The sequence below is a fragment of the Vidua chalybeata genome, chromosome Z (assembly GCF_026979565.1).
Source record: "Vidua chalybeata isolate OUT-0048 chromosome Z, bVidCha1 merged haplotype, whole genome shotgun sequence".
NCBI lineage: Eukaryota > Metazoa > Chordata > Aves > Passeriformes > Viduidae > Vidua > Vidua chalybeata.
Window position 1 is genome coordinate 65,598,588 of NC_071570.1, and position 70,883 is coordinate 65,669,470.

At 45.8% G+C, this 70,883-nt stretch overlaps 2 protein-coding genes and 1 long non-coding RNA gene across 4 annotated transcripts; 2 read left to right on the forward strand and 1 right to left on the reverse strand.

Annotated features, from left to right (window-relative positions):
• Positions 1 to 28,210: 28,210 nt before the first annotated feature.
• Positions 28,211 to 37,381, reverse strand: LOC128782490 (uncharacterized). The gene is made up of 6 exons (XR_008428810.1): positions 36,293 to 37,381; positions 34,686 to 34,753; positions 33,405 to 33,482; positions 30,586 to 30,770; positions 29,976 to 30,042; positions 28,211 to 28,373 (listed from the first exon to the last, which is right to left on the reverse strand). It is a non-coding gene; the product is annotated as an uncharacterized LOC128782490 (long non-coding RNA).
• A 128-nt stretch (positions 37,382 to 37,509) lies between these two features.
• On the forward strand, positions 37,510 to 39,819 carry LOC128782489 (uncharacterized). Of its 2 annotated transcripts, none has more exons than XM_053932849.1 (2): positions 37,510 to 38,828; positions 39,094 to 39,819. In XM_053932849.1, the coding sequence occupies exons 1-2, from the start codon at positions 37,612 to 37,614 to the stop codon at positions 39,116 to 39,118; spliced, it is 1,242 nt and encodes a 413-aa protein (XP_053788824.1). In that variant the 5' UTR covers positions 37,510 to 37,611; the 3' UTR covers positions 39,119 to 39,819. The 2 variants fall into 2 exon arrangements, with proteins under 2 accessions (XP_053788824.1, XP_053788825.1); XM_053932850.1 differs by having other exon boundaries at positions 39,530 to 39,819.
• Positions 39,820 to 48,092: 8,273 nt separating this feature from the next.
• Positions 48,093 to 52,602, forward strand: KLF4 (KLF transcription factor 4). The gene is made up of 5 exons (XM_053932772.1): positions 48,093 to 48,527; positions 48,617 to 48,734; positions 48,860 to 49,754; positions 49,834 to 49,998; positions 51,491 to 52,602. The coding sequence occupies exons 1-5, from the start codon at positions 48,523 to 48,525 to the stop codon at positions 51,664 to 51,666; spliced, it is 1,359 nt and encodes a 452-aa protein (XP_053788747.1). The 5' UTR covers positions 48,093 to 48,522; the 3' UTR covers positions 51,667 to 52,602.
• The last annotated feature ends 18,281 nt before the right edge of the window (positions 52,603 to 70,883 follow it).

Below are 70,883 nucleotides of genomic sequence, written 5' to 3' on the forward strand. Positions count from 1 at the left end.
CTCTCTCCGTCTCCCTTCGTCTTCGTCTCTCCCGCCCAAGGGGCTGGTGCCATCTTTTATATCACACATTACGTATTAAATGTTTATAGTTTTTTCCCCAATGCCTATCACCTATATTGAACAGTGGCTTCCTACTCTAAACCAATCTGTGAGTGCCAACATCACCAAGAACATGGGGAATAGGAAGGAGAAAGAAGGAGGACAGGGCACGCCCAAATCCCTCCATCTTAGAACTTCTGACCCCCATGTACAAAACTCAGACCCCTCTGTACAAGGCCTAAAACCCCCCTGTACAGCACTCAAAGATTCTTCCTTTCACTTTGTGACTACTTCTACTATAATATCTAAACTTTTGTGATTTCTTGTTCTTCCTGCAAAGTTGGTAAATTGTTCCATGGGTCAAATTCAAAACCACAGGGGTTTCTGGCTGCCTGCCAGGGTCTCAGAGGCTTCTGCCCTGGACCCGGAACATCCAAGAGTGTCTGAGGGACACCTTGGGTTCCGACAAGTCCATGCAGTGATCTGAGCACTTGACTTCACTGGTTCACCTTATAAATGTCTGGCCATCGAGTTTAATGTCTGTCTTATTCCATTTTAGAGGAATAAAAAGGCTTAAAAGCATGTCTAGGGATAAAGGTGTACAGCAAAGGGCAAAACATTAACTTAATGTCTGTCTGCTTATTCTTGAACATATTTTCCCCACTTTTCATATTTGATAAAATCTCAGTGTGATTTCTATTCAGAGAGGGAAAACAGGAATTCACAACTTTTGTTTTCACTTGATGTCTTATTTTTGTTCATCTGGACAACTCATCTCCAGAAGATTTTATCACAGTCTCCTGGAGATTGTATCACAAGTTTTCAGTTCTGGTCTTGTTTTGCTTTTTGGTTTTTCTTCTCCAAAGGTCCCACTTCTTTGAGTCATATGATTACACAAACATTCTCTATTTCCAGTGTTTTAGAAGTAAGTTTCTAGTCGGCATTGTTGTAGAGAAAAGACTGAAAATATAAACCCTCAAGGCTGAGAAAAAGAACGCACAATTTACCATTTTTTTTAAACCTCATGATTTCTCAATCTTATGTTTTTTGAGGATAATCTGAGTAATAAGCTTTAAAAGCCAAGGGCTGACAATATTAAACCAGAATCAGGAGGAGACCACTGCTTAAGTTCATACAGCATGACCTGATAGTCCTCCAGATTCTTGGGAGATGTCCCCATGCAGCAGACAGGTACTTTTCCTAAGTCTTTTGTGACAGTATAAAACCATTACAACCTAGTCAAAGTGATTTTGCTCCTTAAACCTGTCAAATTTTAGCAAAAGTACACAAGCTTCAGCAGCTCAGAAAGCATTGTTGCAATCCACAGTGTGGACCTATTCTTGTCCCTTGCAGTCTCCCCTGTAAACATGGGGTTTGGAGGGGATGTTGAACACATCTACCCAAAATTCAAGAGTTCACAGATGATGCTCTTGTGCCATCCTCAAGCCCCTCTGTATCTGCTTTACAAATCATTCCCATCCCAGTGAGTTCCTAAGTTTTCACTTTCTAACCTGAACTCACACAGGCATTTGCAGCAGGTTGCACCTTGCAATGTGCAGCACAGACATGGAAGTGTGGTCCTTTATCTCCTTAAATTTCAGCACTCTCATGTTCTAGAACTTGGAATTGCCAGGAACTTGCTTTTTATCTTATTTTATTTGGATGCCACTAACAGAGAGCTGTCTCGAGCCACTCTGCTGGCAGCAGAAAGGGCAGCTCTGGTAGAAGCTGTGCACCTTCCTCATGGCTTGAAGGAAGCTGGCACCAGCCAGGGTCAGAGTGAACTGTGTGCATTGTGGTGGTAGGATTTCCAGGGATAAATATAAATAGGACCATTCCTGGAAAACCCAAAAGCTTCTGGAAGCCAGGACAGAGAGCAAGCAAGGACATCTCAGGGGTGACACGCCTGCTTCTTTGAGGATTCCTCCTGTGTGGTCCCTCCCAAAAACAGCACCTCTCACCCTGGCAGACAAGACAAAAGCCTTTTCCAGCTGCCACAGGACATCCATGGCCACCAGGCAGTGGACTGTAAGTTTTAGGACAAGATGGCCATGTAAATAGGTGAAGAACCAGAAAACAGCATTTCTTCACTGCTCAGGCATTCAATCAAGCCTTTGCATCTCCACCAGCTGCCCCGTCCCAGCTGGCACACATATCCTCCCAAGCAAATGAGAGGCAAAGCATGTTACCTGAAACCTCTCATTACCACCAAGGTCATTTTGTGGGGATCTCTGTTGACACACTGAACTCCGTGAAGCCACGATAAGTTACAAAGGGACAGTGCAAGAGATGCACAGACAACACTGATTAAAGGACAATACTGTGTGTTTATGGGAGTGGGGGGAATGTTGGTAGCAGGGGAGTTGGTTAGTGCATCATTCCTGAACACTTGTGAGATGCTCTGCAGGAGGAGGAATGGCTTTTCCCACCTCAATGCTATTTTAATAACTTTGAAATGTCTTCCTTAGATGTCTCATCATTATTCCCATAGTTAGAAGCTGATTAATGGCACGCCCCTCAAACACATATCTGGGCACATGTACAAAGACTTTTTAGTACTCCTTAACAATGGCCAACAGCTGGCCACAAAACCAGATGATCCTCCACCCTTGTAAACTCATGCTCGCCAACAATAAAAAACCCTTCTGGCTACTAAAAAGCCTGGTGGAACAGATGAATCTTGTTATGGACTGGATTTTATAAATAAAAATTTAAAAGAAGCAAACATTTTAGCATGTGCATTCATGGGCTGAAAACAGACATGGATTTTACATTCTGGGAGGGTCAGCTGCAAAAGTCTGATTTTTGGAGCTAAACTTCATCTTCCAAAGACTCCTTTAAATACATTGCTGGTTTGGGTTGTTGAGGGGGCGATGGTTTTGGTTTTTCATTTTTTTTTATTTCTATTTTTGTTTGTTTGTTTGTTTGTTTGTTTGTGGGTTCTTTGCAGTTTTTTGGTGTTTGAGGGTTTTTTGTTGTTTTGGTTTTTTGGGTGTTTTTTGTTTGTTTGTTTGTTTGTTTGTTTGTTCTGCAGACACAGTACAGCAATTCCTCTCTCCTTTGGGGCAGGAGTTTCGTGTTGGTGGCACTTGCAGGCAGAAATCCTGGGAATGGCCTGAAAGGCTCTGCTCTCCATGCCCTGCCCCAGCATCACAGGCAGTCCAAGCACATCAGCCCAGTCCTACATAATGCCAACACACTACAAAAGGCCTCTGCTTGCTGCACCTTGGAACCCAAGGAGAGGAGCAGCAACCAAGCCGTTTGAGGATGAGCAAAATCATCAAAAAAAAAAAAAATGAAGGAGGAAAAAAAGGAAAAAAAACCCTGAAACCTCTAAACAAGCCCTTTTTGTTTGTTGTTAACAACTATTTAATGTCAGGGCTAATTCACAAGTTTAATAAAATTAGGCTTTGTTGAAGATTCAACACCTTCAATTATGCAATTAAGAACTCACAGTAATTGCTCCTCAGACCTTCCAAAAATCCTTCAACAAAGAGTGTGTGTGTGTGAGGAGGGGGAGGACAGCCTTCAGTCTAAATCTAATGTCTTAGTTATTCTTTTTAAATAAAAAAAGAAAGGACAAAAGCCCTAATTCTAATAATGATGACTACTATGGTGTCAGACCCTCATTATACAACAAGAAGAAACAAATAAAAGAGACCAGCAAAATTCTCAGTTCATCACCTTAAATATAAGTCCTTTGTTAGTGGATTTCTGCAGGGATAAACAAGGAATTTTCACATCCTAGGTATGCCCAAAACAAGATTTCTAGGAGTAAGGAAGCAAGGAAATTGACTGAAATCTTAGAACAAGCTTCATTTTTACTGCCCTGGGCAGGATTTAGAGAAACATCAGCCTCCGCTTCATCAAGTCCTGACATAGCTGAGCCCAGCACCTCATTACACTGAAAAGGATATTTATTGATACAGAAAATGGCTGATTATATACATTCCTGATGACCAAGCAGAAAGCAGATATGGTGAGGAATGAAGATTGGGGAAAAAGACTTTTTTCTCGTGGAGAAGGCTTCCTCCTCCTCCAGGGACCAGTCTGGAGGACTGGTTTTTTTGGTTTTTTTTTTTTTTTTTAAGCAATAAAAAATGGACAGGAAACACTTCAGCAGCAGGGCACGGGTAAGATCAAGCAGAGACATATTCCTGCTTCCTGTCAAAACAAGGGGAATCATGTCCTTTGTAACTGGAGAGACCAGATTTGGATTCCTTTTCCCCCTCCAGTGCTCAATCCAGCCCTTGTAGTTCCTTGAAAGATACATCCAAGGTTCCTTTACCTTCCACTCAGCCACCTAAGAGATTTCCCCAGTGTAGGAAGGGGATTCTTTGCCCGTGTTTAGAGTGAGACAGGCAATGCCATGGCCTGTCTGAGCATTTCAGCAAAGCCTGGCACACATCCGAGCAGCCTTGGGATCACTCTGAGCTACAGCAAGGACATTGCCAACCTCTGCCAAAGCCCACGGTTTCAGCAGCTCCAATTCTTGTGTCAGAATACATTTGCTTCCTCCTGCAATATATTGCCATTCCCAAAGTTTAATTTAGCTCGGTGAAAGGTACCTGAGAACAAATTTTATACCATATGATAGATACATCCTAGAGATGAAAACACTGCAGAGGTGGATAACCCAGGGTGCTTACACCACCTCATGAGTATTTAAAGCTGCCAACAAAGAGTTTTCAATTAAACAGTTGTTTGGATTTTCTGTTTTGTGGTTTTGTTTGGATTGTTTTTTTTTTAATTTTTCAGCAAGCAACACTATTCAACTACACTGGTGAGATTTTGTCCAGTGCAATCCCAGGTACAATCACTGACAAAACACCCATGCTGTGTTGAAGGTGGAGAAGTTGTTAATGGTTCCATCCACAACCTTTTGTCTGGCACAGACCACACTGAGAGGGAAGATTGCAAGAAAGAGCCAACCTGCCACAGGCCCTCCAGAGAGCTCCCTTCCTGCCTGAGAGAGCCTCCACATGCCCTGGAAGAAAGGGGCAGGTTTTGGGGCCAGGTGTGAGGGTGGGCTGGGACAGAAGGAGGCTGCTTTTGAAAGACCTAATGGAAAGCATGAGTTGGTCAACGAGGATTTGAATGGATCCAGTGAGATTTTTTTCAGTTAAGCACAGAATGACACCTCCAGGGATTTGGTTTCATCCTCCAGCTCTGATGATGGCCCCACAGTGGCATTTGAAGTCCCTCCTCAGGGCAGCATCCTCTGGAGTGCCCTCATCCCTGTCTCCTGTGGAAATTTCTGGGAATTAGGCACCTTCATGTTATTTAGATTATTACCCTTGCAGGTGTGATTCTCATGTAGTTTCAAACCTGCAAAATGGGGGTGGTGGTGCATTGTTTGGCACTCTCATTATCCTCTTCACCCTTCAGTCAGATTTACCCCAGTTAGGGACTGGTTCCACTCTTGGCCTCTGATTCCCCAAAGAGAGGAGGAGGAGGAGGAAGCCAGGGTAAAGCCTCTGTGATGTGACCTCACGTGGGCTAATTTTCAGCTAAGACATGGACACCAAAATAAAGCGTTAGCTGCACCTGCAGGTACCTTTCAAGTTGAGCACATGCTTGTTGGATCTTTTCATCATTTTAAATTAGCTGCTGATGCATTTTATTTACACTGAATTTAACTTAATGTGCTTGCTTGCTAACTTCCTGCTTATCTGGATACCACATAAGCATATGCCCAATCCAATTACAAAAAGAATGAGAAATACAGTGAATGCTACACATTTTAAGCAAGCATAATAAATTACCAGTGCTGTGGCACATACCCGTGCATGTGAGGGAGAAAAAGAACAAACAAACAAACAAACAAACAAAAAAAAAAAAAAAAAAAACACCAAAAAAAAAAACCCACCAAAAAAACCCAAACCAAAACAAACAAATAAAAAAACAAACAAACCAAAAAATCCCCCAAACCAGCTTCCAGTTTAGCCAACCAAAAAATACATCTGAATTCCCTCAGCCACTTACTTAATTAGAAGTAGCATCTCCCTTGCAAGACTCACACAGGCCTTCCAAGGTGAAACTCATCCCTTAACAGCAGCTGGAACCTCTTGCCACACTGGAAAAAGAAGAGCTCCAGTACGGAGGAGTGGGAAGAAATGTGGAAATATTAGCAATAAGCAGGCTCCTGTGGAGTGTGCTGGGTATTGAACAGCTAGCTGAAAGGCAGTGCAAACTATAATAAGCAGCTGCAGCTCCCAGGTCTCCTCAAAGAATGAAAGAAAGAAAAAATTCACAAGTGTCACAATTTTACACAATTGTGAGAAAACTGTTTTGGATAGCAGTAAGGCAACGCTACTTGTATGAGGTTGGGAGTGGTGGCTGTATGTGTCTCCAGTGAAAGGAAAAGAGTGAACTCAGAAGCCTGAGTGTTTCCACTGCTAAATGAATCAGAACCTGAGGGAAGAGAAAAGGTATGTGTGGGGGGGGGGGGGGGGGAACCATTGAAGCAGAGTCAGAGAAGATCGAGAGGGAGTATGAATAAAACACAAGAGGGGAATGTATGATTCAGCCTATTACTTATTACTTCTTTTAGCTGTCAGAAACAGTCAGAAACATGAGTGTGTTTCTCATACATACATATATGTAAATATAATGTATATATTTCTCATTAATACATAGCTAGATGGATGTGGGCATAAGGGGGGCCACATCCCTGTGTGTCCCTGTCTGCAGAGAGGGCTCAGAGCATGGACCAGACCCTGCTCTGTAGGGAGCAATGGCACTAGAGCAATGGGCAGGAATTGATACCCAGGAAGTTCCACCTGGACATGAGGCAGAACTTCTTCTCTGTGCAGTGACCGAGCCCTGAACACACTGCCCAGAGAGGCTGTGGAGTTTCTCTCACTGGAGATATTCCAGAGCCTGGACACAACCCTGTGCCACGTGCTCTGGGATGACCCTACTGGAACAGGGAGGTGGGATCAGATGACCCACTGTGGTCCCTGCCAACCTGACCCATCCTGGGATTCTGTGGCGAGCAGAATCTCTTATCCACAATGGTTTACCATCTATAAACTAAATAAACTCCATGGAGGCGATGCCTTGAGGATGAAGTTGCTCTGACTGGGGCACAGAGATGGGCTTTGCCCACCGCACCGTGAGGCTGAATTCCCCAGCTTGTCCAGCAGAGGCTGGGCCCTGGCTCGCTGTGCTTTTCAGCCAGAGAAGGGATTTCCTGCAGGGAATTCCTGGGGAAGGAGGAAGGAGTTGAGAAGGCAGATCAGCCTTGTTGTGACAGCCAGGGCCCTTGCACAGAGAGATCTGCTCGCAGAGAGAGTAATGAGACACGCGTACGAGGGAGACATCCACTGCTCACAGCGATTTCACCTCCTCCTCCCCCCCTCATGCGTCAAGATCAACACCAGCAGTGCTGCCAAGCCTCTAATTACGTCTTTAAAATCCTGTCAGTTCGCGAGGATGTGACGAGCCCTAATTGTGGAAGAGCGTTTAGGGAGTCTCGTAATTACACAGTCATTAAGCCGGTTAAACAGACCACGGTCCCTTTTGTGAGGCGGTGCTGGGCCTGGCTCCCTCCCAGCGGCGAAACAAACACGGGATTAAGCTGACAATTAGTGATCAGCAGGTAAAAAAAACCCAATAATTCCCCACTCCACTGCTGAGCCGCGAGGGCCAGGGCTGGCTGTTGTGGCTTTCGTAGTTGAGAGGTGGAAAATCCAGGACAAAAGAAGGACCTGCAGGGAGTTCTCATCCTGTGTGCCTATGCGGCCTCCTGGCTCAATCCTCATCCAACAAAATCCTGCTGCTGGAAAATTTGCTGAAAAAATTGCTGAAATTTGCTTTTAGCCTTAAAAGTACTCTAGGTTGACTAAAACTGGCTTTTAAAAATTCTTTTAATTCTACCAGAATATGTCCCCCCAGCCTTTCTTTTTTTAATCACCTTGTTTGCTAAATGAAAGTACTCTGGAGAAAAGCAAACAAGGCAGAACTTCTCTTGCCTGTGTGGGAGGAATGGGGAGTAGAGGTCATTAAACCAAACTTTCCTCTGCCAACATCTCAGGCCTTGTGACAGGTCAAACCACAGCGCCTGGGTTTTTATTCAGCTTTCTCAGTTTCTTTGATGTCCACTTTTATAACTGCTCACCTCATAAAGGTCAGTTATTATATATAGGAGACGTTTTCCAGATTCAAACTTGGATGGAGGGTGACTTATCAGGATGCAAATCTCACGTAGAGTAAAAGCTGCACAGGAAGAAGCTCCAGCAAGGACCAACTGAGGAGGATTTTTCCAAGACAGACCTGATCCCAAGACCAGATGGTAATACTGTCCAATAAGAAAAATAGTGATACTTACATAAAGAGAAAAAAAGTGGAATAAGATCAGTTTAGATGCCTGGATTAGCCCCAAAGATTTGTACTAAAGGCATTGCAAACAAATTGTTGGCTTCCAGCTCCACATCCTAGAGGAAGGGAATGCCCTGGCAGCTCCTGCATCCCAAGCTGTCAGCCTAGGAAACAAATGTAACACTGAGGAGTCTGCCTTTCTGTCTCCTCTCAAAATTGCAGGGCAAAGCTGCGGCAGCACCATGGATTTAGCAGGTGAAGGGGGATGTCCTCACATCCCTGACATCCCCAGACACCTCTGGGAAGACAGACGGCCATGTGCTGTGCTATCACCCTAAGCATGGGCACCTCTGTGCCCATGCTTAGGGGGCAGGGAACATGCCCTGGGAGGGGGATGGATCTTGGGGGTCTGGGCCAGCTGCTGCTCCTCTCTGCAGCCCAGGCATCCAGTGCTGCCCACAGCCCTCCCTGCCTTCCCCAGGGAATGGGAGCCACAGGGCACCTGTGTGGAGCTTCTGCTGGCAGAATAAATAGCAGTGACCTGCCAGAAAGGCAGCGTGTCTTACGCATCGTGCAAAACTCCATCTGGCCAGTCAGCCCTCAGGTAGACTGAAGTTATTCTTTATTTTCACTCTGGAGCCCTGTGTAGGACTCCAGGAGTCCTGTGACACAGGAAAAGTGTAATGTAATTTTATTTGTTTACTCTGTTATCACCAGAGCCACCTCACTGAGCCCTACCAGGAGGAGAATGCTGTTTTGATGTAAACCTGAGTTTACATCATGAGAGTATGATATGAGTGAGAGTAGGGAGCTTCTAAAATTAAAAAAAAAAAAAAAAAAAACAAAAAAAAAACAACTTTGTTCCAATCCAAACTCACGTGACAGAAAGGGAAAAAATAAAACACCCCCCAAAAAAAAGGAGACACACATTATTCCCATGTGTGTAAGAGGGTGTTAAATCGAGTAGTGACAAACTTTAACCTGAACCACAGCATTACTCAGAGCAGCTTGTCCAAGCCTGCAGAAATCATGGTCAGAGAGTCTCCCAGCTGGCAGAGGTGGACAGGGGGTGCCAAGAAAAACAAGTCCTTGCTGGAACTGCTTTGTGTGGAGGATCCTCTCGTGAACGGTTTTAATAAAGACTTAATTGATTGTTCTGGAGTCCGTCAGGCTAGTAAACATTTATGGCACTGAGTCAGTCATCTAGAACACATTCCATAAGGCAGTTAGAGGCTGCTGTGCAGGGCAGCCAGGCGCACGTCTGTCATGTGCTGGTGACGTCCACTCATCATGCACTAGTCATGCAACAAGTCAAACCTTCGGAAAAAATGGAATCTCTGCCTCTTTTTCACCAGCCAGGAGATGGAATAATCACTTCGTCCTTCAGGCCAGCGTTTGGGAGATGCCTTTCTACAGAACCCTGGTTCTGCAGCAGGTTTCCATGTGTGCCCTGGAGTAAATCACTTGGGGATGTCAGCACAGCACTGATCACACATTTCAGCTCTGCCAAGTTCTGGGCACAGACAGAAGCAGAGGCAAATACAAGGAAGACATGGCCATAAAAATACAAATTAAGATAAAGCTAGATTCTCCTGCTGCTTAATCATGTAAATGTATAAATAGAGCCTGATGACAGTGACTCAAGGGAAACAATGACCTTATCAGCAGCCTTAGATAGGCCTGAGCCATAAATGAAAATAAATGATCTACTGACATGCCTTATCATCTCCCTAGCGTCTACTGGAGAACTCAATTCACCTCTGCATATCTATATCCTCCAGCATACTCAGCATCAGGAGGGTCTGCTGTCCCTCCACAGTCTCCCTTTGTTGCACCAGCAGAATCTCCAGCCATTGCACTGACCTTACACTGGTTTTCAGGTGGCAGCTCCAGCTCTGCACCACCTATGTGGTGTGTGGTAAGCATGGAAAACCACCTCTCCCTCCTTTTTTTTTCACCTCCTGAGTTTACAGCCTGACCTCATTTTCCAATCATTCTGCCATTCATTTGCACCCCTAAGAAGTCCCATGGGGACTTCAGCCAGGTCCCCACACCCTCTGGGCAGCATCTGGGTAGATCTCTTTGCACTCAGGGCTTTAGAAGCCAGAGGAGGCACCCAAAATCTCTTTACACACTCACATTGGCTCCAACTCTGCTGATCCTGGCACAAGCATCTGCAGGTGGTCAGGGAACAATGGAGCCATGGGGAAATCCACTGTGGAAGGAAAACTGCTGGGACAGGAGAGGCTTTAGACCTTCAGCTCATGCATGTTTGAAGCTAAGACAGAGGGCATAAGGGGCTGCTTTTCCTATCAAGATTGATTATTTCACATTTACAGGCAGATAGTTGTTGAAATTGATTCTTTGGGGGGAAAGAGCACTACTTGTAATTGCTTGGAAACTTGTGCTAATCTAGTTCATTGGAAGTTCAAGAATTTGGTATCTCCCTTCAGTTTCATTTGGAAGTGAGGCAAACATTTTAGTTCCCTGAGAAAGGCTAATCCTAAAAACTATTATCAAGAATTAGAAAATTTGTTTAAAAACAAAAAGGATACCTCGGGAAGTTTTCTGGAATTAAAATTTCTTTTTTCCTTCCTCTTTCCAAGGAATAACGACATTTAATTTTTTTTTTTTTTTTTACTTCAAGAGAAACAGAAATTGACCCAACATGTCCTGCTAGCCCTATTAGTAATTGTAAACATGAGACCATGAAAACCTGTGGGGGAATTTTTAAAAAGAAGTAGCAGGAAAAGAGTTGCTTGCTTTTTTAACTGAAAAGGCAAGGAGGGGGGAAAAGAGTTCTGTACCAGAAGAAGAAAATATTAACAGAAAGGAGAAAACAAATTATTTGAAACAAAATATTAATAAAAACTGTACAGGACATGTCAGACTTGGTAAGTCACAACGCACCTGAGTTGGTGAGGCTGTCAGGGCTTTGATCCTCATCCTTCTGAAATGGGACACAGATGGATGGAGCAGACACCTTCTCCCCAGTGCCCTGGGACACGGTGCAGGGACAGGGTGTCCCTGGGGTGTTGTGTCTCCCACGAGCAGAGAGAAGGTTGGACTGCACCTCCAGCAGACACAGGATGACTTTGCTGACCTTTGTAGCACTTTAGCAATGCTGAAGTCATGGCAGACACAACAGGATTGGGTTTGCTTGTCCCTCCATGGCCATTTGCTGTACCCACAGCGCTGCTGGTACCCTGGGGCATCTGCTTTATCTTGCTGGCACAGCTGTGCATGATGCACCTTTCACCCAGTTTGGGCATTACACAGCACTCTGGCAGGGCTGTTTGACTTCTGCAGGGGTGCTCACCACAACCAGACATTCTAAGAACAGGTTTTTTGTGTCTGCTGTCACCACAGGTTGCAGGGTCACCAACACAGGGCTCTAGGCCCTTCTCCCCTGCCCATGTCAAAGCACACTGCACCCCAAGGGCCCCGTAGATTTCAGTGGGGCTCTTCCCAAATTCACATCGTGAGTGAGTGCAAATCTGTCCCTCACTCTTCACTGCTCCTGTGGTCTTCCTGGCTCTGCCCTTATGAGTAAAATCCCTGCCAAAAGGCAAGATGACAGCCCAAGGCACATGGCAGTGCATTCTAGGAGTTTAGAGACTGCGGGTCTATACATCCAGGCAGTAGATTCCAAGAGCAGAGGAAAGGGCTACACTCTCTGGATCTGGCTCCTGGTGAGACATCCACAGGGTATTTCAACCAGCAAACCCTACACCAAGCACAGAGTAGCCAGAAGGGTGACCCTCCATCCTTCCAAAACTCATTATGCTCTCCCACCCCTCCCTGCCCTCTGCCTGGGAACGAAATGCACTTAACTGTGTTTTCCCCTCAGATTCCTAATGTGACAAGCAATACCTGTGCCTTGCAGAGAGCAGGGGCAAGGACAAGTTATGGAGCACACATCTGTAAGGTTAGGTTTTCCCAGGCATTTCACCTCTCTGTAACACCCAAATTAGGCATTTGTGCCTCTTCAGACGTACAAGCCCCAACTCCTTCTCATCAGCAGCAAAGAAAAGTGCTGTTTGGAGAGGCAGACAGGCAGCAGCACTCCTGAAAGTTTGTGTTGAAAGGAAAAGCCTTTTCCCAAATGGGATATTGCATGTAATGCATGTCTGCCATTGCTTTATCCATGTCCTGGTGGTACCTGCAGGATTTGTTCCAGCTGCATCTGGACACGATGAGAAGCAGACAAGGATAAGAAATAGTTGGAGAGCAGGCTGAAAGGGAATTTGCTCTCTTCTTCCAGTGACTCCTTCCCCTCCCACCTCATTTCTTGCACATTTCCACAAAGAAAAAGGCAATGACAGAAAATAACTTTGATCCAGGAGAGGGACAGAAATTTTACTTTTGTTTAAAAAAGAGGAAATATTCCAAAAGAAATTCCAAGTAAAGAAAGCAGGGGGGGAAAGTCACTTTCTGTTGAAAAAGTGTTTAGGCCAATACAGTTTTCAGCAGCTGTGACCCGTGATTGTCCCAGTATCTCCTTCCCCATCACATGCTGTTTTTAGCCTTATTTGCCAGAGACATGCTTCAGTAGCAGCATGGCCAACTCCAAGATCAACTCCCTGCAGACTGCTCTCCTCCCCCCTCATGTATTTGGTTTCATTGATGCTAATTTGATCAGGGGCAGCTGTTTGTGAGAGCAATGCAGGAGAGACCCCAGGGAGAAGGACTGATGCTTGATCTCAGCGGGAGGAGAGCCTGAGCTGAGCCCTCACAGCAGGGGAAAGTCAGCAGATACCCCATGGTTCAGAAGCAACTATGGCATCTACACAGGATCCAGCTGAACCTGGAGCTGTTAGCCCAGCTGTGGGCAGCACCTGGTGCTGGGGACTGTCCTGGTGGTAGGGCAGGGCAGAGAGGGGAAGGGAAGGGAAGGGAAGGGAAGGGAAGGGAAGGGAAGGGAAGGGAAGGGAAGGGAAGGGAAGGGAAGGGAAGGGAAGGGAAGGGAAGGGAAGGGAAGGGAAGGGAAGGGAAGGGAAGGGGTCCATCCCCCTGCAAACACGGGGGCTGGCTGGGGTGCTCCTGCTGCTGCTCTCCCACACACCTGCAGCTGGATCCCCTTTCAGGCACCAGGCACCACAGAGCTGTCCCTGCCTACCTGTCCAGCATCCCCCTGGCTCAAATTCTAACACAGAAGCTGTTATTGGATGGCTGTTGTTGAATACCTGCAATCGAGTGTTACCAGCTTTTGTTCACTTGCATCTTTTGCAATGTTTAGAGCACAGATAAAGATTCAGGTGCTGCTTTCACTCACTGTGTGTGCTCCTTCCCCCTCAGTCCTGCCCTGTCCCTCCACTCACTCATGCCTGGTTGTAGCTGTCAGGGAGAAAATAAGGTGAGTGGGTGCAGGCAAATAGAGAGAAGGTAAAGAAATGAAAGGTAACACCCTGAAGACAGAAGTCTGTCTGCCTGCTGCCAATCACAATAACAATAATGGCCATCAAACACAGACACATATTACTCTGCTGTCTCCTGCCTGGCTGCCCACACAGTCAGGACTTTAGTCCAGCACATCAGTTAGAGAGTCAAAGACATTGAACTTGGGACCTGTTTCTCTGATAAGGAGAAAGTAAGACAGCCTGACCAAGAGCTGAGAGCCTGATAACTTTTACACACTGCAAGTAAGCCCAGCTTCATGCTGATATTTTAAAGATCTTTGCCCTTTAGCTTGAACAGGAAATCTTAAAATGGAAAATATGCCAGGAAGGGGCAAGGCTCACTTGAAATGTAAGAATGTGCATAAGTATAGGAAGTAAAAGGTTGTTAAGAAACTACAGTTCAGTTGTTAAAAAAAAAATTGAGGTCAAATATAGATTATATTTCCCCTCATTAGGGATCAGCAAAATGTTTTTTCTTCTTTTTCTTTTAAGATTTTGCCATGAGTGGAGGGAATTCTTTCTCTCTCCTGAAGCGTTACCTAGTTTTGTTGGCCACCACAAGCAGAGCAGATGAAGAGCCCCTTCCCCAAGCAGAGGGAAAAGAGCAGGAGGGCAATGCTGGGAGAGAAGTGAGGTAACCACCCACTGCCAGAGGCATGGCAGATTCAGAGCTGCATGGGCCACCAGCTGCCAGCACCTTATTGTCAGGAGACAACTATGCCAGTAAGCTGAGCACAGCCAAGGCATGAGCTGAAGGACTTTGCTAATACAGCAAAAGAGTACCTACTGGTCACTCCAAGACCTCTTGAGGGATGAAGGTAGAGATTTTCAAATGCTCAAAGGCTTCTCCACTCAGGTTCCCTACAGCTGAGGTCAAAGTGCTTCTAGGTACAGCAGAGATGGGACGTTTACTGTGTGCATGGCTCTGAGATTTGGTGCCTTGATGATTTGGTAGCAGTAGAACAAGCTGATCTTTTATCAGCAAGTGCTGGATCAGGGCAGCTCTTTTCCCTCCAAGCCCTACATCATAAGTCTTTTTTATGCAGTCATAGCTGCTTGTGTAAATCAACGACCACTCTCACACACACAGATTTCCTCTGACCATTGGTGGGGTGGGATTCCAGTCCAAATGCCAGCCCAAAACTTAAGCAGAGATCAGTCTACAATTGTCTGTCATGCAGTCGTTCAGCAGCTTTAATGCCACTGAACCACACATGTCCCAGAGAGCATCAATGATGTAAACTCACCTGCCCCACTTCCTTGCTTAGCAAACATTTATTTTCTTTATTATATGCCCAGTGCCAGATACCAGGAGAAGGAGAAATTAAGTCAGTATTATTAACAGACTGCAGCCTTGCCCTTTAAGTCTAATTGGAGGGAGAGAATTACCGCCAAGGTATACAGTGCCCAAGAGCCAGCTGGGCTCACCCCAACACATTGGCAGGACAGGACCATGGGTGCAGTGGGGAGCTTCATTCTCTATTCCCCAGTGATGACACTGGACCTGCAGATGACTTCTCTGAGCTACTCAGCCTCTCTAAAATACCCCTGATGGATCAGCAGGGCACTGGTGCTGCCACATAAACCCTTCTTTCCCTTACCCAGCAGCAATTAGCTGCAGGCTGGAAAGATAACTGTCTGCCTGGGGATGCAAGTGGCTTCTCTCAGGTGTATGACGCCTCAGTTTCCCAGGTGTGCTGGGCCTCTCAGGAATATCACTGTCTCCTCAAAAAAGGTGTGGTTTCTCTGCTTCCCCCCACCCCTGCCCCAGATCAGATTCCCCCAGGGAGCAAAGCTGGACGTGCTCCCTGGAGGCACAGAGGTGTTAGGCTGAGTTGTGTCAGCATGGGGACGTGGTACTTTATTCCCTCCAACCCTGGGGATAGAAAGAGCTTTGTGGACTCCCAGGCACTGTCCCAAGCTCTCTCCAGGACACTGAAATTTCAGAGCTTTATCAGTTCCCAGGAAAAGCCCTGGAGTTAGCACTACACAAGGGCAGGCAGTTCTGACCTTTCAACAGGGCATGGAAACCGAAACAGGGATATGACTTTCATTGCATTTCCTGCAGCTTGTGATGTGATCTGACACTATTTCTAAGTGCTCTGTCCTAACATAAGATCAGTTTTTCTCCTGCTCCATGATGGGTACTGTTGTAACTTCAACGCTGTCCAGGAAATTACCTTCTTGGCCATAATCATGGCCAAGAAAAAACCCCAGCACTGAGGTGAGAGTGTTCTGGGAACCAGCTAAGCAGAGCCAGCTGTGGTGCCAAAGAGACATGGAAGATGCCTCCACTAAGGGCTGTCAGAAGAAAATCCTGGTCCTGCTTTAAAATTCTTGCCCTCTTTTACCGGGGAACAAAAATGGATGAAAATTCTGCAGGTTCATTTGTCTTCCATTTCTTTGTCTTCCAAACTTCCATAAGTTTTTTCCAGTCTTTGGCTGTTATTCCTCCACTTGTTAAAAAAATTCACAGTATAAGGCACCCATCAAGCACCCTGCTCAGCATCCTCAGGCTGGAGAAGAATGTCCTGAGTGGGAGCATTTAGTCCTGGCTGCAGCACTGGGGTTGATTGCCCATCAGTCACCAAGTCCAAGGCTGCAGAGTGTGGTTTGTGGTAACAGCTGTTTATGGTTGAGCCTCTCCAATACCTGCAAAGGTGAGATGTGTCAGCAGTGTTATTCCTTTGCCTGCCTAGTCCCAGATGGTATCTACACAGGGACATAAAATAAACAACAACAGCAGGAAAGTGGATGAGGTTTCTAGTGCTGTTAGCCTCCCTCCCTCAGATCGGCACCAGAACTCTGAGGAGAAGCAGTCATAGAGCAGAGGTATCTAGGTTGTTTGTAATTCACAAGGTGAAGGTGTTTTTTGGCTGTAGGCAGGGATGACTGAAAACCTTCCAGTTGCCTTGCAGTAATGTATGCTCTGCTAGCTTGCACCCAAGCAAAACTCTCAGCTTTTTGCCCAAAGCCAAATACTGTTTGGCGCTATCAGGAAAAGCAGCCCATCTCAAAGCATCACTTCCTTAACAGTCCCCAGTGTTCTATTTCATTTCACAGGCTGGGCAAGACAGTAGCAGAGTGAAACCCAGAGTAACAGGGCACTTAGAGATGTTTGCTCAATGGGAGAAGAAATTCTAAATTTCTCACTACGAACACAGACTGCCTTGAGCAAAGCTTCTGCTACACCACAACACCTTGGGTGAAGATTAGAACCTTTCTTCTGCCTGCACACTGGATGATTTGCCCTCATGTTTCTTAGCTTAGTTAGAATCAATAACAAAAAAAATCTCTTTTTACTTGGATATTACTTTAAACTGTTTTCATAAAAGGAGTTTCACAACAAAGTTCATTCACATGTATGTATCTTCTAACAAGCTTAAGAGAAAAAGTTTGGTGAACATACAGCAAAGTCATGAAATAGGTGAGTTTTGTCAACTTTGAGGTAGAGAAAGGAAAAAAGTCTGATAGCAATTTCCCCAAAGAAAATCTTTATTTTAAATCCCTTGTGGCAGGATGTATCTGTAAGTTGCCCAGAAGGCCAGTCCATGATTTCACAGCCATCAGTACCAGGTAACCACTACCACAAAGTCAGCCTGGATCAGCGTTGACTGTGCCCAATCACACCTCTATTTATGGGACTAACACACCCAGAAAACAGAAAATACAACCCCAGCTTGGATGTTTGTGACACCAGGTACAAGTGGGAAAGATCATGCCTTAAAGCTTTGCCTACAACTTTAACTCCCCAGCCTTTCCTGACAGATCTGAGCAGCAGGAAGGTTTGTGCTGGATCAACACATTGTGTTGTGCAGCCTCAGCACCTTTGAACTGATACTGGGAAACCAAAAGAGCTGAATTTACTGCATCAAAACGCTGCCTCGGAGCTGATCCTATTAATTTGGCAGCGAGTGGATTTTCCATAATTACATTTCTTTGTCTTGGAGGAATCACAGAATCACACAGTGGGTAAGGCTGAAAGGGACCACATGTCTTATTTTTTCTCCCCTTGCAGATACCCTGTGTCACAGGCAGTAGTTGACTCTTCCTTCTGCTTGTGTAACTCAATTTTTCAGCTAATTTAGTTCAATAGAATGGATTATCTCTTGCCACAATCTTACCTCATTCACATCTTAGACCTGCACAGCTGTAACCCAACAGTTACTTCTTTTGAAAGAGCAATGCAACCAGACCTGTGCTTTTCCTGCAAAGTATCTTAATATAAAAGCAGCCCAGTGTGTTTGAGTGTTGCCTATCCTTGCACTGAGCCTTTTCTGGTTAGAGGCATGGCACAGTTGCCTGACAATGACCAAGTTCATCTCTCATTCTTGGGCAGCTGTTTGCTTATTGTTATAAAATTACTTACAAGCAGGAGTCTGCCTATGTTTTGAGTTGCCTTGTGATCTACACCAGAACAGAACAGGAGAGAACTGTTTTCCTTCCACCCCTTCCAATTTGCACCAGTTTGTCCTAGCTGAAAGGCGGGGCAGAGCTGAATTTGCTTCCTTTAACTTCTAACTTCTTGTTAGAGTTTTATTGCAACTCCAATTGACTCATTGTAACAGTGTCTTTTGAACTACATCACTGAATGTTTCTGTGTACTGTAACGAGCCTTTCTATCTCTGGCAGGTGACTAACATTACCAAAGGCCAGTGTTATATCTTGCTTTTCAGACTGACAGTGCCAGGACTCATTGTCATTTTTTTTCCCTGTGGAAATTAAAAAGGAGCTTCCACTTGTCACGGGCAGGGACAGCACAGCCCAGGAGCATCCAGTGGCAGAAACCATGCCAGTGCCCTGACGTGCAGAAACACCAGGGAAAATTGCAGCAAGGCATCCACACTTCCACCTGTGGTGATGAGAAGGTCTTAGATGAGAAAAGATGAGCTCTGCTTGTGCTGGAGGAGGGTAAGTCGGGTCACCCACATCTGCTCACGCCCAGTACAGGTGCTGTGCTCCGAGCCATGCCTGGGCTCCCATCTTCACTGTGTCCAAGGAATAATCAAATTTATCTAGCTCTTGTCCCATGACCTTGATCATCATCAGTGTTCTGAGGTCAGTCTGTGAGCATTTCAGGTGGACAGTGAGAGAAGCCATAACAGAAGGAGGTTGTGTGAAGTCTGCACTAGACCCAGCTGCTCCCACATCCCAGCCAGGACTGGCAGTGTTTGGAGCAGTCCCATCCTCTTGCAAACTCACTGTTTCTACACACAAGAGTTTTCAGAAACTCCATCTGCCTGCTTTTCTGGAAGAGCCCAGGAAGTCTTTCCCTTCAGATGAAGGAGTAGAACTCCATGAACAGTAGCATTCTCAGACAGCTGCAGCCCAACCTTCATTTCTCAGGGGACAGAACTGCCTGTTATTTATTCAGACATTTTGTTCCCAGCTTTTATTGCTCTGTTTTATATGGTAGGCGAGGTCTGAGCCTTTGTAATATAGGAATAGCATCGCCAAGACTTCTCTCCAAAGGACAAGCATTATGTGCAGAAATATCAAATATGTTATGGCATAACATAAGGAAAAGAATGCTGTATTTTTCACCTGGACACTTATTTCCGTCATGAGGAGATGAATAAAACTGGGAGTGGATGGGGGAAAAAAGGTTTGTACTTTTCAATCTTTTTCCCTATTTTTTACAACATGAAAAGCAATGTTATTTTGGTGATAAATCACTGGTCTCTAGGTTTTGTGTGGACTAGTATCAATCTGCAATTTCTTACAGATTAAAAGCACATAGAACAAGCTGAATCAAATGCCATCAATATTGTTTACATAAGAAGTTAGGCTGTAGAAGAGCTGCTCGATTTTAAATCATTTAACTTGCTTCAACTCACACAATTCCCCCTCTGGTAAGCAAATTTATGTCTCTTTTATCTTCTTTTATCTATCTGGTTTGGACCAAAGAAGCAAATATATAGACTGAAGACAAAGAAAAAGAATGAAGACAAAGAAACAGAATGAAGAAAGAAAAAAAAAAGGAAAAAAAAAAAAGAAAAAGAAAAAGAAAAAGAAAAGAAAAGAAAAAGAAAAAGAAAAAGAAAAAGAAAAAGAAAAAGAAAAAGAAAAAGAAAAAGAAAAAGAAAAAGAAAAAGAAAAAGAAAAAGAAAAAGAAAAAGAAAAAGAAAAAGAAAAGACCCTTCTCATTAACTCCATGAAGTTATCTTTTCTCACAGCCTTTAGCATGTTTGTAGCTGGAATCTGACCTAGAAAGGTACAATCCTCACATTTTGAACCATCCTGAGGTGACACACGTGGCACCTCAAATCTCTTAACATTTCTGTTTCCTTATTTTCCTCTAGTACCAAGATAAAGTGGCACCAAACTCTTGTCATGTTCCTGTTTTATGGTGGGACAATAAATCCCTAATGAGTCTTTATTACAAGATTAATCAATCACTTACATTCTTGCAGAACTCCAGAAATTAATGTATTATTGATTACCACGTTTTAAAACCACTTACACTTCCTTCTCTTGATAATATAACTTCAGTATACAGAGTAACCTACATTCCATTTATGGTACAAGCTGCTATGCAAATTTACAAACTACCTAAAATTTTGGAAATGCAAAAGGTGATTCATAAATTAAGATCACAGGGACAAGAGTTGAAATACAGCACTGCAAATAAGATGTCAAAACATTCTAGCTAATTAAATTTCTTTTGTTTCTGAGGGGAGGGAATTTTCAGAAACAATGGTCCCTTTTGCCTCAAAGACAGGCCATTCTTTATGAAACACTATAGCTGTGCCATACTCAAGAACAGCCCTGCAGTAGCAAATTATTTTATTCACATTACAAAGCATTTCACATTGGAAGCCTCTGTTTTAACTCATCTTCAAAGAAAATTGACAGCATTTCTGGTCTTTCATACTGATTCAGCAGGCTGTGAATGCTGCCCACCAAGCTCAGAGGTACAGGTTTTCACTGCTGAGAGACTTCCCATGTTTTGTGTAAGGAAAAGCTGCAGGAACAGGCTTGCAATGCACTTCTTCCATAATTTCATATATTCAAAATGACATGCTGTCCCTGGCAACCATTCAGCATTTGACATTAGCTGTGAGCCTTCAGCAATAAACCAGCAGCACTGAGGTGACTTAAGGACATATGAGCTGCTTTTACTTTGACTCCAAGGTATGACCCAAAGCTCGACTGCCCTCATCCTACTCACTGGGTTGAATTTCACACCGCTGTGCTTCAGGCACAGGTGGAAAAAGAGCTTCTAGCACAACCCCAGAGGCCCCACTAACCTGAATTAATCAGCCAGGATAACATTTACTCAGGGATTGCCCTGGCCCATACATAGGGCCTTGCACTTGGCTTTGCTGAAGCTTTCATAAGGTTTGCAGGAGCCCACTTCTCCAGCCTGTCAAGGATCCCTTCCCTGCAGTGCTGACCACACCACACAGCTCAGTGCCATCACCAGCTTGATCCCATTTTGCAGCACCAAAGCATCACCAGTCCCAGCACCAATCCCTAAGAAACCACTTACCACCATAATGCAATGTCAGGACAGGAACAAGAAACCCATGGAGAATTTCAGTGTGTGTTCTCCTCTGCTCAGTGTAAGAAATAATTATGTTTCTAAAAAAGTTGTTGGTGGTACTCTCTGTGTTGAAAGTGTCAAACAATGTGCAATTTCCCACAAATGTGGATCTAAGAAAGCTCAAATGCCACAGTTTGGGACAGAGGATGAAGTTTTGCACAAGAATATGTCAATCAGGTTTTGTTTTGTTTTTTTTTTTTTTACAGCACTTAAGAAGGGGAGCACTACAGTCCAGCAGGATCCTTTCCTTTCCAGCCACTTAAAATGAAAGAAGAAGTCATTTCATACAGTGTGGGTATTAGAAAGCGTTTTAGCTACACCAGGTCCAGCCACGAGTATAAAGGGCAAATCATGTTCAGCCCTGTTTCTCTTTGAGCCTTGTGTTGCAGGCATGGAACTGTGCAGCTCAGCTAATGAGATTTTGCCTCCTCTGCCCATGAACCATGGCATTTTCTAGGATGAAGATTCCGTGGGCCAGGTCTTGCATTTTGGCATTATATTTTGGCACCTAATAATCCTGGTAAATACTCAGTTTCCCCTGGTAAATACTCAGCTGGCTTAATCAATATTCTTCAGCAAGGACAAGGAATTATTTCTTATTCAAACTCACTTTGGCAAGTACCATGACCTGTTCATCTGCAGCAAAGGAAACAAGAAGTGGGTCAGACCCAGGATCCACCTAGACCCATATGTCATTTCTGACAACAGGCAGTGCACACATCTAGAGAGAGAGAAAACAGCAAATAGACCCTTTAAATATCCTTCCTGAGAGCTTGGCAAAGCTGTACTTTCAAAACATACCTTCAAGGCTTTTGCTTGGTGAGTATAAAATTCACTAGTGAGAAAAAAAAAAAAAGAAAAAAAGAAAAAAAGAAGTTTTTAATTGCTGTAAGAGTTGCATCTAGAGCAGGTACAGCATATAGAGGCTTTCTAGGATAAACAGCAGTGTGTGTAGAAAATGGCAGCAGAAAAACCAACAGCTAGCCAGGAATTTAGCAGTGATTTGCTGGTGTTAGCTAACTTGTTCACATGCATGCAGTGCCTGTCACAGAGGTACCTCTGCGTGTGTGAGAGGGCTCTGTGTGTGGTAGGTAATAAGCTGGTGCTGGTTCCTGTGCAGCAGGGAGTTTACCTCCAGGCCATAAGTGAGCTAATGAAGGAGTTCCCTTGCTGTCCACCTGCCAAAAAGAAGGGAGGGAGTGGGAAGGCAAGGACAAGGCAGGCAACAAGAGGCCCAGCCCCCTTGGGAGGTCTGCAAGGGGAACACATTTTGCACAATCATAGAAAGAAAGCTGCTTTTCCACAGCTAGGAAGCCCAGAGCCACTCTGATTGGGGAACATCTCTCAGTCCAGACCAGCCTCTCCACAAAAGGTCATCCACACAGGTCACCTGAGAACAGGGGCATCCACTTGTCCTGCAACTATTTTCTCATGGTCTTTTACCTGCAAGGGAAAAGCAACTTTGAGCTCTTCCTTGCTGTAAAGACTCCAGCTGAGAAAGTTCCCTGGACCTGCACCATCAGCTCACTTCCCTGAAATCCCTCCTATTGTCTGAAAGAGCAGATTTGGCTCAAGGAAAGATTACCCATCTTATCTAAACAAGGCATTAAAATCTTTCTGGCAAATGCCAGGTATGCACCAAAGCAAGAGGAAACAAATCCTTGTTTGTTCTTCTCATGGGGGCTGGATTTTTTACCATGGTTGGCAGAATGGGGACGTCACTGTGCTCAGGGCACATGCACAATGGGTGGTGACACTTCAGGAGCAGCACAAGCCTGTCCCTGACACCAAGACATGTGCCACTGCACCTCCTAACATCCATCCCTCTGGCATCTTCCCACAGGGAAGTGGGGTCCTGTTCCTCAGGAAGGTGGGAAACCAAGGCTCAGAGTAAGAGCAGCAGGGTTTCTCCTTTTCTAGGTGGACTCTGAAAGCCAGTCCGTGTCCAGCTCTGGTGGATCAGTTTCTCCAAAGAAAAGTTCCCAGGAAATGCTGTCAAGCAAGTCCTTGTACAGATGAACTCAGCTGTGTGACACAGGAGATCCTGCCACAGCTTTGCTCAGAGATCTGAGAGAAAACCACAGGTGATCTGACTGATTCCACATGGATACAATAAATTGATATATGACCATCCTTGTAGCTAAAAACAGCATCATTGCTACTGCATCTCTGACCCAAGCAGACACAGAGGGCTGAAGAAAATAAAAGATGCTACATCTTCAAGAAATTAACTTCATTAATTTCCTGCATCAAAACCCAATGTCTATTGAAAGAATTTCAGCCCTGTTACCATGTTCAGCAGCAGCAACAAGGTTGTGACAGTTCATGTCCCATTCTTTTCTGGCTGCTTTCCAATAAGCAAATTCAGAAATCCAGGTCCTCATCAGGCACTGCCAAAACTCTATGGGACTCAGAGGCCTCCAGACACCATCCTGAAAAAAGAGAGTTCTGAAGTGGTTTCCTCCTGAGGCATCCTCAGAAACTAATGCCAGAAAGCTCCCCAGCTTTGTTTGTGTTTTTTTCCACAAGTAGCTGAAGGTTTTTTTCGATGAATTGGACTACTGTGAGGATTCCTCCATGGAGCTAGAACTTCCAGAGTGATATACAGCACAATGAAGATCATGACGCATAAGGTAAATGCACAGCAATGTCCATCCCCAGCAACTCCAGAATGACAGCAGAGAGAAAGTATCTCAGCAAGGACAACACAGGTGTGCCTGAGAAGGGGACCACTGTCTCAAACACAAATCCCACTCCTAAATAAAAAGGGTCATGGACACAACAGTGTCATTTTCTTAAACAGGCAAAGCTTTGGATTCTGGGGTTAAGCAGCAAGCTGAACCCCCAGCTCTCTTTTGCAGCAAGTTATCCCATGCAAGAGGAACATGTCACAGCTGGGGACAGGGTGGAGAGAGAAGGAAGAGCTGCTGGAGACTCTAGGAGGTTCTATGACAACTCCTCTGCTTCTCTTGTGTAGATCTTGCCATGGTAGTGCCTGGGGGCTCTAACAGGAGCAATGCTCCTTGCCACGTAAAAATGTACAAAGAGAAAGTTTTAGGCTTTGGGCAGCTTGAAGTCACTACTAGTGATGAGCTGGGTGGGGATAGAGACACGTGGGGAAGTCAAGTGTGTTGCCACATGGCCAGTGGCAGGACAAGAACCTTCCCAGGGCTTCTTAGTGACTTAGGAGTGTAGAACAGGCTTGTGTGCTTGCCCTTTTGACCAAATGGAGTGAAAGAAACCACATTCCCAGCCAGGAAAATGCCATTTCTGTTCTGCAACTGAACTGTTGACAGCTGGGCTGTCAGCATAGTTTCACTACCTAGTCCCACCTCAGGCCCCTCCAGCAGTCTCCTCCAGCCTGAGCACCCCAGCAATTCCCAGCCAAATGTGCCCTGGCATCCCAGCTTTCCCACAGAAGAAGATCCCTTGGAAAACAACCAAGCCACCTGAAAATGCACTTTTACACAGCAGCTACTGCTAGGCTCAAGTGCAATCTGGGGCTTGGAAAACACAGCTTTACTTGTTTTAATTAAAACCAAGTCCCTCCACCCAGACTTGCCTCTCTGTCACTCTCGCTTTCTCTCCCCAGCCCTCTGACGCATTTCAGCAGACATGTCATCAGACTCTGGTTCAAGGGAGGGGAGCAGCCATCTAAGGCTGCCTCTTGCATCAGTATCCCACCCTTCTCTGGGGAGCTTAGACGATGGGCTTGGCAAGCAGGAGGGAGGCTGCTGTGTGAGAGGAGGAATACGCGTGTGTGTCAGCACATTTGTGCTTTGGTGGGAAAGCAGAGGGTGCATAAATGCAAAGCCCCATCTCCATCTCCTGTTCCTGGACCAGGCTCTCCAGTGGGCAGTGCTCTACAGGCTGGGGCAGGGATGAGACAACATCCTCCTTCCTGATAACATCACCAACCACAGCCAACTCTCCATGTGAAAACTTAACGGGAATCTCTAAGGATGCCATAAACCGCACTGCTCGTAGAACAAATCTAAATGCGTGAGGATTTTAAAACTGGAAGCAGAAACATATGTTTCCCCATCGTAAATGCACACGACTTCCAGTCTGCCTGAGTCCCTGTGCCTTCTCTGCTCATCACACTGGCTCCACACTTCCAGGAGACCCTTGTCAATTCTCAAAAACCCAAAATACCTGGATGTGTGAACCTGGATGTTCAGGCCTAGACCCTTGCTGGGAAATCAAGGGAGCTTGATACTGTCTTTCAGTGATGATCCAAGCACTTAAATCTGTATTTGGTGCTCCTGCCAGGCAGCTCATGGGTGCTCAGCCTTAGAAAAACCTTGTTGTTTATTTAGCTTTCTAACTGTGTCTTTAAGACCTAATTTTAGATTCCTACTTCTGCAAATGTATCTTGCCAACCTCACCACATGTAACTAAACATGTATTTTGACATCCACCTCCTACTCAAGAATTTAATTTCAAAACATCACTGCTTTATTTTAAGACACGGGGAAATAGCAATTTTTAGGCTACCCATTAATTATCAGAGTCATTAGTAAGGATTTGATCATTATAACAAATAATTCGAAGGTGTATATGTCTAATTAAGTGTATGTGCCTAACAATTTCCAGGGAATGATACATGCATGTGCCTTGCAAATTAAGTATATCTGTACATCTCACTGAAGCACAACCTGAGAGTTTAACTGGGGCCAAACTTGTTGCAGGGCCAAACTGGCCTAAGGCCAGCGACTTTGGTGTAATAAATGAATGGCCCTCACTCAGGTTTCTTCCTCAAAAGAGTTCTGGGTTTCCATTTTTACCTTAACATGGCATGCAGATATTTGCTGTTGGTCAGGGCTAATTCTATCCTGGTTCAAAATACTTGGCTGTAATTAGTGCATGGTGCCATCTTCTCCACTAAGTTCATTTTAAGCTGTTGCTACATCCCCACAAGTTAAACAAGATATGGTTTGGACTATAATGGGGTGATCTTCCAGCCTGAGTAAGGCTCAGACTCAGTGCACCACAAGCATCCTTACAATCCCTTGCCTGTTTTGCCCAGCTGGCATGTATTTTGAGGAAAAAGGATACATTTCTGGATGTCTGACCACCACACAGCATTGCAGGACCCTGCCTTCAGCAGAAGGTTTTGAATACCACCTCTGCACTCATGGCATATTTCACATTTTGCCTCTTTTTCTCTCACTCAAGGCTTTTGTGTGGGCTCAGAAAACTGCTCCTGGTCCAGGAATCATTTTGCCCCAAAAGGCTTCAAGTGATTCACTGAACTTCCAAGCCTTTTGAAGCTTAATCACAACTAGACATAATAAACCATCACAACATAACTCATGCAGAGAGGACTGTGTGTCACTGCTCCGTGTCAGGAGCATGCACGGGCTTTTGTGAAGTGTGCAAAGGTATCTCGATGTGAAAGCCAAGAGCAAGCAGACCAGCAAACCTCTTCACTGGCATGAGGAGGGCAAGTTCACTCATCAGCAAGTTTGTGCTGACTGCTAAATATCCCAGACAAGGATGGGGCACACCAAAACACCAGGTAGTAGCATTCTTTCAGTTGAAGAGTGTGCGTGACATGTCTCTGCTGACAGAGTTTCCACAGAGACCTTCCTTCTGCAAGCCAGACCATCTCTCTGCTGTGCTGCTGGCTATTTGGGCATAGATATATCCCCTGAATCTGCTATATTTCTGCCTGGATTTCAGACTCCCTGTCACCACTTCACTGTCACACACTGTCACAGTGCTGCCTGGCCCAGGTACAGATGCTGTACAGAGGGTTTTTTCCTCACCACAGCACAGAAATGCAGATATCTTTGACAAAAAGCAATTTTCTAAAACACTTTAGTGCTGCTCCTGGAAAGTTTGTGAACAGAAACAAATATGCTGCCCCGAGAAACTGGGAAGTAAAGCAGACTCAGTCTGCAGCAATGCTGCCCAGTACCACGCAGCTCCAGCAGCTCAGGCTCAGGTGCCTCAGGGTAGCACCATGCATAAGGCTGGAAATTTTTCTTGAAGTCTTCCCATTGCAGAGGCACACAGCCCACCACACAACCAAGGGGAAAGTCCTCTGGCTTCCTTTCAGGTGATCTTGCACAATCAGCCCTGCTGCAGAAGGGGAACAAAAGGGAAATCACCCCTCCTGAATTTTGGCAGGATGAAATGTTGTTCCTCTAGCACTTGCTCTGGGTATGGGTAATTCAGAACACGGCACAAAACTACTTTGCTCTTTCCCTCTCTGCCTCCAGGACCCAGGATTTCCTCTCCTGAATGTCTGGGGTCCTCAACTGTGCTTGGAGGGCAGCAGGAAAGACAGATGCTGGCAATAGGGGTGAAGGTGGTATTTGTAATGTGACTGTCCCTCTGGCTTCATGCAAAGCTCACCGAAGGACATTCCATGAAGACTGCATGTGATTTTTTCATTTGCTTTAGTGGGAAAATTAGGAAGCAGCCCACGTGGATGAGCTCTTGCAGTACAGAAGCTTGATTATCTGCTTGACCAGTCAAAACTGATGCACATCAAGGAAGACTTCCAATCTGAAATCTCAGTTTGTGGAAAACAAAGCATGTAAAGAATGAAGGAGAATTTAGATAAAGAAAAGTAAAAAGAAACAGGACACCTGGAAGCAGGATCTGTCACCTTGTAGAGTCATTCAAAAACCCAGCTAACCTTTTATTCAGGATCAGGAAGGCAGACTTCAAGTACCTATTGCTGGAACTCAGGCCACGTCTTTGAAGAGCTTCAGCAACAGCTCTGGTATTCTACCTCTAAGTATTGTAGGAAATACTAGATAGAGCAGAGCAACACAAAAACTAAGCCTGTGTAATCCATGGCAAAATAAACTTTTTTTTTTTTTTTTTTTTTTTTTTTTTTTTTTTTTTTTTAACCCCTTCAAGGGTGGAGTCAAACCAAGGCACACTGTCTCTGACGTCACAGCACTGGTCCAATTGGGAGTACAGAGCCTCTCCTATTCCTTGATCATTCCACTGCCCTGTACCTCTGTTTCTCTTCTTCTAACAGCAGGATCATTGTCTAGAGCAGGAGACTTGGTCATCTGCAGTCCTCTCACGCCAGCAGATGCACAGGGCTGCAGTAAACATGACAACATAATAAATAATCAAAATTAAGTCTGGAAATGAATGCCATGACGACAATAAGCATGACATTGCAGAAATATTATTTGTGTGCCAGGCAGGTAATTGCAGACGTGCACCAGTCTGGAGCATTTTATTTGGTGGTGATAAGATAGCAGCCACAATAAAGTTAACTGTGTCTCCACTGGCTGTTTAAAGGAGAAGCGGGGGTTCTTTGACCTCTGGCATTCTAGACATCTCTCAAAATTATCAGAGCAGTCTTTTCCAGCCTTTAAACCTTTACCTGATTCTACAAATCTGCCACACAAGGTGCAAGTGTAAAGCTTAAGGATCCTGTCCCATGTGAGGAAAGCAGCCTTCTTCATCAAAATGTTTTTAGGAGCATGACTTAAACACATTCCTGACAGTGAGAATGTTCTTAAGTCTTCCTAAAAAAGTCCTCATAAGTGACCTGTGGTTTGCCAACACATTACCCGAGGCACTGAAAACTAGGTTTGAAAACTAGATTTGGACCCCTTGTCCGTAAAAAACAGTGGCCCAGCACAGACCTGTCCATGTAACACCAGTGCCTATTTTATTTCACAGCTTTCTCTATGGAGATCAGTTAGGCTAGACCAATAGAAAAGGGAAAAAATGGGGGAAAAAACAGTAAAGGGAGAAAATAGGAAAAATAGGACAAGAAAGTGAAACAAAATTTAAAAGTAAGGAGAAAGAGGAGAAGGAGAAGGAGAAGGAGAAGAAGGAGAAGGAGAAGGAGAAGGAGAAGGAGAAGGAGAAGGAGAAGGAGAAGGAGAAGGAGAAGAGGTGAAAGAGAATGAATTAGGAAATGGTCAGGCAAAGCCAAGGAAGGGTGTTGGCTCAAGAAAAGAAAACAGTTGAGGAAAGTGTATATGATGCTGTGTCAGGAGGAGGGGAAAAAAAGGCAGATAGGCTGGTTCTTGCTTCAGGAAATGAAAGAAAGATTGGGGAGATTTGTTTCTGCTTCTTCCAGAAGCTGGACAAATTTATTGGCCATGGTTAATGAGCATTTCAGATGCCTCATGAGCCCTAAAGCAATTAATGCTTAAGCATCCGTTAAGGATCTGTTGCCTCTGTCCCAAAGGAATCAGTAGAGGAAAGTGTTTTTTTTTCACCCCACAGGGATTTCAGGAAGATAAATGCCTACCTAAATAACGCACAAGTACTGAGTGATAGAGGGGACACATTACAAAGGGAAAATGCCATTGTAGTGGCAAAACTGAAAGGTAGTGACAGAAGATGGACTAATGGACACAAATTGAAAGAGTGTGAATCTAGATCAGATATTGGGAAGAAATTTTTTACTCTGAGGGTGGTGAGACACTGGCACAGGTTGCAGAGGTGTTTTATATTTGATAAAGGACTCCTGTTCTCTTGGAGACTATTTTCTTTTACAGGTAATATCCAGCTAGAGACTTTTAGTTCTGATAAAAATCAAAACGGACACAAAGTTTATCAAATAACAGTTTCAGCTATTATTATTAGAACTTTTATCTAAGGCATTCATATAAATTAGCAAAAATTTGAAATTAGATTGGAGGGAGAAATGTAACACTCCAGAAGAATGTATTTCTTACTCTTCTCTTGTAAAAATCCTGGCAGGTTCTTCATTCAGAGCTGGTTTCTCATAATTTCTAGGCTGCCCTGTGAACAAGGCAAGGACAGAGGACAACAGGACAGAGGATGGGCACAGAAGTATGAAAGCCATGCTTTTCTTTGAATCTCAAGTGCTGGACCAGTCAAAACTGGTTGACTTTTGAGTGCAAAACTCCTCAACGACATGCTGCTTTGTGTTATTTCCTTTATTGCACTCATCTGCTCAGGGACAGATGATATTGCACTCATCTCCTTCCTAGCACAGGCTTCAGCTCTCTGTTTGTGGCCATTCCAGACTCAAGAGACTTCTGTTTCAAGTTCAGTGAAATGTCCATGGACAAATCATATTTTCTCTAGTTTTTCCTCCAATTCTTTATCTATCTCTCCTTCAAGCTTCCAGCTTCATGTGCCAGATGACTTAATGCAAGGAGAGTGTCCCTGGGCTGCAGACAGATCATCACTCACACCAATAAGGCAAAACTTGCTCCCAGGAAGAGGTGATTCTGTCATAATCAGGCTTCACAACACAACAGATGTGCCATCCTAGTACCACCCCTCACAGGACTCACTGCCCCTTTCTTTTAAGCATACCTTTAAAGCTGGGTGCTGAGAATGAGTGCTTTTGGCTACTTTTCTTTGCTGCACCTAAATTCCTTGATATTGAAGTGCCTTTACTCCTCATTTGGCTCCTCCTGTTTTGCAAGGATCCCACAATCTCCACCTTATTTTTTCATCTACCTGACCTTATATGATGACTGTTGCAGCCTGGGTTCCTCCTGAGGAAGAGGAAAAGGATTAAGTATTTTCTGTACAGCACTGTCTGCAATTATATGTCTCCCCTGCTGACAATGAGCCTACCCAAAAATCTGCCTCACCCAGAGGAAAAAGTGCAAATCCCTGCCTTGCAAGTGCAGACCTTGTCTTGTACTGTAGCTCTGGCTTTTCCCCTCAATCAGACAAGGTTGCACAGCTACAGGAACTTTTGCACTGCAGCTTGAGAAGCAGGCTCAGAGTCTTCTAGGTAAAGACAGAGCAGGTTCTGAGCCCTATGTCAATTTCACACAAAAGACATTTCAAATTAACCGTGCAGGATCATTTAGTGACATAGTACTCTTAGCATCAAGTTTCTTGTGCCCATTGCTGTTGGAAGTAGATTTGCCATCCATATTCCTTACTGTAAACATGAATTGTGTCCTAAAACTTCCCATCCTCACTCTGTGGTTATGCTTGAAGATATTTCTTCCCTAAGTGTGTGCACATTGCTGCTGAATCAAACAGCACAGAAATGCTCCCATCACCATGTTGTGGTCATGTATCACTGATCTAACTGTTCACAAATCTTTATATACCTGACAACCTCATGCTTACGTTTTCTTGGAGAAGAAATTGCTGTCAAGAAGGCTTTAATAACTCACTCCTTGGGCTAAGTGTTGAGGGTCAGATTGAATTTAGAAACATGTGACTATAAGCAGAGAGAAAGAGAGCTTTTTCTGCTGTGATCTGCAATACTGAGCACAAAAACCTTCAAAGGGTTTGGTCTGCATTTCAAACTTTGCTTAATGCAAGAAGCAGATTCATTTCTCTACAGCAAAGCTAACTCCAAGCCTACAATAAAGAGAGAGAAAAATGAGCTACACAAAGCTTCTGTGGAGAGTCCAGAGCAAAGCTGTCTAAAAATCTGGAGTTGCTCAAAACAAGTGCCTGAGACAAATTGTTAAAAATCAAAGCTCAAATGGAAGGTTGGTCCAAGTCCAAACACCCCTGAAGTTCTGCAGCTCCTCAGCCCATGACATGTTTGGGAGGGGATCATCTCTCGCAGGCTGTCAGCTATTGAAAACAGGACCTGAGCATTTGTTCAGCCGTGCAGCTTCAAATTCAGACTGGCCATTATCCATCAGCTGCACTTGAGGCATGCTCACACCCTCTGTGTCCTGCAGGGGCTTTCCTGAATCAGGACCAAGAAGCAACTTAGACCTCAATAAGAAGGAGGCATCAAATCTTGCAGATATTTTTTTTCCCCTTCTCTCATCATCCCATGCCTTCCTAAAGCTAACAGAAAAACAGTTGTGTGTGCATATAAGCAGCCTGGAATCAGTGCTCTTCTGCTGGGTTCTTATGTTACATTCTTTTGTGCTACATATAATTTCCACTAGGACATTTTGTCCCCCAGGCTTCATCAGCCAGTCTATTACATCCACCCCCTCTGCACCCCCGCCTCCCTCTAGTTGCATAACTTTAGCCAGGATGTTAAATTAACTCTCTTCCAGATGAGTTTGACATAATCTTATTTACTTTCAAAGAGCATATGCCAGTATGCAAATACATTACTCAGCACTATCGACTCTGTACTTTCACCAAACTATTACTCTTTGTTTTTTTAACGATGGTTCACTAGATAGCAGACAGGAACATTGCTGTGCCAAACAGCAGGACACTCATATCTAGCAGGACAAATCCAGTAACACTAAAAACTGGCTGGCTGGCTGGCATTTGTGAAGGTCTATGGCTAAGGGAGGAAAACAACCCATTTCCCACCTCAGCACTGCACTCCTGCTCCTTTAGTTCATGCTTTTGCCTTGTGAAGGAAATCTCAACCAGTTCATCCAGATCTCCAGGACATGGGCAGCTACAAAAGCAAAGCCACCCAGAGTGACTTCACATTTAGCGTCTGTGTCTAAACAGCTCCCTGGCTCACAGGCACAACCCCAGCTGCCTGCTGGCTGTGTGGCAGGGCAAGAACAGCCTCACAACCCACCCCTTGTACCTGTGCATGAGAAGGAAAGCCAGGCACAGAAGCCACAATAACAACTCTGTAACCAGGAGTCCCATATCCACATCCTGGGGTCAAGGGACACGTGTCACCCGTGGTAGTGAGGTCAGTCCTTCACAGCTCTGCTGCCCACACACAGGCAGCCACACCAAGGGCAGGTGTCCACAAGAAGGCAGGAACAGCCCCAGGCATTTGTCTTTTGGCAGGTGTAACCTCTGGGTGAAGCCTGTGTGAGTAGCACTGTCAAAACTGTGGAGTCACAACTGATTTGTGTGTCTGCCTGTGACCCAGCCACAACCAAGCTGAACAAGAACAGCAAATCCCCCCCACTCCTACCTACAGTCCTCTGCAGCAATCCCATGTCATGGGAGGTAAAGAAATCACAAAAAATGGTGGAGAAATTGGATCAGAGAATTCCTGCAGTCTGGCTTGGTAGCTACTGTGACCTACCATGGGCTTCCAAGGCACAAAACTACATTTTGCACATGATCAGAACACAGCTAAATGCACAAACGGGCACAAAAGAGCTTGAAAACAGTATTTCCAGACTGGAAAACAAAGGCACAGCAAATAAACACAAGGAAGTGAGAAGTTCAGCTGAAATGCCAAAGCAGCAATTTGTTTGAGTTGCCTTTCTTACTGCTGTGGTGGGTCTGGGGATGGTCCTGCTGGGCTGCTTGTCCTCTTGCTGATGGGGCTGATCTATACTCATCGGTTGCTGTCAAAATTTTGGGAAAAAAAGAGACATGAAGCAGAGGGCAGGTGTCCGGAGGCTGCTTTCAAGACTCCCCAGGCTGAGGCAGGTCTCCCGCTATTCAAGGGGAAAAAAGGCTCGTGCTGTCCTTGTTTCTTTTGCCAACACCTCAACATGGAACCACCAACGTGTGCACAGAAGAGAGGCTCTTTAGTTCAGTAAGAAACACCACTCCAGCTGCCCAGTAAATACCCTCATTTTAATAGGGCTCTGACCTTGCTAACCACATCCTACACCAATCTATTTATGGCACAGTTAAAGATAGCACAGACTTGTCACACAGAATTAGCATTTCTACTGGTTTTAATTGTTAACCAACTTGGAACTACTTTTTGAATCCTTGCTGTGTTTTTTCTTCAAGTGAGGGAAGTAGTATTTTTTTCCTGCAGGCTCATTTCTCTCCCTCTGTTTCATGTCTGATTACATTTAGCATGGATGTTTCTGATATACTCACATGCCAAGAAAAAGTATTACTTTCTTTCATCCTTGAACAATCCAAACTCATATTTAATAACCGAAACTTGGCATGCTGATCAGTTCTCAATAAAGGCTACACATGCTTTGCCAGGGAAGTATATTTAAGTAGGGCTGAACTATCTGTTCCTGAAATATTATCAGAATTGTATGGTGTGTCCTCGTCATCAAGTAAAGGGCCTTGATCTTGCTAACAGCTTTTTTATAAATGACTTGAAAAGGTAAATTTGGCCAAACAAACAAAAAATATGGTCTTATGCTGTGCCAGTTATCTCAAATTGTTAGCCTGGGTTAAAATAATATGTCAGTGACAAAATCTTCAGTTGTAACTACAGGACACTCAGAGATTGGGAAGGGAGTGGGATCACTTTCTCTGGGGCACCACATATCCAGAACAAAGCTTTTGGGTTCATTGCTTTAAGAGAACAAGGAGGGGAAAAAATGGTGTAGCAAAAAGCTTGGGGAAGAAAAAGAAACCATCTCTTCAGCCAACTGCACTGCAATGGGCTGCGAATTCCATCTCAGCCATTTCATGGTAACCCAGGACACAACCTGTGGCTTTGGCTGCTGCTGAGCAGGACTTGCAGCCCCAGCCTGTTTCCAACACTGAGCCATCAGAAAACGCTGTGGTGTACCCTTCTGGGGGTACACAACTGATACCCACAGAGAGCCCCTGGCAGGGCTGGGAAGTACCTCAGCTCCCAAGAGCTCCTTGTCAGAGGGAGGAATTGCCAGGCACAGGCACTTTGCAGGAAGCCACCCTGTGAAGAAAGCACAGAGCCCAGCTCAGCCCTATCCTCCTCAAACCTCATGGCCATTCACCTTCAACTTCATAGTTTTTTGCTTTTTATCAATATCACACACATGAACCACACTCTGATACCATCTGCTAGTCAAGACCTAGAAATTGTACTGTAAAGCCCGCTCAGGCTTCCTTGAAACTTAACATCTTGAATAGTATTTATTTTACATGCACTACAAGTAGTCTCTGATAAACATTAAGAAAATATGTAGGGGACCTTACATTACATGAAGTAATGTTTTTCTCCCAGGTCTGTAACTAACTCACAGTCACTCTATAATCACACTCTATAATCACACTATAATCACACGTCAGGTGTGATTATAGGAAAGGTGCAGAAGGAAAGCACCATGAGCTTCACTCTTTTTGAAGAGAATCTGTGAAACCAATCTCTGAAGTGAAGGAGGGAGAACTGTCAAAGAACAGAGGAAAGGTTTCCACAGGATTCCTGCAGGATGCAGGAATGGAAGAGCAAATGCTAGTCTCCAGTTTTTCAGTGTCCTTTTCTCAGAAAAAAAATGAAAATAGCACCACCACTGAAGTCAGTGGTACCAGGTCTCACCACATCTTACTAATCAGTTCATCTTCCCTGAATTCAGACTATCTCAGCCGAAGATCCACCAAGCAAAGCAACATCACATTACTATCCTATGTCTTTTACTCAGTTCATTTCTTGTGGATTCCCTACATGGCTCCAATAAGGTTAAAAAAAAAAGAAAAAAAAAAAAAAGTAAAGCTATGAGATAGGCTATTGATAAGCCTGCACAAGAAAAAAGAAGCAGGACCTCCTTTTTAACCATTTTTTTAGCTTTTCCCTGCCTCTGCTGGAATTTGGAAACTACCTGAGTATTTGCTAGCCTCCACAAATGGCTCATTCCTGGAATGAAGTCATAGGTCTGTGCTTACTCCCTTAAGCATTAACATGGAGATGACTCTGACTGACAGGTTCAACACTGTGACTTGACTGCTGCATGACAGGCTGCTAATTTTCCTTTCCTCCAGAATTAAAAAAACAAAACAAAACAAAACAAAACAAACAAAAAAAAAAAAAAAAAAAAAAAAAACTAAAAAAAAAAACACAAAACTTATTCACGTCACAGCTAATATGTTCATCACTCTCTGTTTTACTCTACACTTAAAATTGTTCCAGGCAGTGCCATTCAATCACTTTCTCTCAACAATAAAAGATTGCTTCTTTTTATCACAATACCTAGCACAACATAATTCTGGGGCTAAAAATCATCCTCCATTCCCAAACAACATTATTAACTGAGCCCTTAACTTGAATTAAATACGAATATTTCAATATTTCATTCACAGTATTTAAATTTTCCATGTGATACTTTAAACTATTGCTCCAGTTGCTTCCAACACACTGTGCTCTTGACCACTGTTAAACATCTGGCCATGGAATTAAATGTTTGTCCTTCAGGGTCATGCTTTCAGTGTGTCTGCAGAGCACTGTGGGACACAAAAGCTAGGTGGGTGTCTTCCATACCTGCATGAACTGTGCAGAAGGAAATCACAGATGGCTGAGAAAGGCTCCTGTGAAATATCAGTGCTCAGGAGAGAAGTGAGCAGTCAGTGGTGATGAGCGCACAGAAAGCAGGAGGAGGAGGATGGGCAGTAAAAAACTGCTATCATAAACTCCTGCAGCTGCCAGAGGCTGTCAATTCCAGCACCCAGGAGTGGGGTCGAATGATGAAAAGGATATAACACAGCAGCAGAAGGAAACTGAGTCAGGAAAAGTTCAGAATCACTGTCTGGAGACATCTCTTTGTCATGTCCTCTCTTAGGCTACTGGACTATGAACTCAAGCAACCCACAGCTTTTGAGTCACTGTAAAGCAGACTCAGGAGCTAGGATGGGGAGGGAGCTATTGTACCCTGATGCAAATTCTTTATTCTGCAGTCTTATTGCATGTTTTTCCCCCATAAGCAATAAGACAGCTGACTATGTACCAAGCACTCTAGGCTGCTCTTGAGAAATATCATGTGTAGCCTTCTGGACACCTGAAACACATGGGGTTTGTCTCAATAGTCATCCTGTATAACTCCTCATGGCTTCCAAAAATTTGGGCACAGGTGAAGACATCACCAATCTTTTCCTAATTTCTGATGGCTGAAAGTCAGGCCAGTCTTTTCCCAAAAGAAAATGTGAGTGAATTCAGTTAGCATTACTTGGCACGATACTTGTTGATTTATGTGGGGCTCTGCCTGTCCCAAGGCTTCTCCAGGCAGTTGAGGAGGCTCCTTTCACCCAAATTATGACAGCTCTGAGATACAGAAAGGGAGTAACTTTTTTTAAAATAGAAATGTTTTTTTTCCAGACAAGATAAGGCTGGGCAGGATGGAGCTCTGAGCAATCAGGTTAAGTGCAAGGTGTCCCTGTACGTGGCAGGTTGGTTAGATCAAGATTATTTTTAAGGTCCTGTCCAACCAAAACCATTCTATGATTCTGTGATTCTACATTTAGCTACCTAAAGAAGAGAAAATTGAAGTAAATGGGGGGGGGGTGGGGAATGGTGGGGGGCAGGGAGTGATACTAAAGAAAATATAGACCAGGGACAACCTGGGAGAGTCAAAACAGCAAAACTACACCTGTAGTATCTGCAAAGGAGAGGCAATGCACAGGAGGCTCAGAGACACAAGTAGCCTGGAGAAAAAGAGCTCACAGAAAGCTGCAGATATTGCAAGGAACAGGTGTGCAATGATAAAATACCTCAAGGAGCAGATATGCAATGACGAGGTTTCTGCAACTGGGGTCTTGGATTAAAGGAATCTCTTCCTGGCACCCCGACTACCGGTGCTGGGGTGGATGTTCAAAGCAAAGATTCCCTCCACCCACCATGCCACCAGTGCCACATGGAGCAAGTGGATTGCCCTTATTACGCAGCGCGCCCGGATTGGAAAATTGAATCGCCCTGGGATTTTGGAGATAATTACAAACTGGCCTGAAGGTGAAAACTTTAGTCTTGCAGATGAAGAGGAGGAAGTGGCACATGCTGAAGAAGCGCCACCATATAACCAACTGCCAGCAGAAGAAACACACTATGCTCTTTTCACTGATGGCTCTTGCCGCATTGTAGGAATGAAACGGAAGTGGAAAGCAGCCGTATGGAGTCCCACACGACGAGTTGCGGAAGCTACTGAAGGGGAAGGTGGATCGAGTCAATTTGCTGAACTCAAAGCGGTTCAACTGGCCCTGGACATTGCTGAAAGGGAGAAGTGGCCAAAACTCTACCTCTACACTGATTCATGGATGGTAGCCAATGCTCTGTGGGGGTGGCTGGAGAGGTGGAAGAAAGCTAACTGGCAGCGTAGAGGAAAACCAATTTGGGCTGCTGATGAGTGGAAAAACATTGCCACCAGGGTAGAGAAGCTACCGGTGAAAGTTCGTCATGTAGATGCCCATGTCCCCAAGAGCAGAGCCAATGAGGAACACCAAAACAACCAGCAAGTAGATCGGGCTGCAAAGATAGGGGTATCAAAGATAGACTTGGATTGGCAACACAAAGGGGAATTGTTCTTGGCACGATGGGCCCATGATGCCTCAGGCCATCAGGGTAGAGATGCCACCTATAAGTGGGCACGAGATCGAGGGGTGGATCTAACCATGGACAGTATATCTCAGGTAATCCACGACTGTGAGACATGTGCTACCATCAAACAGGCCAAGCGGGTAAAGCCCCTGTGGTATGGTGGGCGGTGGTCCAAGTACAAGTATGGGGAGGCCTGGCAGATTGACTACATCACACTGCCCCAGACACGCCACGGCAAGCGTTATGTGCTCACAATGGTAGAAGCCACCACGGGATGGTTGGAAACCTATCCTGTGCCTCATGCTACGGCCCGTAACACCATCCTAGGCCTTGAAAAGCAAATTCTTTGGAGGCATGGTACCCCTGAGAGGATTGAGTCCGACAATGGAACTCATTTCAAGAACAGCCTTATCAACACTTGGGCTAGGGAACATGGTATTGAGTGGGTGTACCATATTCCCTACCATGCACCAGCTGCAGGAAAAGTAGAGAGGTACAATGGATTGTTGAAAACCACACTGAAAGCATTGGGTGGGGGATCTCTCAAGAATTGGGAACAGAATCTGGCAAAAGCCACCTGGTTAGTTAACACCCGAGGCTCTACCAGTCAATGGGGCCCTGCCCAGTCTCAGCTTTTGAATATAGTAGATGGAGACAAAGTCCCAGAAGTGCATGTTAGAGGTTTGTTAGGAAAAACAGTGTGGATCAATTCTGCCTCAAGTACAGACAAACCCATTCGTGGGATTGTCTTTGCTCAGGGACCAGGTTGTACATGGTGGATAATGCAGAGAGATGGAAGAACACGATGTGTACCTCAGGGAGATCTGATTGTTGGGTGAGAACTATGTATAAATATCACTGTTTGCTGAATACTGCTGCCATTGTCTGTGTATAGTTGTATATTAGATGTATAATGTATCTATTTATAGGGTTTGAATATATATATTAGTTTTAGTAGTAAGCTGACGATATGGGGATAAGGGGTAGAATGTCCTAGGGTGGCTGTATGATGCCTTTATCCCCAATCGTCTGCCCTGTTTATGTTGAAGTCTTGTTCCAAGAGTGAAAGGAGGAGGGAAGAAGCTCAGGGTTTGTTTTCAAAAACTCACTCCCTCCTCCACATTCCTGCTCCGGGACGGTGTTATCTGCGGACGGACGGACAGCGAGACAGAGCTCTCCTTTGCTTTTTTCTAGTTAGTTTTAGCTAGCTGAGGCAGAGAAGTTCCCTGGACTGTGGTTTTTTTCCCTTTCTCTGGACCTGCTCTGGACTGAACACCAGAAGAGCATCAGCAGCTCACATCTGTGGCCCAGCGGGCCGGGCCTGGGCCGCGGCATTGCCAGCGCCGGAAGGACTGGTCAGAGACTGAGTGAGCTGAGCTGCAGCCCGGGGGGATTTGCTCTGAATTTGTCTCTCTTGGAGTGGCAAGAAGTCCTATTGTTTAATATTGTCTAAGTTCTCTTGTGTAATAAACAGGTTTTTTCCACTTTTTTCCTCCAGAGGTATTTTCTCCCGAACCGGCTGGGGGGAGGGGCCAATTGATTCTGCTTTCCTAAAGGAACCCTTTTGTGGGGGGGAGGGGAATTCTTTCCCCAGACTTGCCCTGAACCAGGACAGTCTGCAATATCAAATACACCAGATGCAGTAACTTCCAAAAGATCTCTACCTATCAGCACCTCATGCCCATTTAAAAGGTGGCAGCCAGCTGATTGTCCATCTTACAAGAAAGAAATATGATTTGCATTTTCACAGCCCCCACATCCAGGTGATAGGTCTTGCTAGTACCTTACCGAGTAAATGAAAACTCTCTAAAATTAAAAAGGAATCTTCCTTTCCTTTAGAGTCCAATCATCTTATAATATTTCCCTGGTTCATGACCAAAGCAGAGTTGGAGATTTAGGATCTCAGGATACTTCTGTGACAAAAATGTGAGCATTGAAAGGAGGAGCCACAGGACTTACATAGCCTTTTTGGTCACCAGAGTTACAATATAATGCAGAGCAGGACCACTTTACATGATGAAATGTGCAGCCACAGCTACACACACATGGATTTGGGTGTAAAGAAGGTGTCACTTGTCCAGCTGAGAAGCTTTTAGTCATGGCAAAATCTAGTTTAACTTTAAAAATCACAATTGGAACTGAAGGCCAGAGATGCCAGCTTTGTGGTTAAGTCCTGCAGCACTGGCAAGATTCCTTTAGGGAAATATACAAACTCTTCTTCCCCAGCCTTAGCCCACCAAAAGCTCACCCTCACAGAAGTGATTCAGTACTTCAGATAGATTTCTAGGGTCACTTTTCCTCTCTCCCTCTCTCTCTGGAGGCAGAGCTACACTCCTAATTCAGTGGGTAAGCTAGGTGTCCACTGAGTCACTGCTGCCTATTGTGTAAGACAATGGATTCGTAAAGTAAAGTAGATTTTATTGATGGAAACACGCCTTGGCAATCAGTCTTCTAAGGATAAAAATCATGGATTCGTCTCACAATGAGTATGTCTTCACTCATGAGATGCCAGCATCCAAAATTATTAACTGGTGTAAATACTCTATCTTAATTACTTGCACATTTTATTCATAGCTTTGGCTGCATTGGTTCTCTTAAGCCCCAAATCTATCTACAAAGAGCCTAGCTAATTCACTCGAGGAGACTTTAAATGAGTTCAGAAGCAAATACTTCTTTTTTAAAGTTCAGCTGTGTAATTTCTCAGCAAATGGATGGTATTCTGCCTACCATAAAAAAAAAAAATTAATGTTGCAAAACCAGGCACACAACATTTGTGTGCTAACAAACTGGATGTGCCAGAACTACAGTTGCCCATGCCACCGTCTCTTGGCCCCTTTCTCTCACTGCAGGATCACAAGCTACTTCACAGAGCAGCTCTGCATCACCCATGGATTGCTCAAGGTAGGTGTTGCTCGGTGTCAGGCAGATTTATCCCTGCACTAAATTCCACCTGGGGCTTCCTATTGACTCGGCATCCCCAAAGGCCCAGTGCCTGCCAGTAGGAAGCTCTTGGCACAAAGACTTAGGTGGAATTTAGACTGGCTGAATCTGGAGCCTAATGAGCAGCTATTCCTTATTTTGTTTCTTCCTCATTGTGCAGAGTGTGGCCCCGGGCTTCAATTACTGCATACTATTCAAACCCTGCTCAGAATGCACCATTATTAATTTCCCCATGTTTTCTCATTACTGATTTCCTATGGCACTTCTTGTCCCCTTCCCAGGGCCCTGCTAGCACAATCTCTTTGATGGCACAAGTGAACTGAGCAGTGAATCTCACACTCAGCAAGAAGGGGCAGCTTAAACTCTTCTGCTGGTGAAGGTCACCTGTGGTGAGGTGTCCCCCAGGGCAGGAACTGTTTTGTGCCACCAGCTGTCCATGGCAAAGCTTCTCGGGAAGAAATGGAGCCACCAAAACTGTCCTCCGGCTATGCCATCATTGTGCAGTGCCTATGTCAAAAATCTGAGACCAGTTGCCATATTGCTCTCATTAAGAGAGCAATATGGCAATATGGCAATATGACAATATGACTGTTATCATAGAGTAATGGGCTCCTGCTGGTCCATTAACATTGGAGCAAAGCTGAAGAAATTTATGGAAACAATGTGGAAAGCCTGGTATTTACTCTCAGAGCAAGGCAGTGCTGGTCCTTTCCCCCAGTGTTCTCCTATAATGTCTTAATTCCTGTTCAAATGAGGGAAATATTTATCTAATAGTTTCCCCTGCTGGATGCAGGTGCAGGGAAACAACAGATGTTCTTGAATTTAGCATAGCAAATAGTTAAGAAAGACAACTTGGGTGAATCAGCTGTCCAGGTCAATTTATCCACAATGCTGAGTGGGAGGAACCATTGAGAGATGGCAGAGGTGTTGTTTACTGTCCTGTGATTACCTAGCTCATTAGCACAAATCTAATTGCAAATACTCCTGGTTAAACTCAGGAGTACTTTGCTGCTAAGCTCTCTTATGCAAATTCAAATGTATTACACACAAGAAGCAGATATCTCCTGTATTTTCTACTTTTCTCCTATCTGGCACCTTAATTCTTTGTTAGGAAGCATGTCATCAATTCAGATTACATTCCTTAGAAGCACCACTTTTCCTGAAACAAAAAAAAACCTCGGAGCTCAAACAGGGATTTGAAAAATCCTCAAGGAGTGACAGCCAACTTTTCCTTGGTGGGTATTGAAACCTGAATCTCTGCAGTATCAGAACTTCCCTGGTAGCAAAATGCCAGTTTTTCTACATGCAAAAGAAACACTGAACACCAGAGCAGGTGTGCCAAACTCTCCCTGCTCCCATCAGCTTCAGCAACCACAAGAAAATTTAAATTAGTGAGGACATTGTTCCATTAATGACATCGCTCCATTTCGGAATTACAAGAGAGGGGTGAACTTATTTTATACTGCCACTGCTTGGGAATGTTCTGGGAAGCCAAATCTGCAGTAAGGTGATTCATTTTTATTAACAATGATAGATAATTAGATAAAGATTACTATTTAATAGATGAGGAACACTGAGAAAGAAGGGCCTGGGAGGATGGGGACAATCTCTTCTGCATAGTTTTTCCATGGGTATTGAGGGGATTGGGAGATCATCAAAGAGTAAATCCCCTTCTTGCAGCAAAAAGAGTGATTCTTCCAGAGACACAGATAAATTACAAGTTCCAGAGGCTACTGGACAGCAATGCCTTAAATATGCCACAGAGATAATAATGAGAGAATCTGGTCCCAAGGAAGGAAGCAGAAAGGTGAATTAATAGTAATACAAGTTCTTGGTCTCTTCAGAGACAGCTCCACAAAGCAACTTAGCCTTCTCACAGATACATTTCCTTGCATCTTCTAGCACATACCAAACCTATCACCTATCAATGGGGACCATCTGGTTAGGCAGCAGCTGGTAATTTCTCAAATTTTCTCTATTTTTCTGTGACTCCTCCATTGAGTCTGGAAAAATATAATGCATCAGTCTCATAAATTTAAAAAAAAAATCACAGACAAATAAATAACCAAGAATTCATCCTCTCTCTTCACTGTGTGTGAGTGTCCCCACATTACATGCAGGACTTTGAAAAGGATGCTCATTGTGGAGTTTTTGTTTGCACCAGTCCCACTGTGGGAGCCACTCATTTAAGTCATTTTTAAGAGTTTGGGGAGCATCTAAATTCAAAGATGGGGCAAACCCATTAAAATCGATAACAGATGGGGCTAACCCATCAGAGCAAGGATGGCTATGTTTGATCAAAAAAAAAAAAAAAATAAAAGCTCTTTGTTTTCCATGAGCAGCTCAAGGTATTTTTGCCTCTTAGAGGAATTCAACAACCCTTGGATTGTTTGAAAGCAGAAAGTTGCTGCATACAAGTGATCCTGGGTGGTGCTAAATTGTGTGAGGGCAGTGGTTACCTCTGCCAGCGGCTGAGGTTGAATGGATGCTACCAGATGGGGGAATCAGCACCTCTGGAATCTCAGACAGGAGTTATCACTGGGGAAAACTGGGAGTTTACTGGGGAAAATTCAGTGGAAATCACAACCTGACCTCTCAGCTTATCACTGCCAAGCCCACCACTAAACCACATCCCATATCCACATGTCTTTTAAACACCTCTTAGAAAAGTAACATAACTATCAACAAGATATGGCCAGGCAGGTGAGAACAAGTCTGACCACGGGCACTGCTGACATTCTTAGCATGAACATTTACGACCCCAAGTGTGCCTGTGCCATCTGTGTATGTACACACTTGCTACTGCTTGAAACCTGCCTGGAGCTGCTCACAATCTTCAGAGATGTGCCCTTTGCACTGTACTAATAATCTATAAGTATAACTGCCAGCTGAGCAGGGGTTTATTTCTGTTTAACAAAAACAAAGTAACCCATGCAGGAGCAGATAAATAAAGGCTGAGCTCAGTTGCGCTTGGTGAGGAATACACAATACACGGCAAAAAAACAAATCCCCAAGGACAGGTATCCCTGAAGGAGAGGCCAGAAGAGCAGTTTGGTGGCCATGGCTCTGGGCTGTCTCATCCTCCTGGGTGAGCAGAGATCCTGTGGGAGGAGGATGAATCCTCAGCGCTGCACTCTCCCTCTCCAGAGCATGCCTTGCACAGCAGGTGTTGGTGTGAGGTCTCAACAACTTCCCTCTCTCTTGGCTGCAGTGCAGCTAATTTGGGTGGCATGGGACATAAGAAACCCTCCAGATACTGCATCTCCTCAAATTTCACCTGCTCTCCAGAAGCCTTGTCAGGGTAAAATGTAGCACAGCACCAAGGATTATGGAATCGCTACTTTTGATGAATCAGCAACAGGGATTTTATTGGATGTAACCCAGCATCATGGGTTTGTTCCCAGTTCCCCTTTCATTATGTTGTGCCAGGAATGGAACAGGAGTCCTGGCATCTCCTGGCCCTGTAGCTGCAGGGACAACACACTGCAATCCCAAAATTTTCCGGAAAGCCATCTTCTTGTCTGACACCAGTAACTGTCTTTCCCAAAGCCTGCAGTCCCTGATGCCATCAGCTGCTCCCACAGACACCCAAATCAAAGGGGATAAACTGCACACCGAGGCTCCTGCGAGGCAGTTTGTTGAAAATTGAGTTCCAAATTTAAGCTTTAAAATAAACATATCAAGATAAACAGATTGGTCTTTGTTTCAGGCACAATCAGCTCAACTATTTTTTTCATTTTGTTGATGTTCTTAATGTTTTTCAGTGTGTGATGCCATTTCCTGAGGACTGTCTCTGCTCCAGAAACCTGTGCTCTTCCTTGGCTTCTCTCTCTGCCTTTTGTGGTTTACACACACAGGTGAACAGTTTAGCACTGACTTAGGCTGGACACTAAGGCCTTTCACTCGGTCATTTTTACTCTGCTCTACACTTGGGCCACCAGTACGAGTTGTTTGCACCAGGCAGTAATTCTTCTGCCAAAATGGGTGAGCAGCACCAGTGGCAAGTCTAGGGCAACCCCACTCCCACAGTGAGATGTGGTAAATGTGGGACAAACCTCCTCTTTCCACCTAGGGAGGGAGAGAAACACACAGAGGCCACAGCAGTCTGGCACAGCGAGGGTTGCAGCAAACTCCTTTCTGTCCCAGCACAGCATCATCTGCAAAAATGCCATTTCACATCCCAAGGCAAGAGGGGACACAAATTCTGTGCAATTCTCTATCTGTGTTATGCAATCCCCAAAGCTGGCTTTGAACAGCACAGAAACATGCTGTGTTCTCAGTGGAAGGAAAGTTTTAGAGAAAATTGGGAAATTTGGAGCAAACTGAGACTTGGGAGAAATGGTCAGCTGGCGACAGAAGGCATGTTAAAATAAATCTGTCCTAAGAAAACAGCATTTAGGTTGTTATGTAGGCTGGAAAAGCATTAGTTGTGAGCAGTTGCAAACTTCATGCATTTAATTTCCACACTGAGGACCATTAAATCTCAGTCTTTATCAGTCAAGGAAGGAAATCACTATTGTGCTTCATTAGTAAAAAAAAAAAAAAAAAGTGTTGATGTTTATATGGGATGTTCAAATGCAGGTGTCATTGGATTTACCAATTCCTGCAAGCATCCACTTTTTAAGCACCCTGTCAACACTTACACAATTAAAAATCAAGACTCTGATGAAAGTGGGCCACATCTTTTTAACATGAAATTTACACATACCTCACTCGTGTCTGCCTGAATTATCCAGAAACATGGCAATCAAATTTAATTTAATGAAAGATTGTGAAAGCAAACCTGTTTTATTTCAGTCCACAATATTCAAAACTTCTCTTCCTGGAACCCATGAAGTTCTGGCATTTATTTCAAAGATATCAGATCACTTATCTGCTTCTGAAGCATTCTTGTTCTCCTATTTCTAATAAGAGATCTGATTTTAATTTTGATGTTGGCCTCAAGTGATCCCGAGTTTGAAATTTGGACCAGGAAAATGCTGCATTGCTTGGGAGATCTGTAAATTAACAAACTTACAGTGAGAAGAAACAAATGAAAAATAACTTATGAGGAAGAAGTATTCAGAGAGCTGCAAACCCCCACATCAGGGGCTTTCTCCTGAGACTAAGCTAGAGGGGAGGTTTGGACCTACAACCGTTTGCATTCAGTTCCCCCACAAGCACTCAGAATGCTTGTCAGAGAGTCTTAGAGCACAGGCCATGCATGAGAGTCATAGCTGGGACCTACTCCGTGGGGCTGAGCAGACCCCCAGCCCTGCACCTCCGAACGGGGAAGGGACCTCCCTTCCCTTCCTGGCCCTCATCTCCCCACACTAATCCTTTTTGTACCTGTGGTTCCTGGCACATCCTCTGCCAAGACATGGACTTTGAGCAGAGGAAAAGAAAAAAAAAAAAAAAAACAAAACCAACAAAACAAAACAAAAAAAAAATACAAAAAAAAAAAACCCACACCAAAAAAACACAACGCTCTGCTTTTTAGTGCCAAAGTTATTAATAATTAACATTCATAACACAAAACCAGTAAAACCGGTTCGGCAAATATAGAAAATAAAACCCGGCGTTTTATTATTATTTTAGGGTTTAATTTAGTCATCGTAAGTTACTCGGGCTCAGGTTTGCAAATCACGCAGAGCTGGGACTTCACTCCTCCGGCCCGACCAGTTCTGGAGAGCAGCCGACGGCGCCGGGGGGCAGCGGGGCGGCTGCCGGTGGGGGACCGCCCTCAGACCCCACTGCTCGCATCGGGACAGCGCCGGGGGCTCGGGACACGGCCCGCCGGGGCTCCCCGCCGCACGGGGGGCAGCACGGAGCCCATCGGGGAGCGCCAGGACACGGCCCGTCGGGGCTGCGCGGCGCCGGGGCGCGGCGCCGGCTCGCCATTGCCCTCTGGAGGAGCCCGTGCCGTTCTTTGCGGTTGCCCGCGAGGCTGTGCTAAATTTGGGGATTGTTCTGTAGTTTTATTTAATGTCTGTCTCTTTTTTTTTTTTTTTTAATTTTACTTTTATATTTATTTTATTTTACGGACTATTCCCAGCTTCGCAGCCACCGCGCCTTCGGCACCGCCGGGAGGAGTGGGGGTTGCCCGACCGCGGCTCCTCGGACCGCCAGGACCCGGTGATAGAGGAGTCGAGAATAGCCCAGGGCTGGCACGGGCCGTGTGAAGGACCGCACCGTCGGGGCGGTTCGGAAAATGAACAAAAAGGGGAAAGAAAAAAGAGTAAAACAAAAACAAAAAACAAAACGAAACAAAACAAAACAAAACAAAAAAAAACCAAAAAAACCCCAAAACAAACAAAAAAAAAAAAAAAAAAAAAAAAAACAAACAAAAAAACCAAAGAGGAAAAAAAGAGAAAAAAAAGGAAAACGGGAAAAGAAAAATAGGGAAGAAATAAGAAAAAAATACAAAGAAAGTTAAAGAAAAACTAAAGAAAACGAAAAATAAGAAGATGCAAGGCTAGGAGGAAGGCGGAGAGGCAGAGCGCCCCGCCGGCCGCTCGGGATGCTCCGTTCCACCTCCTTCCCTTCCACGCGAGGACGATTCCCGGCGGGAGTTCCCACCCCGCCGCCGGTGCGGGAGCCCCCGCGGCACGCGGGCATCCCCGGCGCGTGTATCCCCGTGTCCCGCCCTTCCGCGCCCGCGTCACCGTCCGCGTCACGGGGCGCTCGGGGCGGAGCCCCCGCCCTTTCTGAGCACTCCCCGGACCCGTCCCGCCCCGTCCCCCCCTTTTCCCCACATGTCCGTTTTGTGTCGCCGTCGCCATGGCGGCGGGGGCGGCGCGCCCGCGAAGTGAGGTGATAAGAGGGAGCGGCGGCGACAGGACCGCGCAGTGCCGAGCGGGGCGCGGCGGCGGAGCGTGCTCGGCGCATCCCTCCTTCCACCTACCCCTCTTTCCCCCACTGGCACCACCGCGTCCCGCCCGTCCTGCCCGGCTCCCCACATGGCCACGGCTCCTCGGGAAACGTCTCACGCCGCCGCCCTGCCGGTGCCGGAGTCGTGTTGCCGGGCGGCGGCCGCCGCCTCCTCTTCCTCGTCCCCGCGGCGCCGCTAGCGCCCCGCGCCCCGCTCCGCGCAGCGCCGAGCTAGAAGAAGCAGCGGCAGGGCACTCCCGCGGCACCGCCCCGGCGGCGGCGGTGCGCCGGCTCCGCGCGGCTGGACGGCGCGTCCGTGCCACCTCGCCTCCCTCTGCTCCGCGCCGGCGCTCGGGACCACGGCGGCGGCGGCGGCTCGGCGGGACGCCTCGGCACGGATGCGGTGGGTGCCGGGTGCGGCTGCCGCCTTCCCTCCCTCCGTCCCTTCCCTGCCGGGCCGCCGGCTGACACCGCTGTGTCTCCCCACCGCAGGCAGCCCCCCGGCGAGTGCGAGATGGCGCTTAGCGGCACGCTCCTACCCTCCATTGCCACCTTCGCGGCGGGCGCCGCGGGCCGTGAGAAGGCGGCGCGGCCCGCGGGCCCCGGCAACGTGAGTATCGGCGCCGCGGCACGGACGGGGCCGGGCGGGACGGGACGGGGCCGGGCGGGGCGGGGGCCGTCGGGGCGGGCGCGGCGCCGCGCGGCCGGGGCTGAGCCGTGCGAATGTCCCCGCAGCGCTGGCGGGAGGAACTGTCGCAGCTGAAGCGGCCGCCGCCGGCGCTGTCGGCGCGGCTGGTGGAGACGCCACCGTCGGAGCTGGAAGGCGCCGCCGCTCTCGGGCCCCGCCGTGATGCCGAGGAGTTCAATGAGCTGCTGGACTTCGACTTCATACTCTCCAACTCGCTTATGCACCAGGAGCCCGCCGCCGCCGTAGTGGTGGCCCCCGCCGCCACCCCGGCCCCCACCGCCAGCCCCTGCCCCGCCGGGCCCTTCGCCTACCCGCTGCCGCGGCCCGAGCCTGCCGGTCTCCTCTACGGCGGCGGCGGCGGCTGCGACGGGGCGCCCGCCGCCGGGTCCGCCGCGCCCTTCAACCTGGCCGACATCACCGACGTGTCCCCTTCGGGAGGCTTCGTGGCCGAGCTCATGCGGCCAGACCTGGACGCGGTGTACCTGCCAGCGCCGGCCGCGCTGCCGCCCCTGGGCAGCCTGCAGGGCAAGTTCGTGGTGAAGGCGGTGGGCGACTACAGCCACCCGGGGCTTAGCCCCAAGAGCGGCCCCGCCGCTCCGCCGTCCGGCTCCGATGGCCCCGGCGCGCCCTACACCTCCCTGCCGCGGATGTGCCCCAAAATCAAGCAGGAGGCCGCGCCGCCGTGCACCCTGGCACCACCGCCGCCACCGCACGGAAGCAGCCCCCGAGGAGCGCCCCAGCACGACTTCGCCCTGGGCAGCCGCCCGCTACCCGCCCGGAGTACGCCGTCACTGGGGCCCGAGGAGATGCTGAGCGGCAGAGACTGTCTCCCCGCCACACCAGGGCTGGGCCACCCGCCGCTGCCCCCGGGGTACCCCCCGGCTCCTGGCTACCCCACCTTCCTGCCCGAGCAGCTTTCTCCCAGCGCGCTCCAGTACCAAGGTGAGTCCCTGCGGTGCTGGGGCAGCAGCTGTCCCAGCTTGGGCGCTGGCTGTGCTCACCCCTCCCTGTCCGCCTTTAGAGCTGATGCCACCGGGGAGCTGCCTGCCTGAGGAGACCAAGCCTAAGAGGGGACGCCGGTCGTGGCCTAGGAAAAGGACGGCCACACACACCTGTGACTATGCGGGCTGCGGCAAAACCTACACCAAGAGCTCTCATCTCAAGGCGCATCTGAGAACCCACACAGGTTAGTCCCAGCGCCGGGGTCAGGGGGATGTCCTGGCTTGAGGGGCACGGGGTATGACCCTTGGACAGTGGAAGGGCGTGAGCACAGGAGCTGGGTTAAAAGCAACAAGACTTTTCCTTGCTGGGTTTCCGGGCTATTTTTTTTCCCTTCCCCCTTGGCTACGTGAAGTCCTGAGCAGTCTTAACTTATTGGCTTGACATTTTGCTTAATGGTTCAGAGTGACTCAGATGTGGGAGCGGGTGGGTTTCTTGCCAAGTCAGAGTTCGTTACTTCTCTCTTGCTATGTGGCTAGCAAATTAGCAGGTAGCTGGCAGCCGGCTGGGCTTTGTTACTCTGAATTGTGTTGGCCCACTTCTGAGAAGGCAGCAGCCCTCTCTTGAAGATAACTACTTTCTTTGCTGGTGGTTATGTGCTTCACACACTCACTCCTGTCTTGTCTGGCTGTAAGGGCAAGGGGTTGTGCATTTCTGCAAGCTGTAGCTCCCTTTTTGGGAAAACCGAGATAGATTCCCTGAAGAGAAGAGGCTTTCAGCTGAGCTGGCAGCACTGATGGGGTGCCTCACCCACTTGTAGGACATCTTCCCCTGCACCAGCAGAGTTTAACTGTTGATTGTCCACTGCTAGAATTGGGATAAAATCTGCCCAAAGTGTGTATGTGAGTCCAGTCTCTAACTCTGCAGCTGAGTGCCGAGTTGCAGGAACTGAGCTTGTGAAAGCAGGCACAGCACATGGGTTTCGCCAGTGTGGGCATTCCGTAACAGTGACTAAATAACCTGGGAATTTGCCTAATTTGAATCCCTGGGTTGTGAACCTGATTCAAAACTTTCTCCTGAAGGGGAGATGGGAAAGGGAAAATATACTGGCTCTGCAGTAGTTAGGCTACGTCTACAGGTAATGGCAGAAAGGGGAAAAAAAATTGGGCAAATGATGAGTGAACATCTGTCCCAAGCCAGTCAACACCATCCCCAGGATGTGTAAGACAGGCAGTTTGTAATTGTTGGGGAAGCTCATCTTGCCATCAACAGTAGTTTTTGTATAATGAAGACACTAGCAAGGCTGAGTCCTTAATCAGGCCGAGCTAATGAAAACAGTTTCCGGCTGTTTTTTCGTTCTTGAGACCTACAATTATCTAAATACGTTGTCTGCTGAGCTATTTCTGGTTGCTATTTGATTGTGTAACACCGCCAGCAAAAACACAAACTCAGGTGCTCTGAAGTCTCATGTGCAAGGCAATGAAAAGGAGCATTTTATAAAGTGAAGATTTAAGTGACACTAGCATTTCATAGCACCTGTACATCTTGAAAAGACAGCCTTGCTTTTTTAGTCTTTGCAGTTTGTTTGCAACTGCTTCATGAAGTTCATTGCATTTGACCACCCTTTGTTTTTCTAGGACAGCTGCTTGAAAGAAGGTGCTAAAAGTGGTAGCCACAAAAAAAACCCCAAAACCCTAACTCACGTGTTCACTGCTTGTTTTTTGGGTTTTTTTTTACAGGTGAGAAGCCTTATCACTGTGACTGGGAAGGCTGCGGGTGGAAGTTTGCCCGATCCGATGAACTCACTCGTCACTACAGAAAACACACAGGCCACCGCCCTTTCCAGTGCCAGCGCTGTGACAGAGCTTTCTCCAGGTCGGACCACCTTGCCTTACACATGAAGCGGCACTTCTGATGTGGGAAAGCAGTGGATCTTTCCCCCGACTGCTGCAGAGATTCAGTATTTACAGCACAAGGACTGTCTTCCACAAGATGGGGAGAACTCATTTTAAGCACTACAGATAATCGAGGTGAAGTCTTCCAAAGAGTGGAAAAGAGGGATAACTGTATACGGACATTGCAGCTTTCTTTTTTTATAGTTATACACTTAAGAGAACCAAAGACATTGGGGGTCAATGACTGGATCTTCTATCATTCCATTTGTAAATCCAACTTGAATTATTTCTGGACTACAGAATGCCAAGGAGTGACTGGAAGTCACGGATATCAGGGTTAAACAGACTGTATGTAGTTTGGAGGGTGGGGATATTACACAGGGAAATTACATTCCCTTAATTTCCTTTCAATGCAATATTAGATGTACATGTCATCTTGTACTTTCTTTTTTTTTTATTTTTTTCCTTCTAAAAGCCATTACAATGTTAAAAGAGGAGGAAAAATTCAGGTACAGAATTATACTTTAAAAGCCAATTTCGTGGTGCTTAGTGACTGTTGGTTCTAGAGGTACCAAAAACAGGAAGCCAAAGTTCTCAAACTGCTGCATATCTGACAAGGAACTATTTTTTATCTTCCGATAGCCAATTATGACCTAAATCAGGTGAATAAACCTGGTTTATTTTTTTTGTTAAGAAGAAAACTTTATGCAGACAGTCTGTAATGCACTGTGGTTTCGATGTGCAATAGTTTGTACAATGGTTTATTCCCAAATATGCCTTAAGCAGAACAAATGTTTTCTATATAGTTCTTTACATAATAAATATGTAATATAAATTTAAGCAAACTTCTATTTTGTATATTTGTAAACTACGAAGTAATAATGAACATTTTGTTGGAATTTGTATTTTGCGTATTCAAGGTGAAAATAAGTTTTAAATAAACCTATAATATTTTATCTGCATGGTTGCTCTAGTTTTTTCCTGTGTATGAACATGGCCAAAGAAAGTTTGTTAGTATTTGTTGGTGGTTGACTTTACCAAGGTGAAGAGTGGGTAGTGGCAAATCCTTGTAGTCTCAAGACTCTGAAAGACAGGATTGTGTAAGTACAGTGCTGATGTAACATCTCGTTTTAGGGAAAAAGGTGTATGGAAAGTTTTTGCTCTGGATGTTGAGTTGCTGCTTATCTCACCTGCGTGGGTAAAACTGTAATTTACCATTTTTAAAGTAACTGAGTTTAAATTATTTTTTAGAGGACATAGTTCTGTTGAGGATATAAGACCTTGTGCATCTAATGATAACAAATCCTAGAAATAATTTTTTTTTTCCTTAGCAATCTTTTCAGCAATTAAGGATTCCCCTCTTCATTGCCTTGGATTTCTTAGGCAAGCCCGTGTAACCACCTTAGTGTGAGCAAAGGAAAACCCACACAGTAATGTCGAGCAAAGGATTGAACCTGGCTTGGAGGATAAAGGGCACATGCACAAAACGCTGCTTAACCATCACCCGCACGGAGTTTTCCTTTGAAACCTGCTCTGTCCTGGGAACCCAGTCACTCAAGGAAGGGCCAGGATTCCTGCAGGAATGCACACGTAGCCAGGGAAGGCTGACCATGCAGGGACTGAGGACATGTTGCTGCGAGGTCCCCGGCGTCCCTACAGCAGCACGTGCCGTGCTGCAGCTCTGGGGGCGGTGAGCCTGCCCCGGGTCACTGCCAGCCCCGTGGTGCTTCTCCTTTGGGACCTCATTGTTCCAGCTGCCTTACAGATTGTGTAGCAAACATGATTTCCACATTAATGCCAGGTGAATAGGATCTGGTTTTCTCACTACGCTTCGATAAAAGGGAAGAAGCGATTCCTCTTCAGCTGATTTGTAATGTCTGTCACCTACAAATTTGGGTGTATGTGGTGCCCAATAAAGCTGAGGAAAAAAAACAGCAGGCAAGAGGCTTTTGTATCTTTGTACTACTTAAAACAAAAGTGGCAATATCAATTTTTTATGTCCGAATGTGCCTTTGGAATGCTACTAAAGTTCACATTTCGATGTGGTGTTTGTTTGGGGACCGTTGCCATTTCTCCCTCAGTTTGTGTAAGTATTATAATGATGCAGAAAATATTTCTCACCCCTTATCGCCTAGGCATGCTTTGTCTGAAAGCTATCTTTGTTGACTTGGTTTGTAGGTAACACAGGGAGTAGGGAATGTCTTGTTTGGTTTGCAAATAGCAAGCATTTAAAGCTAAATTAAAGTTATGAGTCATTCTTTATCTGAAGCTTTTTCCATGTGAAAACTTTTTTACAGTTAAGCCAGGCATTTTTTTACCTCCTCTGTTGCTCTGCCTGTGAATTCTGGATGAGAGATCCAAGGTCAGTATTGAAGCTGGCGTGTGCTGAGGGCCTGCAATGTCGTTGTCCCATCCGATAATGCCAGGGCAAGCTTGGTAGGTGTAAGATCTCCTTTGTATGGCTGCCATTCAAAACCTCTTACATACGTGCAAGATCTACGTTCTAGCACATCTTTAAGTACTGAAATCTGAATATTTCATCTGGGAAACTGGTTTCTTTTGCTTTTCAAGCATTATGTCATTATGCACCCTTAAGAATTTTGTAAGGCACTGTAGCACTTAGTAAGGCATTATCTGCTTCAGCCAGCTTCAGTTTTTGCTTGATGTTTTTATGGACTCTAGGTTTCTAGTTGCATGAACAATGGTATTCTTGAAACAGGGCATTGTTTCCTATTCCACTTGATTTTTTTTTTTAATTCCCTTTTTTTCCCCTATCCTAACCAAGCTCTTGTCGTGTATGAATTTCCAGACTGAAAGAGACAGGACTGTAACTTTGTGTTTATAAGGAAATGCTGCTATGTCTTTAACCATTTCCAAATTGTTATTCCTATACTTTTTTGGGAGGACGAGCTAACTGCTCGCTTTTTGCCATACAGCATTCAACATGTGAGAGGCAGTCCTTACTCTTAAGGAGTTCTCTGGGGGAAATACTGAAATGAGCAGTGCTCTGGTAAGTAGAGCTGGAAGCAGCACGTTGTGTTTGCCACCTGTTTCATTGTGTCTGGGATCCTGGAGTTGCACTTAGGTGCAGGATTGCACATGGATGCGCTGAAACAACATATGTATCAAAAAGCGTATCTCATAAAAACATATGTAAAACACCAAGAAGTCTTGTAAGTATGTCTTGAAAAACAAGATTTGTTTAGTGTTGCTAAAGCTGTACTCATGTGCCACTTTGCTGGGGCATCTAAAAGTCAGGGTTTGAGGTTATTAGGGGTGGCCTCTATGACATGGGGTGAGCACCTCCAGAGCTGCCCCAGAGCACTATTTCAGCTACTGAAGGCAAAATCTCTTGCGGCAGGGAGTTATCTCTGCAGTCAAACTACAGCCTTCCTTAATCCTGCTCACCCCTAGCCCAAATCCCTCTGGAGCACACTTAGCATGTGTAGATGGAGCTGCTTAAAACAAGATGGCACATGCCTGCCTGCTGAGTGCCAAGTATTCAAAAGTGGCACCAGAGTAAAAATCTGCTCAGAGCCGCAACTGCCATGCACTTGTCTGCTGTGCACCATGGCCTGGGAGCCTGGGTTTGTAACTCAGCATGAGTGGCTTCAGCCACCCACTGTCACACAGAGGGCTACTTGCAAGAGAGTTTACTTATCCCTCACGGTGGCTACAGATCCTGCCGCAGCTGAACTCAACTGTGAATCTGACAAGGATTTATATTAAGCTGATATGAATCAGTGAATTTCATTCTCCTTCTCTTTAATAAGGAAAGATCAGAGACTGCTGTGGTTAATCACCCCGAGTGCTAACGGTCCGACAGAATTAGTTTACACAGGTTTCCTATGGGAGTGTGCTGGATCTTGGAGCTAACCTGCTTTCACTGCAGTCCCTGGCAGGCACTCTTAATAGCATTTGAATGCAAGAATTTCTAAATTAACCTGTGTCTCTCCCTGGGCTTTCTTCCCTTCAGTGCAATTGGGTCACATGCTCTAAGGCAGCAGGAGAATAGGAATGGTTTACAAGCTGGGGACAGACAGAGCAGTGGTTACACCACTCAAGTACAACTCGGGCAGGGATCTGCATGTTGTAGAAGAGCTGGTAGAAGGAAGTAAACTCAAGGTATGGAGAGCAAAACTGATACAGAGAGGAAGAGGAACACCACCATCACCACCACCAGCGGCACCGCCATGTGTTGACTCAGGCTTGCCAAGAGAGCACCCCAGATTAAATAGCTGTACTTAGGCTCGGTGGATGTATCTCTGGACACCAAGAAAGATGAGTGTGTACTTAAAAGAGGGGAAGGCCCATCATTCACCGAAATTTAATTGAGGTCACATTGGCTTGGAGCCACAGGGGAACACACCCACATTCCCCTGTCTGCTGTACACCTGGATGACTCACGTTTCGTCTGCCCTTCGCTCTTGCCGTGACTTTACCAGGGGAACATTTTCATTATTGCTGAAGGCATTGCCACTGAGCGCAGAAATTGTCTCTGCGGTGTGGAAGTGGGCGGTGGTGGTGTATCTGCAGCCTGGTTCTCCACCCTGGATGCATATAGGTATCTGTTAGTCTCTTTTTCACCTTTGGATGCATTACCTGTGAGCCCTCAAGGCTAGAACCTTAATGGTGTGAAAGACAGGAGGGGGAAAAGTGGCTTGTGCTTTATTAATGCTTATTCTATATTTAGAGCATGCATTCCCAGAGATTTACAGGAGACAGGTGGCCCTAATAGCTGCTCACAAGAGGCATTAGACAGCTGCACCTTTTCCCTTCAGTAATGATTTCCGTACTCTTGAAGCTGTGACTTCTTTTTTAACTGAGATGGTGATTTTCACATAGACCTGGCTAGCTTGGGGTCAACCTCATGACTTGCTAATTAAGAAGAAGAAGTTTTAGGGAACATGGAAAATGCCAAGCTGCTTTCACTGTGAAACCTGGGTGAGCAGAAGGGTAATCATGTGCTGCTATCACCGCAGCCATCTTGCTGCAACCCTGAAGTTTTGCATGGTTTTGCTTTGGGTACAGCGTGCTTGTTTATCAAGCACAAGCTAAGACTTGCTTAAATCTTGCCATTCAAGTTCTCTACTGTTAAAACTTTCAGGCTTTATTCAACAAAATAATCCAGCTTTCCTGTGTTATTTGGTTTCAGGCCTTTAATTTTAAGAACAGATATCCCACAGTTTACCCAGAATGATTTACCCCACTACTGCCACAGCAGTTAGGAAAGATCTTACAGGAAAAGCCATGCCAGCAGCACAAAGGGGTTCCTTTACTGGGAACCTCCTTGATGGTGCTGAGTCTGTTTGTGCATGTCCCAGTGTCACAGAATCACAGAGTCACAGAATCACAGAATAAGCTGAGTTGAAAGAGACCCTCAAGCATCATCAAGTCCAGCTCCTGGCCCTTCACAGAAATATCTCTGAGTCTCACCATATGCTCAAAAGTATTGTCCAAATGCTTCTTGAGCTCTGTCAGGCTTGGGGCCGTGCCCATTCCCTGGGGAACCTGTTCCAGTGGCTAAACACCTTCTGGGGGAAGAACCTTTTCCTGATATCCAACCTAAACCTCTCTGACACAACTTCAGGCCATTTCCTGGGCCCTGTCCCTGGTCACCACAGAGCAGAGATCAGTGCCTGCCCCTCCTCTTCCCCTCATGAGGAAGCTGCAGAGCTGCACTGAAGTCTCCCCTCAGTCTCCTCCATCTCCATAGACCCAGTGCCCTCAGCTGCTCCTCATGGAGCTTCCCTCAAGGCCCTGCACCATCTCCATGGCCCTCCTCTGCACACTCCCTGACAGTTTAATGCCTTTTTAACCCTGTGGGGCCCAGAACTGCACACAGTATTCCAGGTGAGGCTGCCCCAGCCCAGAGCAGAGCAGGACAATCCCTCTCTGGCCCAGCCGGCCATGCTGGGCCTGGTGCCCTCAGGACAGGGGTGTCTCTCCTGGCTCCAGGGCACTGCTGGCTTGTGTCCAGCTGGCCATTGAGCAGGAGCCCCAGGACCATCCCTGTTGCATAATCTGTCACTTTCACCCATTAAACTCCATATAGTTGTTGATTGCCCAGGCATCTCATTTGTCAAGGTCTCTCTGCAGGGCCTCCCTACCCTCAAAGGACTCAGCTGCTCCTCTCAATTTCGTATCACCTGTGAACTTGCTCAGTGTCCCTTCCAGTCCTGTGCCCAGGTCATTTATGAAGATGTTGAAGAGCACAGGGCCAAGGATGGAGCCCTGTGGAACCCTGGCAGGAGCAGAATCTTCAGTGTGCTTTCCCTTCCAGCCCTGGAAAGGCTTGGGAAGGCTCTCTGATTTTGCTGGCCTGAGGAACCAGACCTGCATTTTCCACATGGGAAAACCTGACTCCATGGGCTTTTGCCACTGAGTCCACCCTGTGCTTCCTGATGTGTAGAAATTCTGCAGAGAGGGCTTTTCTCATGCGTGGAAAACGGCTTCTTGAGGTTCCTGCATGAGTTTGGTTTCACACACCAGGCCTCTGGGAGGGTGCCATGGTGTCAGCACTTTCAGAGTCCAGACCTCATCTAAGGTCTTCCTCCTGGGGGGATCTCCTGGGGGCTTAGCACCTGTTGTTCTTATGTTCCTCTTTTTTGATAAAAATTAATATTCTGAATTTGTATGTTGATAAAGTACTAGGGGCAACACTGATGGCAATTACTAAACCATGCTGGAATTTACTTTTCAAGCTCTGGACGAGGTTTTATCCTGTGTTCAGCCTTGAAACATACTGATTCAATAATGCTGTTGGCAACGTAAGGGGGATGCCCAAAGGGATGCATTTGTCTTTGCACTGGGATATACAAGACTTGGCTGTCCATTCTCAGTTCCCACATCACACTGTTTCAGCAACAGACTCCCCTGGCTGACAAGGGATGGCTGAATTTGTTGGCTGTGCAGCAGATTATTATTTGGGTTTCAAAATATCAAAATGCTTTCCAGTGGAAAGCAAAATAACTTCGCCACTTTCAGCCTTCCTGCTTCCCCAGTAACTGTTCATGCTCTCTGCAGCTTTAGAGAATATTACAATGCTGCTGTCGCCTGTACACGATGTTTGGCTACCTTCCTTCTGCAAACACCTTCTAACCAGCATTCGCTTTGACAAGGCTCCTATGTTCACAGTGTAAAACTCACTGCCAAGGCTTTCTTTGCAAAGAGACCTGCATATAACTGTGCTGCAGAGGAGCACAGGACAGAGCAGTGGCCACTTCTGTCTGGCCATGGGTGTTCTGTCCCAGCCACTGGCCAGAAATGGGGCTGAAAGGCACAAGTGGCCCTGTGATGGGCGTCTCTGGGGTGATCCCACTTTGCTCTCCCTGGAAAACTCCCTTCCAGGGAACCCTGATGATTACAGGTTTGTTCAAGCTCAGGAGCCTAAGAAGCACAGATGCCTTTCCAACCTGTGTTTGTTTTATGCTGTAGCTCTGCAGATTCCACTTAATAAATATTTGATCCTCTTTGGTGCCTTCCTGAGCTTATGGCTTCTGAGGGACCTTCTGGCAAGGAGTTCCGTGATTTATTTTGAACTAGCCTAAAAATATAGGTGGTAGAGGGGAGAAGAAAAAAGGTATTTATTTTCTGTAGTCTCTGAGGCTGCTGCCTTTCAGATTCCTGCTGTTTCCCCTTTTCTACACACTGCAAAGAAGGAAAGGATTTAAGCTCTAACTCTAACTTAGCCTTGAATTTGTTGTGTACTACCAAAGGCTGGAAGGATTTGACTTTGGTTGCGTTTTTTAATGAATAATTTGTGAAGAGAAAGTAAATATGAATTTTTACATATGGATGAGTTAATCTAGTCTACTGTAGAATGGAAGAATGCCAGGATATTTAGCATAATATGATATTTCAGTCAATATTTACATGGTGTTTTGGTTTACTGGTTTGATTTTTTTTTCCAGGACATCTGAGAAGCACCTACCCATCAATCTTTTTTTTTTTTTTTTTTTTTTTTTTTTTTTTTTGAGGGCAGGTGTTTCTTCAAATTTTATTCAAAACAGAAAAAAAATACTTTTCAGGATTTTCTTTGTTACACCTTGCAAAGTTTCATGAGTAGACTGTTTGTCAAAGTGTTTTCCAGCTCATGTACCTAAACATCCACACAGGTTGGAATAACTCATCATTTATTTGTACAGCTTTATTACTGAGGCATTATTAATGATTGTGGGGTTTGTGTATTTGTTACTGTTATGTTTACTGTTACGTGGAAAGGGAAACTGACCACAGCAATGTTTATTGGCTCAAATCTAACTCCAGGTTTTTTCTCTTTGATTACACTTTCAAAAGCCTGTTTCTGCACGTCTTTCCCTGTTGTTGTGTCCCAGGTCTTGAACAGCAAGTGTCAAAAATGCAGTGTCCTTTTGTACTGGGTACTGAAATTCATTCCAGGTGAGAGAAATCTCTTTCTAAGAAGTGATCTAGGTGTATCAGGGCTGTCTGGGAATCTGACTACTTCATTAACAAACCAAATGTGTTTGGTTGCAGGTAAATCCCCTTGGTGAGATGAGGTTAGGGTTTATGCTGATTTGGGGCTATGCAAATGAACTGCATAAGCAAATCCAAAGCATTATATATAAATAGGTAGCACTTTGAAAAAGTTTAAGATCCAAATCTTCAGGGTCCAGCACTGGAAGTTGTGTGTGAACAAGGCAAAGGAGGTGGGGAGGGAGCTATGGGAGAATACAGAGCAAAGGAATGATTTAAACATTGGCCAAACCACTGTGTTAAGTCAGAGGTTTTCTTTGACTGGCTTCTCCCAGCATTTTGTTTTGTGCTAAACATAAGGTGCCACAGTTTACATTTAATAACTCTGTCCAAGTTAGTAATTGACATAAATACTGACTGTCCATGAACAACATCCCACTAGACAGCACAGAAGCACAAGACAGAAATCTCTTCCTCTGCAGATGTATATCATATATAAAACTCAGTGCATTAATTTCCTCAGGGAAGGAAGCACAGGGAAGTCACTCAGCAGATTTTTTTCAGCCTTTCCTTGACTGTATCTTTGCACTGCATGGCTACTGGGAGCAAGATGACAGCAGACAGACAAATTCCCAGGATAAGTGCTGGACTGTCTTTTCCTAAACAGGACTAACAGCCAGCACTTGGAGGCACACAGGGTCCACTCTGCCACTGCCTGGCTCTCGAGACAGGGATGGGAAAAGAGGAGAGAGGCTGGTAGGAGGAAAATTGACAGGCAAAATGGCTCAGCAATGCTCGATGGAGTAACAGCTGCTTTGATTTCCTCCGCCTTCAAATACAAATGTCTCAAACCCAGAGCTGTTTTGGGCAACAGCAGATGATACTTCTTTAAAGTATGGTAGGTCTGCTGTTGGTTTTTTTTTTTTTTTCCTTTTCCTTTTCCTTTATTTTCCTTTTCCTTTTCCTTTTCCTTTTCCTTTTCCTTTTTCTTTCCTTCTTTCCTTCTCTCTTTCCTTCCAAACTTCTGAACTTCCTTCCAAACTTCCTTCTGAACTTTCTTCCAAACTTCTTTCCCAACTTCTGAACTTCCTTCTGAACTTCCTTCCAAACTTCCTTCCTTCCGAACTTCTGAACTTCCTTCCTTCCGAACTTCCTTTCGAACTTCCTTCCTTTTTCTTTCCCTCTTTCACTGAATCATTATTGTAGAAAACCTTTGAGATCCCTGAGTCCAACCTTGCCTTCCCTTCCTTTCTTCCTCCCTCTGTCCCCCCACACTGTGATTGCAATGACACCATCTAACACTACCAGTTTATTGCAAGGGAATCTGCAATTTTGCTTTGGAGCCAGGCTGATAATTTTGTTTGGGAGATGGGGCTCTCACTTTACATCTGGGTACTGTTCATAAAGATCCACTCCCTGGAGCCCTGTGGTGGGAACAAAATGACGAAACACCTTGTGAATGAACAAAGAAACTGAGATGAAAGACTGAAAAACACAAAAGGAATCAGAAACCAAGAGACAAGGGGGCCTCGATCAGCAGCTTGGCAAGTGTTTTTCATGTCTGTGGGGTGCAGTGAAAAAGCAAGCCACAAATCACCATTCAGGCCCCTGTAGGCCTTCATCTTGTTTCCTTTATTACAATGAAGAAAATGTAGAACATGGTCAGGGTTTTCAACCTGGGAGGTGTGTGAAAGCTCAATTTCTTTTACTTTTTTTTTCTCTGAATTCAAATCACATAAAAGTTCACAAGGTTCCCAGCAAGCTCATTATTTAGTATGCACAAATATGTTCTCAGGTGATGAGCAGGTGATGAGAAGCAGCAGGAAGGAGACACTGGAGAATGCAAAAAAATGTGCCCACCTTGTGACTTTTGACTTGAGTGAGCCCAAATGAGCACTGGGTCCTGTGTCAAAAAGAGGTGGTGGTGATCTCTTCTTCCTTTAAAATGAGGGAGTGAGCAGAGAATGCCAGGCGCAGCTTTTTTGATTCTTTGGATTTGTTTGGGTTTTTTGCAGGGGCAAGGGTTCCCCCTTAAACTCTTTTGAAGATGTCTGGGTTTGCTCTGTGTTTTTATTTACTTATAGGCATTTCTGTGGCACTCATCACCATAGTATCTGGGCAAATCTTTCCTTTCCTGTATCATGTAATTAAATCTATACAAAATACATGTGTTCTTGGCAGGGAGGTTAAAATCTGCTTTTGGATGGGATTTGTGCCTTGCAATTAAACACTGCTTTTGCAGTGCTGTTTTGTTTCCATGTACATGGGAGTGGGGAAATAGAGTCCTGTTAAGGCTGCACCCTCACACACCTGCTGCCCTGGGGTGTGGCGCCATTGCAGTCCAGCGGCTCTTTAGGAATCTTTGGATTTGCCACCTTTCTGGGGTGCCAGAGGCATTCCTTACTATTCCAGGCACCACCTGGGCTGAAAGGGCACTAATACACACACACTAACCCTAAACAGGGAAATACAAAGTCCTCTTAAAACTTTTTTTGCTATTTTTATTACATCTGTGTGGAAGGGGCTCCTGGAAAGGTCAGCTCTTCCCTTCAGCCTAAGGTTTGCAGGATGAGAAGCAGCAAGTGCTGGGAGAGGCTGGATCTTTCTGAGGAGCCAGCAGCAGCATGAGCTGATACTGGTCACCTCCCCTCTGTGTCTGGCTTGTGCCCCATCCTCTTAAGGAATTTGGCTTTAACCTTCACTTGTGTGGAGTATTTCATAGTGAAATGTCCTTCTGGTGTCTGGTGCAACTATCATGGGTGTCCTGCAGGGCTCTCTGGAGGACTGTAAGGACAAGCTGGCAATGTCTTGAGGACAGTTTTGCACAGGAAGTTGGAGCAAAGGTCTGCCTGAGAAAAGTCTGTCTGAATTCAACAGGTGGCAGGCCAGAATAGGTGGCTTTCCACAGCAGACAGTGGGGGAAAACTCTGCTTTCTTATAAAAACACAAACAGGTCTGAGCTGGCTGTGCTCCAGCCCTGGTGATGGTCCTGCAGGTGTTCCCTGGCTCAGGTGGGTGACCAGCCAGTGGTGCCTGGCCTGGCAGTACTTGGTGGGCCATATTCACACTCAGATAAACAGACGATAATGCTTAAAAATAAGAATTGACTCTCAAAGACTGCCTGCCTCCAGCAGAGGGGTCAACTGCCCACCCAGGACTGACTGACTGCCACTGATTCACCTCTTGGGTAGGAATTTGTAAGATGCCTGGTGGTCTGGGCCCCATGGCGGTGACAACATGAACACCTTGGAGGAAATTCATCTGTCCCTTCCCCTCTTTGGCAGTCGTTTGTTTTGCCCATTTTTGATTTATCGCTTGAGGATTATCTTGTAGATAACCTTGGTTCTCATCTGTCCTCATACCTGCACATACCTTGTTGCATCCTCAGTCACTTGTGAAAACCTCTGGCTCTCATTCTGTTTTTGGCAGGCACACACCTAACAGAGGTTTGCTCATCCCCTCTCAGGCACTACTCATGTGTTTTATGGCCTGGCTGAATCAGACCTAACAGAGATACAGTTGTCCCTGGTTTATCAAGGCCATGTGAGCATAATTTGGCTTGCAGTGAGTCTCCAGCAAAATAAGGAAGGGTTATTGCCTTGTTTCTCGGTGGAAAAACTCGTGTGCTGATTTTCAGGAACAAAGAACCCCAATACTAATTGAATGCAGAGAATAATCATGTTTCCAGGTATTTGAGTCGCTGGGCTGCACCTTGTTGGGATTTTTTTTCCTTACCTTTTATTTCTGGTGTTTTATAGAAGGCAAATAAGGCGAGGTATTGCTGCTGAAAAGGAGGCATTAACACGAGGTACCCGTTGCTGGTGCTCGGAGGCTGGATGAAAAGTCTTTTGCCAAGCATTAATGATCAGGCAACATTCATATCTGTCTAGATGACAAATGCTGAGGGTGTTCCAGAAGCGTTAAGTGGGTTTTGGGGTAGGTGCAGACTTCACCCTTGAAGTCTGCCGCGGACTAAGGAAGGCGGCGCGACCTGAGTGCGCACGAGGAGCTCGCTGGGCTGCACCAGCGGCACCAGCAGCCGCAGACGGTCCTGTGGAGCCGCGATTAATTGTTTTCTAGTGCCACCGTGAGGACTGCTGGTCCCGGGCTTTCCTGGTGAGACGGGAGCTCCCGTCCAGCCCGAGTGCCAGCGGCTGGCCGGAGGGAGCTGCGCTGCCCGTGCCAAAATGTTCAGCGAGTATCGGCACCTTTGCCAGGGCAGCCCTGCTGAGCACCGCCTGTTTATGCAGGAGCAGATTTGCCGGGAGTTTAGGCTGGCAGCATCGGTTTAAGTCAGGATCAACCAGAGTAAATAAATCGATGCACGGAGATGGTTGCATGGAGCCGCTGGAGCTGCAGGAAATTTCTGAGCCATCCCGGCACAGCTGTGCCTTGCAGCTTTGGAAAACTAGGAAAGAGGCTCGATACAGCATCAGACTGCCTAAATAAACCAGGATCTTATCTTTTAGCTGCGTGGCTCACTGATACAGCAGCACAGTGGCTCTGCAGGGGTGTACATCATACACCACAATCCTCCATGAGCCTGCACCCAGCTCGGTTTGTTTGTTTGTTTGTTTGTGTCATATTCAAACATCGCTCAGAAGATTAAATGAAAGCTGTATATTTCATCTCACCTTCCAAAGCCGGGCAAAACAAGTGGCAGGCTTACAGTCGTGCCAGGATATCTGGTGTATCTAAGAATGCCCTATGATGTTTTGGGAGGAAGCGTGCAGTAAGTTAAAAACAGGTTAAGGCACTAGTTTGGGTCTCCAGAGAGCTGGCGTCAATTCCCAGCTCTGCCACAGACTCCCAGTGTGACCTGAGGCAAGCTCTTTCCCTCCTGAAACACTTTCATAGTCAGAGAAGGCAAAATCCCACTTCATGTGAGTTTTGCCTTTGACTTGGTGGAGCCAGCTCCCACCCACGCATTTCAGAGCTTAAAAATTAAATGTAGGCGTAAGCACCTTGCTGAAATAATGCCAGAACTTACCTGCATTTCAGCTTCCTATACCTAGAAGAGGAACAAAGATCACTTCCCTATTCCCACTCACTTTGCATGCCATCGTAGGACTGAGTATAATTACGGGGCCATGCTGACCTGTTCCCCTGATAAACTGCAGCTCAAGCAAGAACTAGACTTGTTAGAGGCCTTGTGTTTGTCTGTCTTTTCTTGCACTCCAATATTTTCATACCTTACCAGCCTCTCTGCACTGAGTGGGGCTGTAACTGGGAATAAACCATTCACAGCCAGTGCTATTGGAGAAAAATCAGTGTTTCTGCCTAGGCTAGTGGCAAGATTCCCAGTGACGGTCTCCTGCCTCTATTTTTTTCATGGAATGGCCTGCTGTGGCAGCATACAGCTAAGTTTATATAACTGGCTCTTCGCAGCGCTGCCCTGAACAGGATATTCCTGTTGGCTGTGCATTTGCTTAAACCAACAGTTGTAGGTCCCAGCAGCCCTTGACAGGTACAAACAAGGAACCACAGCGAGGGCTGAGGGCAGGAGGGATTACTGTGCTTAGCAAGAAATAGGCTCTGGCATTTACATACATATCGCGGATGCGCTCTACAAGGTAAACAAATATGGCATAAAAGCATATTTGGCTATTCAAATGGCCCCGATTGTTCCTATTATTATGATGTCTCCCAGCATGTATTTAGTAACCCGCTAATTGACTTTGCATGCATCAGGAAGAAAACTTTTCACTATCTGTTTCAGGATGGTTTCTGATGACATTTTCTTTTTAAGTTTTATTCATTTATTTCTGGGGACTGTTTGAAATGAAAATAGATCCCGGCTCCTGCTGACACGCCAGGCTGCCTGTGCCAGAGCTGATGGTGGCCAGGGCAGAGCCTGCTGGGAGCAGGGATGGATAGAAAGGTGTCTGCAGGTCCTTCCTCCAGCTCCAGGTCCTCCTCTTGCCCGCACACTGGATGTGCCAGTGGCGGTTTGGCTCGACCAGGCACGCACCAGTGACTCCTGAGCTGCCTTCACTTACAGCCTGAATATGCAAAGCAGTAACCAAAGACAGCCTTGGTGAAATCTGGGTTATTTAAACCTCAGGTACATTTGCTCGGCTCCAGCCTGATGGTCACAGACAGTGAGCACCGAGGCCCTCCAGGACATTTATCAAACCACTCACCCTCCACACTGGGTTTTGTGATTTCAGCCTTAAATGCGTCAAGTAGTTTGTTCAGCTCTTCTGAAGGGGAAGTTGAAAAGCCCATGGGGGAAGCAGAAAGCTAACAGGCCAATCAGTTCAGCAGCCCTCCATGCTGGAGATGTGCATTAGAACTGCAAACATGATTTTTAGACATCCGACTGATAAAATGGTGCTTAATGCTTCTGTAGTTGTGAGGGTAAGTTTGTTCTGGCCGTACAGCAACAGTTGGTGAGCTGAATCATAACCAGTAAGATAAACACTTGTGGCAAAATAACCTTTGCCCCCATGTGGAAAAAGATAATCTAATCAATAATTTTATTTTAGCCTTGTTTCATCTACAAAACTTCTGGGATCTGGCACAAAATTTCCCTTTCCCTACTCTAGTTGTTTTATGTGGTTTGAGGGTTAACTTCATGGGGAGTCAGACAGGTGGGTGGTGTGTGAGGGCTCAGAAAGCTTGGAGTTTTTGCCTGCGGGGTGACAGAGATGCCAGGGCCAGGGTCCTGCTCCTGCAGCTGCCATACCCTGCCAACTGTGACAGGGGAGGGGAAACAGCAATCAGCCTTCCCTGCTCCATAGATCACCGCTGAACTGCCTTACAGAGAGGCACAACCTGGAATTCTATCAGCTGCTGCTCCTTCCCCCACAGACCACAGTGTTTTGTAGGTGATCATACCAGAAAAGCCTGGCAGTTCACAGGCACCCCACAACAAGCAGATGTGAACTGAAAACTGGGACAGTACTTGGTGACAAACTCTTGTTTCAGCCCCAGTGTACTCTGAGGAGCATGGAAGAATTCAGGCCTGGTTTACAGGAGTTGGGGATGTGGCGGTACCCTGCATTTTGTGAACAGACCAGAGGTCTTGCACCCTCTGGAGGAATTACCCATCTTTATCCATGACCGGGGGTGCCCCTGAGAGCCCAGACTGTCCATTTGGGTTAAAGCAGTGTCACAACTACAGCAGAACAAAAAACTGGGACCTGATGCTGCTCCTCTCCTGCTGCTCCACCACAGGCCTGGAAGTGTGTTCAGGGAAAATGCATTTAAAAAGAAAATGTTGTGGGGGGTAAGAAAAGGAAGAAAGGTATGGGAGAAGGGTCTGGCAGTGTCCCAGAAGCCCTCTCTTGTCACTGCCAGCAGCCAGGAGCCCAGCTTTAAAACGTGCACCAAGCTGGCTTGTTTGGAAGCACAACCCTGACTGTTTTGGTGGCAAGAGCTGTGCATGGTCAGTGGGACCTCGATTTTTGTCTAGGCTTGAAGGCATGGCCATCATATAAATAACCACCAAACATTTCAAAGCCTTTGAAAACATTTCATTTAATTTAACATTTTAATGCTAGGAATGGGCCATGGTTTAGGTGTGGTGGTTTCACATATTTTTGGAACCTGTTTATCCGTCTTTTATTAAGACTTTAAGAAGGCAGCTCAAAATACCTCAGTGACTCCAGTGATGCTGTAATTTCTGCTTCTTTGTTTTCTGCATGAGATTAAGGTAAATTTGTGTCTCCAGCTCAAGCTGCTTCCTGGAGAGACACTCAGAGGCCAGAATCACAAGCTTTTGTTTGGTTTCGATTGCTTTCAGATCGATGGATGATCTAGTGAGCAAAGGCATGAAAACTTGCTTTGTACCTGACATTGTCTTACACTTACCCTATCAACCTACTTCCAGCTAAATTTCATGTTTTGTCTTCTTTAAATGAAGACAATAAGTGAGTAATTGCTAATGAAGCGTATCCTGTCCTCACAATGTTTGCTGTCCTTTCACAGACTGACATCCTTCAGTGGTGGAAAATTAGGAGTGGAAGCATCAGCCCAGCCAGAAAACTCTCTGCTCACATCTCATTGCAAGGACAGGGCTTTCCCAACTGTCTCTGGCCACTTTTACCCTGTCTGCAGCAGCCTGAAGCACTTTAGCATTGAGATACTTGGGGTTTTTACCCTGCCCTTCTACTTGTTCCAAAACAAAAGGTTAAATGACCTCAGCCCAGCTTTATTTGCCATCTCAGCATCCACAGAACTGTGTGATTGAAGGGATGGTACTGTCACACCACATCTCTGACTAGCTGCTGGTAATATGGACCAGTATGTTAAGGCTTGCTCCTCAAGCATCAGGAGTGACTTCATGTACTGCACGACACAGGGAAAGGTTTTTAAAAAATTCTGTACATGTGAAGAATTTGGGTCTGGAGAAGTCTCCCTCTACTATGCAACTTTTTTCTGCAAATATTAGCACAAAACATGAGTATCCAGACATTCCACAACCACAGAGACTCCTGCCCACATCAGAGGCCTGGTCCTGTTTGTGCTAGTCCCAGACACAAACCACCAGACAGGAATTTAAGAATTTTAGCTGTCCTGTGCCTCACTGTTTTACAGGAAGTTATCCCAGATCTTGGATGTGGTCCTTCCTGCCATGCACACCACAGACTGGTTTCCATAACATGGGAAATGGCCTTCACAGATGTTTTTCAACAAAATACTGAACATGGGCTATCACCAAATCACAGAAACTTTTCCTGCTGTCTGAGGATGGATATGCACAAATTGAGATGCTCAGAAGCCAAGTTTATGCATTGCCCTGCTTTAAATTTGGACCTTTGATTCCCTAATTCAATTCCTTGCCTACCTAAAGGTTTGTCAGTAGTGTCTTCTTCTTCTTTTTTCCTTTTTACTTTTTTTTTTCTCTTTTATAAGCAATTTACACCCATTGTGCTAAATGGAGAAGACAGCTTGCAGAACCCCTAACTGCAGGTTTGTACTTCTAAGCTGGTGGGATACTACAGGATCCAGCAGAGATTATTCTCAACAAGACCTGTCATTTACAACTGCTGAATTAAGCAGAATGCGTTTCCAATTCCCTCCACAAAACACAGAGTGTTTTGCTCCCTACATGCATCGCCATAATGAGAATTAGTGCAGATGGCCTAAACACGTTTGTACTGCATCTTTATTTTTCAGTTTCCCCTCCCTGGGACATGGGCAGACCCAAGCAGAAGGATCTTCTCTTCTGCACCACTTCTTGGAGCAACAGCAAGTGTTCTGTGTATCTTTGTGTCTCTCCCTCACTTTGTTCCAAAAAGTGACCATCAAATGAATACCCTGGGAGAAGGAGCCATCAGCACTGCACCATGGAGATCCTCCTCCACTGCCATGAACAGGACATTTTCCAGCTCACCAGCACAGCACAGAGTGGCTTCTGCAAGGGCTGTTGATTTTCTGTTGATTATTTCCTGCCCTCTGTTGGTTTTCTTTCCTCTCACATGCTCGTCTCTTCCTGGTCCCCACAGCAAGAAGGCATTTAAACTTTCTCATTTGGAGCTGCAAGCTTGGAGAAGGGAACACTACCACCTTCAGAGGGCTGGTGGAAGAGCAGCTGGAGGTGCACATGGTCTGTCTCCAGCCTTGGCTGAAAGAGCTTCAATCAAAACATTTACATTTGCTGCTCATTCTTCTGCTCCTGGGGGACTTTATCTGCTCCCCACGCCAGCTGCACCACATCTCTTCTGATCTCTATGTTTAATTGCACTACCAGATACAATCTAGGGATTTTTTACAATATCCTGTTGGCTTGTTGTTTTTTGGTCTTTTTTTTTTTTTTTTTTTTTTTTTTTAATTTGCAGACCTGCAAATGCACAAATTCACTTTGAGGAGCCTAGGCTTTCCATAGAATATTAGAACTAGCCATGAAAAAAAAAAAAAAGGCAAGATAAAGTAGTGCAGCAGCAGTCTTATGAAAATCAGATTCCTCTTTGCAGAACTCGGTTTTCAAGGTGAAATTTTGTGCTCAGTCCAGCCGCTCATTTGCTCCTGCCTGCACAGCAGAGCCTTTGCACCAGGAGGTGCTGGTCCATCACGTTTCCTCTGAGCAGGGCGTTGACTTGGTCGAGTGCTGTGTTACATGGTTTTTATTAGAGCTAAAGCTGTAAAGAGAGAGGGCTGCAGACCATGTTGCATCCCTTCAGATGCTGACAGCCCTGGCTTGTGCAGCACCCCATGATCCAGCCCGTGGGGTTATCCTACTTTGGGTCACAGAAGCTTCTCACAGGCTATCAACCCTACTCATCACTCCCACTGTCAAACAATGGTGTTCTGAGACCTTCTTGCAGCACTTTTAGCCAAAAGCAAGGCCATGGGGGTTGTGGTTCTGGCACAGATTTGGAGTTCCTTGCCCCGTCACAGGGAGCTGCCCCGCAGCTCAGGGATGCTTGCACAGCTGGATGGAGAGGAACCACTAAAATCTCCTCGTGCACTGAGGTTTCTGAGAAGCCTTAGTCTCAGCCACTGCCTGTCACAATTACACAGGAGGATTAATGAGGAGAAAGCATCCAAATTTGGTTTTCTCTTGCTGGCTCAGCTAAAACACAGACTCAGTGGCAAGAAGGCTGCTAAGTCTGCTCTGGAGACAACCAAGGTCATGGGTAGGTCACCTCACCCCCTCCTTGAGGAACCCCTCCCTGGCTTGGAGGCAAGTGTGATAACCTGTGGACAAGGTTCCAACAGGGCAAGGATGGCGTGGTGAGCCCACAGCTGACCTCAGAGCAGCAGCCCAGCTGGAAATGTGGCTATTCTAGGGCATGCAGTGCTATTTCAAGAACATGGACCTACCAGCCAAGAAGGGATGAGCTTTCTTATGCAG

Excerpts from the sequence above, each read along its gene's own strand:
- LOC128782489 (XM_053932849.1), top strand. The coding sequence starts at position 37,612 with ATGTTCAAAGCAAAGATTCCCTCCACCCACCATGCCACCAGTGCCACA. Across the intron at positions 38,829-39,093 it reads GCTGCAGGAAAAGTAGAGAG|GGACCAGGTTGTACATGGTG; the intron begins GTACAATGGATT and ends GTCTTTGCTCAG.
- KLF4 (XM_053932772.1), top strand. Across the intron at positions 49,755-49,833 it reads CAGCGCGCTCCAGTACCAAG|AGCTGATGCCACCGGGGAGC; the intron begins GTGAGTCCCTGC and ends GTCCGCCTTTAG. Across the intron at positions 49,999-51,490 it reads GCATCTGAGAACCCACACAG|GTGAGAAGCCTTATCACTGT; the intron begins GTTAGTCCCAGC and ends TTTTTTTTACAG.